This window comes from Nicotiana tabacum, chromosome 22 (assembly GCF_000715075.1).
Source record: "Nicotiana tabacum cultivar K326 chromosome 22, ASM71507v2, whole genome shotgun sequence".
NCBI classification, from domain to species: domain Eukaryota; kingdom Viridiplantae; phylum Streptophyta; class Magnoliopsida; order Solanales; family Solanaceae; genus Nicotiana; species Nicotiana tabacum.
In genome coordinates this window covers 120,263,832-120,335,920 of record NC_134101.1, presented here as the reverse complement: position 1 = coordinate 120,335,920, position 72,089 = coordinate 120,263,832, and the positions used below count along the sequence as shown (strand labels likewise).

Sequence of the window (72,089 nt, the reverse complement as noted above, 5' to 3'; positions counted from 1 at the left end):
CTTGTGAGAATAGTTGATTTGATTTTCGAAGGGTTCAGGTTGAATTCGGAACACTTAGTTCCGTAGTAGTGGCCTAAGGTGGTCAAATTTGACTTGATTCAATATTTTGAGTAACAGCCTCGGACGAGATTTGAAGGTTCCAATACATTCGTATGACTATTTTAGACTTGGTTGTATGTTCGGATTGAGTTTCGAGTGGACCGGGAGCGTTTCGGTGCTCATGGTTGAAAGTTGACATTTTGAAGGTTTTAGAATTTCCTAAGTTTGACTAGAAGTGAACTTTGGTGTTGTCGATGTCCGTTTGGGATTTCGAGTCTTGGAATAGGTTCGTATTGTAATTTATGAATTGTGCGTAAACTTTGGCATTATTCCTAATTGTCTAAGTATATTTCGTCACATTCGGCGTTGGTTGAAATAAGTTTGAAACTTAAAAGTTGATCAATTTGATTTTGAGGTACGATTCATAGTTCTGATATTATTTTATATGTTCTAAGGTTTCGAGTAAGTCTGAATCATGTTTATGGACTTGTTTGTGCATTTAAACGGGATTCCGAGTGGCTCGGGTGTGTTTCAGACCACCCGGAGCATAATTGAACTTGGCTGAAATTGCGGTGTGCGGACTTTGCACTTCGCGAACGCGAGGAGGCCATCGCGAACGCGCTGAAGGATTTTTTCCTCCTTCGTGAATGCATAGGCTAGTTCACGAACGCGAAGTAGGTTCAAGACGGAGTGGGCAGGAAGGCTATTGGCCTTCACGAAAGGGGCTGGGAGACTGCGAACGCGAGGCGTAGGTCGCAAATGCATAACGGTAGGAGCTGGGCTGAGCCAGCTTGGCCTTCGCAATCGCAAGGCCTTTCCTATAATCGCGAAGAAAGGCTGGGCAGATTTTATTTTTATACGGGACTTAACTCTATCTTCTCTCATTTCCAATTGGGTTGGCGGAAATTGGGGAGCTATTTTGAGGGAATTTTCATCAAGCAACACAAGGTAAGTGAATTTGACCTACTTTTGAATTAAATACATGGATTATGAGTAGATTTAACATGAAATTAGTGTAAATTTATGGAATTTTATTAGAAATCTAGACTTTGATAAAAATAAAATTTGACCACGAAATTTATTATGAAATAGGGAATAAATTATATATTTGAGTTCGTAATGTCATGGATAACGTTTATATTCAAAATATTTCGGATTCCATGCGCGTGGGCCCGATGATGACTTTTATGGAATTTTTTAATATGGTTGAGAAATTAGTTTAATAGTTAAATTATGAACTTTTGAGCATATATTGATTTAGTTTATACGGCTTTTGACCAGTTACGGATTGCTCAACGTCGTTTGGGGATCTCTAGCAAGGTTAAGAGCCGAATAATGAACTTGGAAGTGAGGTAAGTCTCTTGCCTAATCTTATAAGAGAGAATTATCCCCTTAGGTTTATTAATTGTTGTGTGGTACTTGTTGTGGGAGCTACGTACGCACGAGGTGATGAGAGTTTGTGCGTAGCTATATTCATGTTATGTCCGAGTAGACTTAGATTCACATCATGCCTTAAATATTCCATTTGTATTTCACATTGTATATTGATTTTTCCTTCATTTATGACTAAGATTGAGGCCAGAATAAAATACGGACCGAGACTCTTACTTTAGAAAATTGTGGAATATTTGATGAACAATAGATCTGTATCTTCTCGACTCGTATGTACTTTCGCGAGTGAGGTGGTTTCTTTATTCTAATGGAATTGTGTCATTCACCTCGGCAGTATTGTAATTTGTCTTGGTAGTGTTATAAATTACTCTTATGGGATGTGGTCATTCGTCTCGATAGTGTTGTAAATTACTCTTATGAGATCGAGTCGTTCGCCTCAGCAATATGGTAGTAATATTCTTATGGGATCGGATCGTTCACCTCAACATACTCGTGCATATACTTGAGATTTGATTTGGTACTAATATCAGTTGAGTTCGTTCCTTCGAGGCCTATTATGACATTTTAGTGATCTCATATTGACCCATGTTTGGAAATTTACTATTAAAGTTTATCTGTTTCGCTGCTATTTGTTATACTTCATACACGTACACTTTACGAATTTTATTATTTGACCACTAGTAAGTGTCAATTCGACCCTGCATCACTACTTCTTCGAGGTTAGACTAGATATTTACTGGTACGTGTTGATTTACGTACTCATGCTACACTTCTGCACTGATTGTGCATGTACTGAGACATGTACTTCTAGTAGTCACACGGATGCGTCATTTTCACGGAGACTTAGTGGTGAGTTGTTTGCCTTGCTTCGATCTGCATCACCCCGAGTCTCCCTCTACTTTATTTTAATTTATCTCAGACAGTAGCTATAGTAGTTTTGTATATTCCTTAGATTGCTTATTCAATTGTGACACCGGGTTTGGGGGGCTTCTAGTGGACTTTCATAGTTGTACTTGTTGTTACTGTCATATTACTTTATGTACTATTTTTACCCATATTTTTGGTAAAGCGGTGCATATGTTTACACGAGTTTCATGTTTAGTTCCTATTTAATTAATGAAATATTCTAAGTTTAAGGGCTAAATTGGATAATTAAAAAGGTGATTCACCGTTGGCTTGCTTAACCATATTGATGGGTGCCATCGTGACCTAATATGGGGTTTGGGTCGTGATAGTTTAGTATCAGAGCTCTAGGTTCACATAGGTTAGATGAGTCATAAGCAAGCCTACAAGAGTTTTGCGGATCGGTGCAGAGATGTTCGTACTTATCTTCGAGAGGTTATAGGATGTTAGGAAACTTCTATTTATTCACCTCCTATCGTGTAGTTGATGTTGTGCTAAGTACATTTCTCTTATTTTCTCACAGATTGTGAGAACGTGCACCATAGATATACCCAACGGTAGAAGGGCTATAGTTATCAGAGGCAGAGGCAGAGGCCGATGGAGGGCCACAACTTTTTATGAGATGACGGGGACATCCTAGAGTTACTCCAGTAGTACCACTAGTAGATCTAGTGGAGGATCCTGTTATTGAGTAGCAAGATGAGGTACCCGCAGTTGAGCTGGGCCCAGCGGATTTCATGACCGCCCCGGGATTTCAGGAGGTCATGGGCCGCATATTGCAGTTCATGAATTCTATGACCCACGCTAGGCTATTCCCAGCAGACCCAGCCACATCTCAGGTGGGAGGGGGAGCACAGACCCCGGCTCAAGCTTTGGGGCACGTTGCTATCGTTTATCAGACCCTAAGTACACTACCTATAGGCGGAGCCTAGGTGGTTAAAGCGGCTATACCAGAGCCCAGACTAGCCGGTGACTGTTGAGCAACATAAACGGTTGGATAGATGGACTAGGCTATATCATTCTGTCTTTAAAGGCGAGCATCATGAGGACCTACATGACTTCATAAATCATTGTAGGGACATGCTGTATAATATAAGAGTATTGGAGTCTGATAGGGTGAACTTCATCACATTTCAGCTAGAGGGTAAGGCCCACAGATGGTGGCACGATTACCTCTTGGGTAGGCCAGCAGATTCACCTCCCTTGACTTGGGATCAGTTTACACATCTATTCTTGGAGAAGTATATACCACATTTAGAGAGAGAAGAGCTCTAGGGTCAGTTTGAGAGACTCCGTCAGTTTCATATGTTTGTGACCGACTACGAGGCATGATTTACTGACTTGTCTCGTCATGCAGCTATTATACTCCCCACGGATACAGATAAGGTGTAGAGGTTCATTGCATGTCTGCATCATGAGATTTAGGTTTCTATGGACCGTGAGGCAAATATGGGGATTTTCTTTCTTCAAGCTGTGTAGATAGCTCGGATGATCAAGTGTATCCGCAATTATAGTGGAGAGTTTGCGCCGAGGGATAAGCGACCTCGGCATTCTGGTGAATTGAGTGGCACCCCGACTGGGGTAGAGGTGAGTTCATGATGGGCCAGTCTAGTCGGCTCATGCATTCAACAACATCGCTTGCTTAGAGTGCTCCAGCACGACCATACTTCAATGATATTCAAGAGAGTACTTACCGTCTGCAGCTATTCAGGGTCCCTCCAATGGGTATTCAGGCCATCAGGATCAGACTTTAAGTCAGCAGTTCACCACTCTGAGAGGTTGTTTTGAGTGTGGGAAGTTGGGCCATGTGAAGAGGTTTTGTCCCAGACTATAGTGCAAAGCAGTGCAGCAGGACCATCAGCCTATGATTGTCGCACCAGCTACTACACCGCCCGACCGGCAAGCTGGGGTCACCCTAAAGGTAAAGGCTTTAGCTAGATTCTATGATTTCCCAGCCAGATCAGAGGCAGTCGCCCTCCCATGTAGTGATCACAAGTACTATTTATGTCTACCGTAGGGATGCTTCGGTAATATTTGATCTAGGGTCTACTTATTCATATGTCTTTTCTTTATTTGCTCATTATTTAGATATATCATGTGATTCCTTGGGTGTTTCTGTATACGTTTCCATATTATTGGGTGATTCAGTTATTGTGGATCGGGTTTATCGGTCTTATATGGTGACCTTCTATGGTTATAAGATCATAGCGGATCTTCTATTGCTTGATATGATTGATTTTGAGGTTATCTTAGGCATGGATTGGTTGTCTCCATACCATGCCATTCTCGATTGTCATGCCAAGACTATGACCTTGGCGATGCCTCAGTTTCCCAAATTAGAGTGGAGAGGTTCATTTATCGGTACTTCCAATCAGGTTATTTCTTTCTTGAAGGCTCGAATACAGTCGAGAAAGGTTGTTTGTCCTATTTGGCCTTTGTTCGGGATACTACTGTAGAGACTCGCATAATAGATTCAGTGTCGGTGGTACGGTAGTTTTCCGATATATTCCTATTGATCTACCGGTATGCCACCGGATTGGGATATCAATTTCGGCATTGATTTTGTGCCAGACACTCCGCCTATCTCTACTTCTCCTTATCGCATGGCTCTAAAAGAGCTGGGAGAGTTGATAGAGCAGCTTCCGGAATTGCTTGAGAAGGGGTTCATCAGGCCAACTATGTCACCTTGGGGCGCACCAGTATTATTTATGAAGAAAAAGGATGGGAGTATGCGGATGCGCATTGATTACCACCAGTTGAACAAAGTCACCATCAAGAATAGGTACCCATTGCCACACATTGATGATTTGTTTGATCAGCTATAGGGTGTTAGTGTATTCTCGAAGATCGACTTGAGATCTAGGTATCATTAGTTGAAGATCCTTGCTTCGGATATTCTAAAGACGGCTTTCTAGACTAGATATGGGCACTATGAGTTTCTAGTGATATCTTTCGGCTTGAATAACGCCCCGCCGACATTTATGGATTTGATGAATCAGGTATTCAGGTCATATCTTGACTCATTTTCACTGTCTTTATTGATGACATATTGATCTACTCGCGTAGTATCGAGGAGCACAAGCAACATTTGAGGTTAGTGCTTTAGACCTTGTGGGAACCAAAGCTATATGCTAAGTTCTCCAAGTGCGAGTTCTATGGCTTTCTTGTGGCATGTTGTGTCAGGAGAGGATATTAAGGTGGATCTAAGAAAGTTAAGTCAGTTTAGAGTTGGCCTCGTCCCATCACAACGACTGAGATCAAGAGTTTCTTGGGGCTAGCAGGTTATTATCGTCGATTTGTGGAGGGTTTCTCGTCTATTGCAGATTTTTGACTACATTAATCCAGAAGGGTGCTTTGTTCAGGTGGTCAAATGATTGGGAGGCAAGCTTTCAGAAGCTCAATATTGCTTTGACTACAACACCATTGTTAGTGTTGCCCTCCGGATCAAGGATGTATACTATGTATTATGACGCTTCACACGTTGGCTTGTGTTGTGTATTAATGTAGGAGGGACGAGTTATTGCACATGCTTCACGCCAGCTGAAGCCCCCAGGAGAAGAATTATCCCGTGCATTATTTAGAGTTAGCCACGATAGTTCATGCGCTCAAGATCTGGAGGCATTATCTTTATGTTTTGTCCTGCAATGTTTACACCGATCAATGCATTTTGAAGCATTTATTTAAGCAGAGGGATCTTAATCTAAGGCAATGCATGTGGCTTGAGTTACTGAAGGATTATGATATTACCATCCTCTATCACCCGGAAAAGGCGAATGTGGTCGTGGATGCCTTGTACAGAAAGGCCGAGAGTGTAGGTAGTTCGGTATTCATTCCAGCGGAGAAGGGGCCATTGGCTTTGGACATCCAGTCCTTAGCCAATCGTCTTGTAAAACCATGTAAAATTTTGCCAAGGAATTTAAGGTTGTATGGTGCAAGGGTAGGTTAACGAGTTGGAAGGTTGTAGATAATTTTCGTTGCGAGCTTGTTCACCACGGTACGGACTTTTTTGGGTTGTGCAATGCATTAAAGAGTTGATGGAATTTTTTGCAGAAGGATGCAATTATGCGGTCAGTTTCAGTACCACAGATCCATTTCACAGGCCGCATACCCATTGCGGAGTTGAAAAGAAGAAGTTAAATTTTGAAGGTCGTTTTGTGGTCTATTATGCGACCACATTTCCTTTGCAGATTCAGCATAAGAAATTTTGGAGGGTGATTATGCGGCCCATTCCGCGGCCTCATAACTGGTTTGCGAACTGTAGACCCGACCCGACCAATCCAGTTTTAGAGGATAATTCCGCGGTTCCTTATTTGGACCGCATACTTATTCTGTGGTGCACTTTGTGACCGTATATCTAGGTTCAGAGGGTCTATCTTTTGTTTTTATAATTCGACCCCTTTTTTTGATTAAAAGCCATTGAGACTCTTTGAAGGCAAAACATGATGTTTGAGAGAGAAGAGAGTATCTTAGAGAAAGAGAGAGAGAGAAAGAGATAGAAGATCTATCAATTCTACTCATCCATTCTTGCCCAAATCTTCAAGAACCAAGGAAGCCACTTACGAAGCCATCAACTATCTGGGTAAGTCTTTGTCCTAAGCTTTCATGCAAATTGTTATGGGTCTAAGTAAGCTGTAGAGTTAGAGATAGGCCACACATGTACCAATGTGAGGCAGTATACGAAGTTGTTGAACTAAAATGTGTGAATTATTTGTTGAGGGAGGAAGGGATTATCATTGTAGAGCCTTGCATTCGATTTTTCATAGTAGGTGTTTAACGATTCCCAAGAGACTTATATCATGAGAATCCTTCTAATTAGTATTCAATTTTCACTATCTTCTTATAGATTGAAATTGCTAGAAGTATGGGGAAACTAAGAAAAGCTCAAGCAAGCTATGTTGGCTAAACTCCCTTTCTAGAATCGGAATCTATGAGTTCCTCGTAAGTTCTAAATGTGGTTTGTTCAAACTCTCATTCCAACTGTTCCAAATTGATTCCAAAAAATGATTTACCTAAATGTTCACGTACTCGAGTCACGTTCGAATTAACCCTATCATATTATGCTCCCTCTTTATGGTAAAATATTCAAATATGGTTGTTGTCATTACTGTATATGAATTGAATCCATGTTTCAATCGTAAATGACCATGCTCTCCTTTGTAGGTATTTCCAATGTGTGTTGAGTTCTTACACTTCATGAGTTGAAATTGCTTATTGACCTTTGGGAAAAGTATTTCAAGAATAAATGGTATATTACTTGTTTATGATTTTAACTTGTGCTTCGATTGCCAGCTATTTTGCTCTATTTTTTGGAAAGAAATCCATTATGTTTAAAGCCGTCATTACTAATGAATTTAAAGCTATGATTTCTGGAATATTCTATATGTTGATGTTTATGATAATAATTCTCGAAAGTAAAGAAATAAAAGTGTGAAATATGAAATACGACCATCGTGCCATGAATGAAGAACTCCATATATGACCATGAGAGCCAATAAAATAATGATGTTGTGAGTGGTTAAAAGTGCTAATGAAGCTATATATGGTATGAAAGGTTATGAGATGAATGAATTTATATTTCTATTTTCTTTATATACGATTTTTTGGGGAGAATCATTAGCGAGCCGAGGAAGGGTCAGTTATAATGGCCCACGCCCGAAACTACATGTACCGGTGTATGAGTTGATTGAGATTATTTCCCTTAATTGGGATGATATTGATGTGTTGAGATTATTCCTCTTAATTGGGATGAGCTTGTTGCTAGCCTTGTATTGGATGTCGACTCACACGACATATGTGGGGAGATGGCCTAGCCGATCGGGTGGTGATCGGACGCCATGTCGCACCCATGGTGGTTCCTCCTTCTTATTATTGTATTTTATTCGCATCACTAAGTAGATCAACATTCATTCACGGGCAGATAGATCAACCATTCGAGTTGTGATCGGACTCCATGGCTCGTGCATGGTGTGATGCTCAGAGACTAATGATCTCCCAACCAAAAATGTTAATTTCTTTTTTTGAAAATTATTATGTTATAACTTGGAATTTGGATATTATTGGTTTTTCCTTGTTGCTTTTGTGATTTTCCCCTTCTTATACTGGCATTTTGTTTTACGAGAGGGTATTTAGCTTTACATATTGGTAATATTCCACATGTACTAGCGTCTCTTTTGTCGGGGGCATTGCATCTTCAATGGATGCATGTGGTTCGGCAGCAGGTGGCTCAGGTTCTTGATAGGCGTACCTCTTCTCAGTTGATTCGGTGAGCCCTATTCTACTTCGGGGCCTTATTACATTTAGTGGGCGTTTGGACATAAAAATTGTAAAATTTCGAAAAGAAAAAAATGTGTTTTTTTTAAAGTAAAAATGATATTTGAAAATTAGAGTTGTGTTTGGACATGAATATAATTTTGGGTTGTTTTTGAATTTTTTGTGAGTGATCTGGTGAAAATTTTAAAAAATAGCTTTTTGAAGGCTTTCAAATTTTCGAAAAATTATAAAATTCATCTTCAAGTGAAAATTGAAAATTTGATGACTAAACACTAATTTTGAAAAAAGTGAAAATTTATCAAAAAAAAAGTGAAAAAAATTTCATGGCCAAACGAACTCTTAATTTTGCACATTGTGTTTTGAGGTATAGTCGGGGCCTTGTTGTCGGCACTTCCATATTGTACTCTTGTTCACTTAGAAGCTCCGAAGACATATTGTGGGTTGTCTTTTGAGTGGGCAGTGGGGGTGGAACTAACTAAAAACGTTGTTGAAATTGTTAGGATGTTTTCTCTTTTAACTATGAATTTGTAATATTTTGATAATTGCAAATGAAGCTTTTGTAAGAATGAAAGTTGGTGTTGTGCATACTACTCTCTTGATTGGTTTAACTCTTTATATTTATCCTCAAATTATTCATGGCTGAGGTGGAATGATAAGTACTAAATAGGCTTGCTTGACTAGGGCGACTCAGTCGAGTGCTGCTCCCCAAGGTCGAGGCATGACATGACTTGTGAGGTTGGATATTTTTTAGGCCAGTTGAGTTATTGCATGTGTTGTCGCTCAATATTTTTTATTCAAGTAGATCAAGGCTCGTCAGTATGATGGCAGTGTTACGGGGTGATGCCAAGGAGGCTACTATCGGTGACGATGGTGTTCTGCGACTCCAGGGTCGCTTATGTGTTCCTAATGTTGATGGCCCGAGGGAAACGATTCTTGAGGAGTCATACAGTTTATGTTATTTTATTCATCCAGGTTCCACGAAGATGTATCGTGACTTGAGGCAGCATTACCGGGGGCGGCGGATGAAGAAGGACATAGTAAAGTATGTAGCGAGATATTTAAAATGCTGCCAGGTTAAGTATGAGCACCAGAGGCCAGGTGGTTGACTTCAGCACATGGTTATAACAAAAAGGAAGTGGGAGTGCATCACTATAGTTTCGTACTCGGGTTACAATGGACGTTGAGGAAATTTGATTTCGTTTGGTTCATTGTCGATAGACTGACCAAGTATATGCACCGGTAGTGACTACATATTCTTCAAAAAGGTTAGCCAAGATTTACATTCAGGAGATCGTCTGGTTGCATGGTGTGCCTATTTCCATTATTTCAAATAGAGGCCCACAATTCACTTCGCATTTCTAAAGAGTTATACATAGTGAGTTGGGTACCCGGGTAGATCTCAGCATGACCTTTCATCCGCATACCGACGGGTAGTTAGAACGGATAGTTCAGATTCTAGATGATATGCTCAAAGCATGTGTGATTGACTTTGGAGGGCAGTGGGATCATTTTTTGTCGTTGGTCGAGTTTGCTTATAATAATAGTTATCAGTCCAACATCGAGATGGCTCCATTTGAGGCCTTGTATGGTCGGCGGTGTTGTTCTCCCATCGGTTGGTTTGAGCCCGACGATACTAGGCTATACGGTACTGATTTGGTAAAGGATGCCTTGGATAAGGTAAATTGATTTAGGAGTGACTGCACAACTCAGTCAAGATAGAAGAGTTACACATATTAGATGCGCGTGATATATTATTTATGGTGGGCGAGAAAGTTCTCTCAAAAATCTCGCCGATGAAGGGTATCATGAGGTTCGGAAAGATGGCTAAGCTGAGTCCAAGATTCATTGGTCCATTTGAGGTGTTGGAGCAAGTTGCAGAGGTTGCTTATAACCTTGCTTTGCCTCCTAGCCTATCGGGAGTTCCTATGATATTCCATTTGTCTATGCTCTGTAGATACCATGACGACAAGTCATATATGTTAGACTATAATACAATGCAACTTGATGATAGCTTGGGTTATAAAGATGAGTCAGTTGCCATTGCTGATAGGCAGGTTCGCAAGTTGAGGTCCCAGAAGATTTCAATAGTGAAGGTCTAATGGGAGGGTCAACCAGTCGAGGTGGCAACTTGGGAGACCGAAGAGGACATACAAAGCAGATATCCACACTTATTCAGCACTCCAGGTATGATTCTAGACCCGTTCGAAGACGAACAATTGTTTAAGAAGTAGATAATATAACGACCCGCCCGGTCATTTTGCTTTATATATCCTTGTTCTCCTATTTAAGAATTTTCATATGTGCTTCTACTATTTTATAACTTGCCGGGATGGTTGGTTTGGTTTTGGAAGAGTTCGGATTGATTTTGTAACACTTAGTTCCATAGTAGTGGCCTAAGGCGATCAAGTTTGACTTGAGTTAATATTTTGAGTAAATAACCTTGGAACCAGAATTTGAAGGTTTCAATAGGTTCGTATGGTGATTTTGGACTTGGGAGTATGTTTGGATCGAGTTTCGGATGGACCGGGAGCATTTATGCGCTCATGGTCGAAAGTTATCATTTTGAAGAATTTTGAATTCCCTAAGTTTGACTAGAAGTGGATTTTGATGTTACCAATGTTCGTTTGGGATTCCGAGCCTTGGAATAGGTTCGTATTGTAATTTATGACCTATGTGTAAAATTTAGCATCATTCTGAATTATCTAAGTATGTTTCGTCGCGTCTGGAGTTGGTTGAAATGAGTTTGAACCTTAGAAGTTGATCAATTTAGTTTTGAGGTGAAATTCGTAGTTCTGGTGTTATTTTATGTGTTCTGTGGTTTCGAGTAAGTTTGAAGCATGTTTACGGACTTGTTGATGTAATTGGACGGGATCCTAGATAGCTCGGGTGTGTTTTGGACCACCGGGAGCATAATTGAACTTACTTGAAATTGCTGGTGTGTTTCGCGATCGTGAAGGTTTTCCCGCGGTCGCGAAGAAGACTAGAGAAGGGTCTTGGACTTTGATCTTCGCGAAAGCGAGGAGGCCATCGTGAACATGGTGAATGATCTTTTCCTCCTTCGCGAATGCATAGGCTAGTTCGCGAACACGAAAAAGGTTCGAGGCAGATTGGCAACAAGACTGTTGTCCTTCGGGAACGCGGCTGGGGGACCGCGAACGAGAAGGGCATGGGAGACTGGGCATCACGAATGCGAGGCATAGGTCGTGAACGCGTAGCAATAAGAGATGGGCTGAGCCAGCTTGGCTTTCATGAGCACGAATAAGGGCTGGGCAGATTTTATTTTTATACGTGACTTAACTCTCCTTTATCTTAATTTCACTTGGGTTGGCCGAAATTGGGAAGCTATTTTGAGGGGATTTTCATCAAGCATCACAATATAAGTGAATTCTACCCACTTTTGAGTTAAATACATAGATTATGGGTAGATTTAACATGAAATTAGTGTAAATTTGCGGGTTTTTATTGAAAATCTAGAGTTTGATAAAAATGAGATTTGACCATGAAATTTATTATGAACTATTGAACATATATTAATTAGTTTATACGACTTTTGACTAGTTTTGGATTGCTCGGCGTTATTTGGGGATATCTAGTGAGGTTAAGAGCTGAATAGTGAACTTGAAAGCGAGATAAGTCTCTTGCCTAATCTTGTAAGAGGGAATTCTCCCGTTAGATGTATCGATTAATGTGTGCTACTTTTTGTGAGAGCTACGCACGCACGAGGTGACGATGGCCTGTACGTAGTTATATTCATGTTATGTCCGGGGAGACTTAGATTCACATCATGCCTTAAATGTGCTATTTGTATTTCATATTGTATATTGATTTTTCTTCATTTATGACTGGGATTAAGGCCATAATAAAATACAGACGGAGTCTTTTGCTTTGGAAAATTATGGAATATTTGATGAACAATAGATTCGTGTCTTCTCGACTCGCATGTAGTTTTGCGAGTGAGGTAGTTTCTCTAATCTAATGGGATCAGGCCGGTCGCCTCAACAATGTTGTAAATTACTCTTATGGGATCGGGTTGTTCGCCTCGGCAGTATTGTAAATTACTCTTATAGGATCGACCCGTTCATTTCGGCAGTATGGTAGCACTATTTTTATAGGATCAGGTTGTTCGCCTCGGTAGTACTATGTATCACTATTCCTATGGATCGGGCCGTTCGCCTCGACAGACTCGTGCGTAATACTTGAGATTTAATCTGGTATTGATATCAGTTGTTCGTGCCTTCGAGGCCTTTACAACATTTTAGTGATCTCATATTGACCTATGTTTGGAAATTTACTATTAAAGTTTATCGGTTTCACTGCTACTTGTTGTACTTCATACATGTTTACTTTATGCATTCTATTATTTGACCACTAGTAAGTGTCAAGTTGTCCTCTCGTCACTATTTCTTCGAGGTTAGACTAGAAACTTACTGATACGCATTGATTTGCATACTCACGCTACACTTCTGCACTGATTATGTAGTTACTAAGACAGGAACTTTCAGTGGTCACACGGGCGCGTAGACGCATTTTTATGGAGACTTAGCGGTGAGCCGCTTGCCTTGCTTCAAACAATAGCTATAGTAATTTTGTATATTCCCTAGATTACTCATGCACTTGTGACATCGAGTTTTGGGGGGAGTTCCGTATTTTTGATAAAGCAATGCTTATGGTTACATGAGTTTCATGTTTAGTTCCTGTTTAATTAATGAAAAATTCTAAGTTTAAGGGCTAAATATCATGCATCAATACCGTATATCTTCTTCAATCTCATCACTATGTTGACTAAGCGACACATTCCTATTATCAATTTTTTGCATTAAGCATTTATCAATGAAAGCTTCAAAGGTTCGTGTTATCTCTTTTTGCTTTTCTTCTTAAACATATGCCTTTTATTGGCATTTCTTTGATTCTTGGCAATTAATTTTAATGATTTGAACAAATGTGATGTATTCAATTGAAAATTAACGGTAAAAAAGGTTAAAATAAGTTTAATTTAAGAGCAATACCTATTTCTCATAACGAGTTCTTTATTTGGATAGATTAAAAGTGACACACTTTCATAAATATAGAATACTATTCACACACAATTAAAAAAATGGGAAATTTTCTTTCCTATACCATATAAGAAACTATATTACCAAATATGTTCATAGTTTGCATATTACCCTTCATGCTAATAGTATTCCTACAAAATATAGACAATGCATTAAATAAGGAATCATTGTAGCTGTAGGATTCCTTATTTAGGCGCGCTAAAATTGGGGAATTAACTTATTCTTAAAGATCTTCCACAAACGCAGATCACGCACATTCTATAATTATCGTCGGCTTCATTCTGTTCTTCCACAACGCAGAACAAGATTTTCCATACTATGTTTTTGCGATACACTCTGTTTCCAGAATTCTCTCTATATCTCTCTCTATCTTTCAATACCAAATTTCAGTAATACAAAGCAAATGAAAAGAGAGCAGCAATTCCATCATTGACAGCCAATAAAAAGCTTGAAAGCTTTGAATTCAAATTTGGGTTTTCAAAAATCATTATTTGTTTGGATTGGATGTTGTTGAAAATAATCGGGAATATAGTTTGGAGTTTATATCTCAATTTTGAGGGGTTTTGGTGAAGATTAGACTTGGATTTGACTGAATTTCAGATTGAAACTTGAAGAAGAAGACATGACATACATTATATTGCAGAAATTATAGAAAAATTGTAGATAAATTGTAGACTGTTATTTATTTATTTTTCTTTTATTCATTTACCTATTGTATGAAAGTTGAACAACATTGTATAAAAATTGTATTAAAGTGGATGATTTAGTACTATTTTGGACAAAAATATGGATAAAAAATGTGAAACATACATTTCAGGGGAAGCATGTCGAGTCCAAATATGTACCCAGTTTGTAGATATTTTGTACATAAATTGTAGATTATTTGTATTCTGATTGTAGATGTTTTATTTCCCGTTTTCACAAATAAAAAATGACTAAAACTTCTACAAATCTTCTGAAAAATGCAATTATGTCAAAAATACCAATTATGCTACAATTGAATGGGAATTGGGATATTAAAATTCAATGTACCCAGTTTGTAGATATTTTATAGATTATTTGTATTCTGATTGTAGATGCTTTGTTTTATGTTTTCACAAATAAAAAACGACTAAAATTTCTACAAATCTTCTGCAAAAACGCAATTATGTCGAAAATCTCAATTATGCTACAATTGAATGGCATTTGGGATATTAAAATTCAGTGTACCCAGTTTGTAGATATTTTGTCGATAAATTGTAGATTATTTGTATTCTGATTGTAGATGCTTTGTTTTCTGTTTTCACAAGTCAAAAACGACTAAAACTTCTACAAATCTTCTGCAAAAAACGCAATTATATCGAAAATCTTGATTATGCTACAATTCTGTGATTCTCCTATATGCTTTTGTTACTCCTTACAAAACTGTTATGCAAAATATGGAATCCAAAAAAATATGATGAAGGGATATATCTTCCTAAGAATATCTATGCAAATTCTGTATTTTCATATTAATTTTTCAAATGATATGTAATTTTGTTATAGATTAAATGTAGAAAACAAGCCATTGTGAGTCTTATTTGACTCATTCCTCACATTCAACCTATTCTACAAATTCACGCCTCTTTAAATACAATACAACCATACTTCCTTTAAATTCTTGAATTTAAAGGTATAACAATATATATAACTTAAAAAACATCTCCTCCCCTGCACAAGTTAGCTCCAAAACAGACGAAGTTGAATAACAAGCTCCCATCAAAACTTTTAACACAAAAACACAAAGCTCAAAAATAAATAAATAACATTCTACAATTTTTCTACAATTTCTGCAATATAATGTATGTCATGTCGTCTTCTTCTTCTTCTTCTTCTTCTTCTTCTTCTTCTTCTTCTTCTTCTTCTTCATCTTCTTCTTCTTCTTCTTCGAGTTTCAATCTGAAATTCAGCCAAAACCAAGTCTAATCTTCACCAAAACCCCTCAAAACTGAGATATAAACTCCAAATCATATTCCCAATTATTTACAACAACACCCAATCCAAAAACATACCACCTGACATTTGAATGATTTAATGCCACCGTCTCAGTCACAACTCGTGCAATGGGTTCCACCTCTAAGGGGTCGTTTGGTAGGATGCATTGGATAAGCTAATGCATGCATTAGCTTTGTGTATTAATAATACATTGTTTAGTAGACGTTTTGAACATATGCATTAGTTATACATCATATTTGATATTATCTTATGCATAACTAATGCATAGAAAACAATGGTATTAGCAATGCAATGGGTTTTAATGCATGCATTGGCTTAGTTAAAGATAAAATTGTCCTTCAAAATTTATTCTTGATTAAAATATGCTAGTTAGTATATTAATGCAAGTTCAAAATAATCCAAATAGTGAGAAATAAAATTATATCCCTAGTAAATAAATAAATACTTAACATATTTCCTTTTTTATAAATAAATATTTAATTTTATTTTACAATATAGGTAGACAAATAAAATAATTTTTTAAACTTTTTCATATAAAAACATTTCTCAACATATGTTTCTTTTAAAAAGTTAGAGTGTGGACTAGTTTTGAGGGCATTTTTGTAAACAAACAATTTTTTTAGAAACTGTGAAATGTTTTAATACATCAAACCAAACAATGAATAAAAAATATGTCAGCATAACTAATACAAGCATAACTAATGTAATCATAATTAATAACAACATTACTAATACACCCTATTCAGCATTATTCTTATGCACCCTACCAAACGACCCCTAAACGTATATTTAAATCTTGATGCGTCTCCAGAAATGCAAATCAGAGGTAAAGAATCATTTTTTGTAGTATTATTTGTGTAATTGGATGACATTTTTTCAAGAAAAACACAACCCCTCATTTTTGAACCAGCCTTCCACCACATTTTAACTAATTCTTTCCTAGTAGACCATGTTTTCTCGTTAGATGCAATACCAAATACAATATGTTCAAGATTTGTATATGATAATAATGTTGAATCATTTTGAAGCGATACTGACTTGTGGAGTAATTTGGTGTAAGTACACTGTGGTGATACGTGGGTGAGGGCGTGGGTTTAGAAGAGAGAAACGTGGGGGTGGGGATATGGAGGAATATACAATACCATAAATTAAGGAGTGATATAAGATACAATTAATGTATATTTAAAACATCTTATAGTATAAAATTGGTAATTACGTATACTAAAAATAATTATATCAAATCTTAAATATTGAGGGTAATATAGTTTTCTATATAGCATAGGAATGTAAAAATTCCTTTAGAAAAAGGACTATTTATAATTGATGTTGTATTTTATGGACATATTAACCCCAAACTTAAGGGAACATAGGTTTCTTTCTCAAAGTTTTATCTCTTAAGAGCTTTTCCCCTTTTTCCACTACTCTATAAATATCGTGGATTCTATTAACATATTTCAAAACTTCAATGGGCCAAATTTGAAAACTTTCATCACCTTATAAACTTCTGTATATCCCCGAGACCCCGACACCCCACACCCAAACCCCTTCCTTAATCTCTCTCTTTTCCCCCAAAAGGGCTTTTCCCAATTTAAACTCTTCAAAAATTTCTCATACAACCAAAATCTTTATCTCGCGTATGGCCTTTCACGTAGCTTGCCCAATTACCTGGTACTACAAACTCCCCCCTCAGTCTTTTATTTTCCTATTTTTTGAACATAATTTTGTTTATTTTTCTCTCTTCCTCTCTTTTTATCACTCTTTCTCTCTACTCTCTCTCTTATTATCCAAGGATACCATATGGGTTTCTCTGTTTTATGTTTTTTAGTTGTTTACCTGGGGTTTGTTTAAGCGGGGTTTCGCTATTTTGTGGTGTAGCTGGAAGATCTGATATTTCTCTCTCTATTTATCGATGGAACCCAAATGGGGTTCTTTATTTTGTGATCTTTTGTTGTTTTCTTTGTATTTTGCTGACCCAGTTGAGTGTTTCTAATTTTGGTTGTGGGTTTTGGTTCTTTTTTGGTGTAGTCGAAGGATCTGTTACTGCCCACTTGGGTTTCCAAAGGGTAAAAATGAGTTCTTGGAAGATGTGGTTAGGGTTGAGGAGTTTCTTAAGGACCCATGGTTGCTTAAGGCTAAAGAAGGTGCCACAATTCAGGTTAAGGTGCCCAAGATTGTTGTTGCTCCACAGCCTCCCCAGCAAGTGGCGGTAGGTGATGGGGGTGGTGGCGGGGATGGGGAGGAGGCAGCTGCTATTGCTTCAGCACAGACTAAGCGTGCTGCCTTGCAGAAGAAAGCTGCTGCTGCATCTATGGTAGCTGAGGATTTCGCTAGAAGATTCGAGTCTGGAGATCTGGAGGTTAGTAACTGTAGGCCTTTTCTTCTTGTATTTCGAGAAAGTTTGTTTTTTTGAATTACTACACTTGTTTTTTAGTTCAATTTATCATAATCAGGATAATGGAATATATGGTTTCTGAGTGAGATGATCTGTTTCCAAGTTACTATCTCTTTATATTTCGTGTGGATAATGCCATCACTATTACAAAAACAACAACAACAACAACAACAACTATGCCTCAATCCCAAACAAGTTGGGTTCGGCGATATGAATCCTCATTTCTTTCATTAGCTCAGCTCATATCATCATCATTGCCTAATGCCATCACCATTGCTGTTACTTTATCTTTTAGTGCGTAGCTTCTTTTGTCTAGTGAGGAAAGAATTAAGACGTTCTAGGTTGAATGAATTCTTTAAGGGTACCTGATTATTTAACTCCATATGTTTTTTTTGATGAAGTAAGTGAATATTTAACTCCATATGTTTTAGATTATTAAGTGTTTGTATAGTGTTCCACTTCAAGAGGAGAAAAGGTACACCAAGGATTTAGCCTGTCCTGATATTTTTTATTAAAAGAGAGTGCATTGATGGTGCTTCCTATAGGATTGAGAAATTCATGGTTTGTTTAGTGTTTGAATTATATAATGTATGAGTCCCTTTTCCAGGAGAATGTACACACCCTTAGTTCAGGTAATAGATTGGCTGTTGAATTCCTTTTCATTGTGAGAGGCGATTATGTTTAGTGAAGACTTTTGGTTAAATGCATGTTAGTTACATGATCCAATCTTTACTTTTTGGTCTAGTCTATAAGTTCTTGAATATATTAACTTGAGAACGTGAAATTATTCTATGAAGTGGACAGCCGTAGACATTATGCTCTAAGGGGTCATTAGTTGATGTATTGCAATAATTAATCTCAGCATAAAAATCCCCATAAGATAATAGTGTCTGGTTGGCTGCATAAAAAAAATTAGTCACGGCAACAACACCTTTGGTTGCAGTATCACATAATGTGCGCATTAAGTTATGCGGGAATCTATGAATTATATTTTGTGCAATAGGATGTGGTATAAGTATACATGTATTAACAATGTGGGATTAAACTATTTAGAGACAAAAATGCCCCTTTAACGTAATTCATGTATAACAATCTTCATTGTTAATCACCACATGACAATCCCTTAATTATTAATCACTGCATAAACAATCCCTGCATTATGATTCCCGCATAATAAGTATGTTAACTAAACGACCCTTAAAGGCTAGCACTTCAAACAAAGGCACTTATCTAGAAGCCTGTTGGATTTGAAAATCTAAATACCCACTGAGGTGTGAGTTTTTGAACATGATAACTGTTAGGATGTTTCGTTTAGTCGTTCCACAAATTCAACCAAATAGCTGTTGTCACGTACCAGCTGAATATTCATAATCTAAAGGTGCATTGTTACTGAATATTTAATAGCCCATTTTCATTGCTCATTCTACTGATATTCATTTTCTTTTATGGGGAGGGGGATGGAATCATAAAAGGTTACATGATAGTATTAAATTTTTTTAATTAAAAATAAATTTCTATCCTCAGGGCTCCGTGAAAGATGTTGGTGGAGAAGAACAGGGTCTGTCAAATGTCAAAGTGATGTGTAGGTTATGCTTTTGTGGTGAAAATGAAGGAAGTGAAAAAGCAAGGAAAATGATGTCATGCAAAAGTTGTGGAAAGAAGTATCACCGAGGCTGCCTGAAAGCTTGGGGTCAACATAGAGGTACTATTCTAGGTTACAAGATTTGTTAGTTTTAGTGATGTGCTTTTGCTAATATGCTCCTTTCTGCAGATCTCTTTCATTGGAGTTCGTGGACATGTCCCTCGTGCCGGCTTTGTGAGGTAAAACTTTTGATTCTTTTCAATAATGAAAAGTAGGTGGTTTTGCTTTTTTAAAGGCTGCCGATAGAAAGTCTATTGTGCGATGAGTTGCTTTCTTGTTCTTTTTGTGAATAAGAGGGTCAAATATTATTGGACAAAACATTGACTTTTATTACCTAAAAAAATGTAAAAAATGAATTTATCATGCCCTAATTTTCTTGCTAGCCGTATGTAGGGGTGGCAAACGGTCGGGTCGAATATGGGTGGGTAAAAAATGGGTCGTTCAAAAGCGGATAAATTATTCGACGCGATCCATATTTAATACGGATAGAAAATTGGTTTAACTAGCGGATAATATTATGGGTAACCATATTATCCATGGCTTTTTGAATATGATCATTTTTGGGAGAATTCCTAGTCTCTCAAGCTTGATGAATCCCCGGTTTGAGTCTTTACGTAAAAGTTAAACCCATTAGTTATCCATTGGTTATCCATTTTCTAAGTGGATAATATGGTTCTTATCTGTATTTGACTCAGTTTTAAAAAGTTCATTATCTAGCCTATTTTTTGGTGGATAATATGGATGGATAACTGTTTTTTTTATCTATTTTGCCACGACTAGCCGTGTGTAGCAAATTGAGGTTCTAGCCTGCTGCCTAGCCCTACGAAAGGTCACCCATGTCTGTTTTGACACACAAATCTTGGGTAAGGTACACCAATTTTCCTGCTTTGCTAATCTTCCCCTCTAACGCGGGCTGGGCGGTGACGGGCGCGGGAGGAAGAAACCTGAGAGAAGACGCTCGTCTCTTAGGTCCTTTTTTTTTCAGTGCAACACAGGAAAGTTAGAAAAAAGGATCTTGGGTAAGGTGGGTGTCATAATAATAGAAAGAAGTTCTTTCCATATCTCTATGTGCAGTCAATTGAGAAACAAGGATATTGCTTTTAAGTCAATGCTCTCAGCTGGATCCCTCAGTATGTGTATGATGTATGCCGATCAATCATATGGTGGAACAGGTAGAACTTGACCCATGGCCTCACCTATACGCAAACCCATTAGTTACTAACCAATTTGCCATACCAACTCCTCTAAGAAACGGGGAAGACTACTCTCTGCTGGATCAAGTACCTTGCAGTCTTTGGTCTTGAAACGTTTGTGAACTTGTTTCTAGTTTCTACTATATGCACCATGTCAAAGCCAAATAAGCAGCAAGCAATAATGGCCCCAATCCCTGGTCCTCTTGCCGAAACCCCAATCCCTGGTTGTAAGAAGTCATTTAATGTGGAATGAGTCATTGTAGTTCCGTGTTTCACCTTTTATGGTGTAAATTTTTTCATGTTTAGTTGGGAGGTCTTTCTGAATCATTAGATTTTCCTTTTTTTGCCTTTTGTTCTTCCCCTTTCTTTCTCCAGCTTTCTGTTTTGGTCTTTTGCACTTTTAACCTTCTGTTCTTTGCTGATTTTGATTTTAGTTTCTGTTTTAGAACTCATTGCACATTAAACCTTCACATTGTTCGGAATGAGGTAGTTTAGTCATTCTAACCACCTAACCAAATCAAACAAAATGTTAGAACCAACTGGCCTTTAACCTTTACTCCTTCCTTTGCTACTCACTCTTGCGGCACCAAGAAACTTGCCCACTGCATCTAGATTTTACTATGGAGGTTTCATGTGGTAGAAACATGGGTTTGTAGGTTGGGATATTCGTAGGATTTGAGCAGTATTTTTAAAAGTGATAATTGCAAAAAGAAAAATGAAGCTTTAATCAAAGAGCAAGAAGCAAGAATCAAAGCACATGCTTTGTCGAAGTCAAGCGTACGAATCATTAAACATATAAAATTACCTAAATATATGAATTTAGTACTTCTAAGATCAAATACGATTAACATTATTATTAGCTGATTAAAAAATATTAGTATTATTTTCAGTACCTGTTATACAAGAATGAAAATATGTAGGCTAACACCTCAAATTTAATATAATGAAAATAAAGTTTCATAAGGTCACAGAATAAAACGTCAATAGCAACATTGATTTTAATTCTCAATTAATCGACAATAAAAAGAATTAATCAATTGTAAGAAGAATTAGTTTGCAGCAGTACTTGTAAATAGAAAAGGATTAGGGTGCAGCATTCAGTGTCATATTGAATTGCTTTAGTAACTATGGAGAAAGTCGGAAGAGAAGCAATAAAGAAGTTCAAAATCAGAAGTAGTTGAAGAAGGCATTTGCATACTAAGAAAGAGTCACCTTTCAAGAAGAAAACGAAGAAATTTTTTAATTTTAAGAAAATACAAAGAAAAATAGTAAAAGAAGAAGAGGTGTTAGAAACTTGAAACAAAGAAAAAGAAGACAACCATGACAAGCAGAAGACTTAATTGTAGATAGGACTCATAGTACTCATATATAGAGGATCTACTCTTCTTGCCCCCCTTTTCTATTTTCCCTCCATATTTTAAAGTCAGTTTGAAATAAATTGACCGTGAAAATAATTTCTGTCTCACCCTCTTAACCACGTTTCTCCAAAGCGCGTGACATCACACATGAAGCAATAACCCCTCATTTCACGTCACATCGTCATCGCTAGCTTGTATTAACACTGGATTTGAGGATGTGTGGAAGGTTGACATGTTGGAGGAAGGGGTGGTAAAGGGTGTCAATGGATGGTGCTCTTGGAATTGTTATTTTATTGTCTGAGAGACTGCAAGGACTGAATTCGGCTCATATCACGCAAATTGAAGGTTTTGCTGCATATAGGTGTTGCTATGGAGGTTGCATGGGCAGGAGTGGGTCTATTTGTTGTGGATTGTGGTAATATGAGGATATCAGAAATGTTTTTGATTGTTTGGAGTAGAGGGTGGAACATGACAGTATCAGTAAATAAGGACTAGATTTGCTCTCATGAGATTTGAGTTTATATGTGCTGACGATATAACATAAATATAAATGTCAAAGGCTATTAACCTATTATCTTTCCTTTCTATTTGAGTGTTTGATGGTCATGGATGACAAGATGTTACTGATAATGTCTTCTTATCTTATCCTGTTATGTTGAACTGCAAGGTCGGTTGCGAATCTATTTGAGATAGCATCACATGAAGCACAGTTTCTGCGCAAATATTGATGATCAAACATATTAATTTGGAAAGAACTCTTGAAGTATGAAATATTCTTAAAAAACTATTGGAAGTGTCCCTATCAAGTAGGGTTATAAATGATTGGACATGCATTCCGCATCATTTTCTAAATGCTTTGCATTTTTGGCAATTTGATGTCTATGTTATTGTTCAAGTCATGTTCTTATGCGCGCTATATCTAAGTTGCGCGGACACTTCGATTTTGGTGCCATCCCCGTCTCGATACGAGACAGGGACGGGAGCAGGATACGTCCCGGATACGGTCAACTGACTTCGGACACTTTGACCGGAGTCCATCGACTAATTTGGGAGAAAAATTGAGATTTTGATTTCTCAAAATCAAAAATAAAACAGATTTAGGAGAATGAAAGAATAATGTTCATCTTGGAGAATGAAAGATTGAATTTTACAATATTCATGTAAGTTTTTCACAGAATATCTCTCAAAATTTACAATATTTTTATAGCTCTATTTTTTATTAGCCGAATCCCTGCATCCATATCCGGATCCGCACCCCCAATCTTAAAATTTAGATTTTGCCGAATTCGATACTCGGATCCGTCCCCGTATCGGATACCCGCACCCAAGTCCGAGCAACTCACTATATTGCTCCTATCTACTGAGTACTGACTATATGCTCCTTGTTTGGTGCAGGCCTGTCGAAGAACTGGAGATCCGAACAAGTTCATGTTTTGCAAAAGGTGTGATGGAGCTTATCACTGTTACTGTATGCAGCCTCCACACAAGGTGGATTCTTGTTTCTTACTCCTCCAGTTCCATAGAATGACAAAAGTAGAATGCACTTGCCTATAAAAAAAGAGAGGAAGGAGATAAAAGTAGAAAGCACTTAATTGTCCTTTTTAAGAAAAAAGAAAGAAAAAATAATGCACTTAATTGCTTTGGGAATGTGCAGAACGTTAGCAGTGGACCTTATTTATGCCCCAAACACACAAAGTGTCACAGCTGTGGTTCTAATGTTCCAGGAAATGGCCTGAGCGTAAGGTATGTAGTGTGAGCAGTTGGTGGAAATTCTCTTGGATGCAAGTTTTGCAATATCTTTTTTTGTTAATTGGACACTACGATTAACTGCATTTTGGTTAATACGCTTATTTTGTATGTCCTTTGTATGTCGTTTTTCTGTATATTCATAGAGGAGCATCATGTAGGAGTTATATTTGGTTTCCATTATATATTATGTAAGGGGCTTTGAGAGCAATTTACTCAGTTCTCTAGTTTTGGGCTTGCCCATAGCACCGATGATTTTCGCATTGATGCTTTTTTAAGATTCCACATACAAAGTATTGCGATAGCATCGGATATTGCTGTGTGCATGTGATATATGAAAATCATTTAAGGCATGTTGACATTAAGTTGAATTCTCAAGTTATCCTGCAGTTACTCTTGCCGCTTAGCGTATTAATGTTAATTTCCTTAATTTGGTATCACTGCTGACTGCATATCCTATTTTTTCTAAACTATTGATATCTTGATCTATTGCAGGTGGTTTTTAGGATACACTTGTTGTGATGCTTGCGGAAGATTATTTGTGAAGGGAAACTACTGTCCTGTTTGTTTGAAGGTACATAGTATGGTGGTTTTAATTATCTGAGCTTCACTTTATTTTTTTTAATTCAAGAGGTTAATTGTAATATGGTGGTTTACTAATGTAAATGGCTATTTTGTCAGCTACTGTTATGGAATGCCTTGTGCTTGTTTCCTTTGCAAAGTAATTGAGTGGTTTTTCCCACGTGTATGAGGAATGCAATTAATTGTTTTTTGTACTGTAGGTTTATAGAGATTCTGAAGCAACACCTATGGTTTGCTGTGACATTTGCCAGCGCTGGGTGCACTGCCAATGCGATGGCATCAGGTTTGCTTAATTATTGCCAATAAGATTATTAATTTATTGGTTTTTGCATTGGTGCCTTTGTTATGAAATGCAATATTGTTTCTTGACACATGTGCAATATGGATGTGCATTAGGTTAGGCTTTTGCTCTGGAATTAGATATCAGACAGCTATTACTGACAGCATCCTGTACCTTTATTGGCATTCTTTAGCAGAATTTCTCTGTTATTATGTGGAAAGTGTTTTCAAAGTAGTCTCGCTGTTCCACATTGACTTTTATTGTTTCATTGAATCGTTGAATGGCGTTTTAGGGTTGTTTATGCTGCATTCTGCCTTGTTAAGAGTTGAGTCAGTTGACAGGGTGCAACTTCTAATTACCAGAAAGCTCCTTTTCTGTCCTTTGCTATATAAATATCCTGACATCTTTGTGGTTTGAGAATTTGTAGTTGGGACTTCTTTTCTCCTGTCGGTCATACGATATAAAGCTGTTAACTTATGCAACCTTGCTAGTAGTTTCACTAAGCTTCAAGAGAGGGACTCCATTGGAACTGTTAATTTGAAAATGAGTATTTGCTTTGCAGTGATGAAAAATATATGCAGTTTCAAGTGGATGGAAATCTGCAGTATGCTTGTCCAACATGCCGTGGAAATAGTTATCAGGTATGTTTACGACAAGGATTAATTCAACTAGAAAATTTATACTAGAACTTTATCATGATAGTTTTCTATTGAGCTTCTCAGGTGAGAAATCTTGAGGATGCTGTTCAGGAGCTTTGGAGGAGGAGAGATGAAGCTGATAAGGACTTAATTGCAAGTTTGAGGGCAGGAGCTGGGTTGCCAGTTGACGATGAAATATTTTCTATTTCACCCTTTTCAGATGATGAAGATAGTGGTCCTGTAGTAAAAAATGAACATAGTCGATCTCTGAAGTTTTCTCTTAAAGGTTTAGTTGACAAATCTCCCAAAAAGAGCAAGGATTATGGAAAGAAATCTTCTTACAAGAAATCTGGTAAAAAGAAAGGGCAGCAATTGTCTTTAACCGGACAAAATGAAACACATCCTGATGGTGCTGGTTATGTCAAGAATGAAGAATTGCAGGCTTATGGGGAACTGGATAGCTTTTCTTCTCCTGTTGGTAGCTTGACAGAAGGTATATGCTCAATTAATCAGGCAGGGGTCATAAAGCACAAATTTATTGATGAGGTTACAGGAAACAAGGGTAAGAGGACAGTTCAAATTAAAGGCAGCAAGCCTCAGCGTTTGGATGGGGATGATATTGGGATTCAGACAAGCATGCCAAAGACCTCTAAGGGTCCAAAGCTTGTTATACATTTGGGTTCACGGAATAAAAATGTAGCAGGTTCCCCAAAGTCCGATGCTTCAAGTTGTCAGAAAGATCAAGATTTGACTACTTCAAATGGTATTTCTTTTCTATATATGTCTTCGGGTTCTCTTGCTTTCTGTTTTCATATTTAGGGTGAAGCTTGTTTATAAACTATGACTTCTCCCTAGAATTTGATGAAAGTAAAGATGCTTTTCTATTCTCTTTCGTCACTTGTGACACGAAAGCTATGATTATCTTAATTGTTCTCTCATCCAGACTAAAGGTCCTGCCAGTGGGAGAAAATGATTATAGTTTTCCTCTGTGCAATATTATTTTTCTTGGAGTTTTTCTTTTTTGACTTGTACGGACTTCATGTATAAGTTGCCGCAAGGGCTTTATGTGGTAAGAGCGCAACTGCATGTTGAGTGGATTAGACGCATGTCACGAGTCAGACCCTGCCGCAGGCAAAAGCCTGGTATTTAAGTGGAGAAGGGTGGATGGTCTCCCATTATCCACCGAGTTTCGAACCTTGGGCCATTGGCCTTTGAGGATTTATTGGTTAACAAAAAAGGACATAGAAGTTGGATTAGGAATATAATAAAGTACCATGATTCTTGGGTTGCTTTTTGTTTGTAGAAGCCTGAAGTATCTCTAATGTACTTTTCTTGCATATGTATTTTCTGTTGTATGCTTGATTAATTCTCCATTTCTTGTTCAGGTGTGGTTTCCTTCACTATATATTTTGTTTATAGTTTCTTATATGCTACAATAATTCAGATTCTTTCCTCTCCGCGTTGATACTTGCAGCTGAACAGTCTGGAAAGGTGTTGATGACCCCGAAAAGATAAAAAGAAAAAAAATTTAACCTAAAGTGGTGAATACATGAAATCTAACTAAAGATTCATGCTGTATATTATTTTATTTTTCTAATGCAAAACCCCTTATGAAATTTAAGTATGGTTTTAATTTGTAAACCAGTGTGCTCACCATCGAAATGAGAAGGCGGCAATGCCTCTTTTGTGCCCCAATTTTTTTTTTTCAAATCCAATTTCTAAATTGTCTCTCTTCCTCTGTTGTTCCCTGAAATTCTTTCAATTCAATTTCTAAATTGCTTGATTAAGGAGGCAATATTTCTTGAGCTCACATAATTAGTTTCAATGCTCTGTATTCCTGTTCTTATATGTTCTTCCTTTGTTTATCAGGTAGTGAGGATCTTGGTCAGCTGAGAGAGAATGAAAACTCAGAAAGGAATGACACTGCGGCTAAATTTGGTGGTGGAAAGGGTAAAACATGTTGTAACTTGTTTACTTTCTCTTCGGGGGGGGGGTCGGCATGAAGATAAAATTAAATTTACTGCTTTGAAGGAGCATTTGTTAGTGTTTATTAGTAACTTTTCTTTTGGTTCTCGGTTCTGTCTGCAGGACATAAGGTGGATCATATGGACCAAATAAAGGGTCAAAATCCTAGGGGTAAAGAAAGTCATTTAATAAAAATCAAGAAAGTAAGTTCAGAAGCTACCCATTTGCCTGCCAAAGTTGGTGGAAAATTTGCCGATGTATCTGGACCCATTCCTCCGGTTAAGACTTTTGGTATCTTAGGAAAAAGAAGCAATGATGGTAATGTTATTGCAAGGGCTGGAGCTGAAGTTCCTGCCACAAGGGGCAACAAATTGGCTTCCTCGAAATATGCAGAAGCTGGGCCCGCTTCTTGTGATGACCTGAACGACGAGAAAGTTAGTACACCTTCAGTATCTAATTCAACGAGAAAGGATCCAAAACCTCTTCTAAAGCTCAAGTTCAAGAATCCTTACCATGAAAGTCAAAATGCGTGGGCTTCTCCTGGGGAGGAGGAGAAAAGCATGGTTAAGGGTCAGAGGTCTAAAAGAAAGAGACCACCAGCCTTTGGAGAAAAAGCATCAACTAAGGCTGATGATAATTCATCTCAGTGGTATGAGGATAGTACAATGGACGAGTTCATGGATGCTAACTGGATACTGCAGAAGTTGGGAAAAGATGCAAAAGGAAAGAGAGTGGAAGTTCATCATCCGTCTGATAATACCTGGTAAGTTTATTGTTATGTCAAGCTGATTACCATGCATGCTTAAATTTTATCAGTTTGAAGTTCATTTCGGTTTTGTGACTGCATTGCTGGTAAATATCAAATTATATAGGAAAGGATTCATATAAATCTGTGCCACACTTTCCTTGAGGTGCATTAGTTTGACGTTTCAATTTTGTATACTTTTCAGGCATAGAGGGACAGTGATAGAAGTCTTTGAAGGCTCATCGATAGTGTCTGTTGCTCTTGATGATGGGAAGAAGAAGAACTTGGAACTTGGAAAGCAAGGAATACGTTTTGTATGTCAGAAGCAAAAACGTTGACTGCTTAGTAAAATTGGTCGCTAGTTAGATGCAGCATATTAGATGCTAAGAGCCATGAGAGTTACAGCATAAGCAGCTGCTGCTGATTCTCCAAGGGTTGTTTCTTTTGGTGGATCCAAAGGAAATAACTGATCTTTGCAGGTCAAAGTTTCAAGGTTACTGCACCCTGCATCGTGTGCTTGCTGCGAGTTAGCTAACCTTTGCCTACCAGATTTTACATGGAAGGCATTGGTTTTGTTTCCCAGTGTACAGCTTCACTTTTTCTGGTCAGAGGTAGAATACAATTTTTGAGCCTTTTGGTGTCACTTAGATTGATCTTGCCTTTTTTTTTTTTTTTCTTCCTTCAGTTTTTGTAAATCTTTAAGTGATTAGAAATTTCTGCAATTGCTGGCTCCTAATGGTTGTAACTAGGGGTGTTCATTGGTTGGTTTTGGAAGATTTCAAATTTCGGTATTTCAGTTTCTTTTTTCCGTCTAAAAAAACATGTTACACCGATACCATACTGTAATAAATGGTTTAGGTTTGCGCTTTTTGTTTTCGGTTTCGGTTTATGCGGGTGGGTGACTTTTGTATTATTCTTTAAAGTTATACTAGTATTAGTACCCGCGCGATGCGCGGACACAAATATCAAATTATAATTTGAGTTATTGGAATTACCTTAAAATTTAAAACTTCCAGATAACATGTTTCTTTTTATTTATATTTTTATTTTATATTTGTAACAATCCAACTCCTTGATTTAGTGCTTGTATTTTATTTTGTGGTCAATATTAAATAATACTAAACATATCACGTTTGTGATATGTCTTGTTTAAGCATATTATTTAATAAAATTCTTATTACCACTTGATGTTTCATCGCAAATTCGAATAAGTCTTATCCTTCTACATTTTCACCAAAACAACTCTCTCTTTAATCTTTGCTTATAGTTACTGCATTATCTATTACTTAATAATGTTATATTCACATGATCTTTTATTAGCTTACCAATTGACTTGATATCTTACTTATTACCCATTTGATAATTATATATATATATAAATTTTTTTATTCCTAAAATTTAATTTATTTTTGTACTTTTATCCTCTTACTTGGAACTCTATTTTCATTTAAATCTTTCAATAATATTTTTGAGTATTATTTAATTATTTAATATACTTATACTTAATTAATTCAAAGTATAAATATTCTCACACTATCTCTATTTTCCTCTTTATACATCCTCTTCCCTACTATGAATTTTAATTAGATTTTTACATTAATATTTTACCAATAAACAAAATATATAATATCACATTTTATTTTAAGTTATAACTTTGAATTAGTTTAAAATATTAATAGATAATTTTTTTATTATTATATTTTAAATCTATTGAATTTTCTTATAATTGTTTTTTGTATCACGTGTAATTAAATTTTCTTTCTCTTTTAACGTTAGGATACAAATAGACTTTAATTTTCGTTCATAAAATTACCACACGAGATATTTATTTTGTATTTCCTTAGTTTTAATTTGTTATCCAATTTTTAGTTTTTTATCTAGTAAAACTTTAATTTTGTAGTCTTATCCATAGTTTGAGCGTTTCATCATAATTTTAATCTAAATCTCAAGTTCAATCGTCTTTCCCTTCTATTTCTAATATTAAATATTTTAAAATTTTTGATTATTGCTATTAAGTTACCTAGTATATAGTATTTTATTTTCTTATGTGGCTTTCATTAACATGCCTCTTTATTTAATATCATAATCTGTTTATATCCTTTAATATTATTATATAGATCGATGTATGATTTTTTAATCTTGAAATAATTATTTATTTTATTTTAAATTAATACCCAAAATTATCAAATAGTTTAAATTTATTAATAATATTTTTAAGCATTATATATTTACTTTATTACTTTTTTTAAACTATTTTATTTCCCTTCTATTTCTTAGTATTAGTATTTTGATTTTTTAAATTTTTTTTAATCTATTAAACTTCAGTTATGTGGCCTTATCCACATCATGACCATTTTTTATCATACTTAAAAAAACTTTTTTATATCAAATTTAAATAAGTTTTATCCTTTTTTGTTCTTTATGATAGAAATTTTGATTTTTTTTCTCTGTTTGTTTCTCATTTTTGCTATTGTATATTCAATGCTCAATATTATTAACGTTGTCATATGATTTTTATTAGTTTACTTGAATTTAATATCCACTTTTATCACATTCATTTTAATATAATACAAATAATAAATAAAAATTATTTCAATAGTAACTTTGACTCTATTGTTCATATTCTTAAATATGAATTTTCTTATCATATTAAAAAAAAGGTCTCATCTCAAATTCAAATATATCTTATTCTTCTATTTTCTCCATTGGACCACATTTTCAAAAATCATCTTATACTTTCAAACTTAACCTAGCAATACTCAATTCAAATATTAATCGTAAAAACTCTAATTATCTTCACAATATTTTCACTATTATTTTAAGAAATATTTATTTATGTATAAAATATTTATTGTCCGAATTGTCAACATTAATATAACTTTATTATATATATATATATATATATAAATAAAACTATTTAATTATTTTTCCTATCATAATTGAATTATGCACAAAATTTAATTAAAGGTACCTATAGTAATGTATATCGTTCACAAATAAGGTCAGATACAAAGCTTGTACTAAATAAAAAATTATTATTTCAACTTAAAATTAATGTGTAAGATACAAAATAAAAATTTAATTAATTCTTTCTTAAAAACAGAAACCTACCATAACTGAATTATACACAAAATTTTAATTAAAAATACCTACAGTAATTTATATTGCACCCAAATAAAGTTAGATACAAAGTTTGTACTAAATAAAGAATTACTATTTCAACTTAAAATTAATGTGTAAGATACAAAACGAAAATTTAATTGATTATTTTTCAAAAAAGGATACCTACCATAACTAAATTATGCATAAAATTTTAATTAAAGATACATACAGTAATGTATATTGTACCAAAATAAGGTCAGTTACAAAGCGTGATCAATTAATTAAAATTCGTCTCTACCATAATTTATTTCAGCCCTACCATAACTATTAAAAAAAATGTTAACTAAATTATACTACTAATAGAGATTTGTATCATAATTAAAAAATAATTCTTATTGAACTACTATTTCATTAATTATGTTTCCATTTATAATTCAAATTTTTAATATTATCTTAAAATTGCCAAGTGGCTTTTTTTTAGCTTGCCACTTGGCTTAATGTCATGCTTCACTACTCTCCTTTTAATATAATATAGATATAGATTATACTACTAATAGAGATTTGTGTCATAATTAAAAAATAATTCTTGTTGAACTACTACTTCCACTAATTATATTTCCATTTATAATTCAAATTTTTAATGTTGTCTTAAAATTGCCAAGTGACTTTTTTTAGCTTGCCACTTGGCTTAATATCATGCTTCGCTACTCTCCTTTTAATATAATATATAAGGTCAGTTACAAAGCTTGATCAATTAATTAAATTCGTCCCTACCATAATTATACAAAAAAATGTTAACTAAATTATACTACTAATAGAGATTTGTATCACAATTAAAAAATAATTCTTATTGAACTACTACTTCCATTAATTATGTTTCCATTTATAATTCAAATTTTTAACGTTGTCTTAAAATTGCCAAGTGGCTTTTTTTTAGCTTGACACTTGGCTTAACCTCATGTTTCACTACCTTCCTTTTAATATAATATAGATCGTACCAAACTAAGGTTAGTTACAAAGTTTGATCAATTAATTGAAATTCATCCATACCATAATTTATTTCGTCCCTACCATAATTATACAAAAAAATATTAACTAAATTATAGTACTAATAGAGATTTGTATCATAATTAAAAAATAACTCTTATCGAACTACTACTTCCATTAATTATGTTTCCATTTATAATTTGAATTTTTAATGTTGTCTTAAAATTGCCAAGTGGTTTTTTTTAGCTTGCCACTTGGCTTAACCTCATGCTTCACTACTCTCCTTTTAATCTAACTAGTATCAGTACCCGCGCGATGCGCAGACAAATAATTTCAAATTGCGATGTAGGTTGTTTGAATCATGTACAAATAACCTTAAAATATAAACCTCTCAGATAAAAATTATATAACATGAGAATTTAATTATGAAATATGATATGAAATTATCGTTCAAATCTCGTAGTAAACAACCAATCTTTTTAATATATATTTGTAGCAACCTAACCCCTTGATTTTGGTACTTGTATTTCGTTCCGCTGTCAATATTAAAGAATACTAAACATGCCATATTGTGATATATCTTGTTCGAGCACATTAGATAATATTATCTTAACAAAATTCTTATCATCACTTTATTTTTATCTGGAAGTCAAATATATCTTATTCATCACATCACTTTTACATAAATCTTTTTTTTGTTCTTTTCTTATAGTAATTGTATTATTTAATATTTAATCATAATATTTTAATTATTTAAATTTATCAATAATATTTTAAAATATAATTTAATTATTTTATTTTATATATTTTTAAATTAATTTAAAGTATAAGTATCCTCACACAACCTCTATTTTTTTTATGTACATTTTCTTCCCTACTACAAATGTTAATTAGTTTTTATATTAATGTTTTACCTAGAGCCAAAATAATGTCATATTTTGTTTTAAATTGTAACTTTTAATTAGTCTAAAATATTAATACATAAGTTATTTGATTATCATGTTCCAAATGTATTGAGTTCTCTTATAATTAATTTTGTATTAGATGCAGTTAAATTTTCTTTCTTTTTTAGCTATAAGATACAATTTAATTTTTAATTTTCATTAGTAAGATTACCAATATTAGAAATTTATTTTGTATTTTTAAAATTTTATTTAATCATAGAAAAAAATTTCTTAATTGTTTGAACACATTACTTCTAAATATTGTAGTAATATTTTTACTGTCATTTTAGTTCTTTACGTAATATTTTTTTTAAAAAATAATCTTATCTCAAATTCAAATAATTCTTATCATTCTATTTTCTAAAATGGACTGCATTTTTAAAAAATTATGCTATGCATTCAAACTCAAACTAACTGCACTCGATTCAGATATTAATCAATAAAAAATATTTTCTTAATTGTTTGAACATATTATATCTAAATGTTGTAATAATATTTTCACTGTCATTTTATTTCTTTACATAAATTTTCTTTCTTTTTTAGTTTTAAGATACAAATTTAATTTTTGTAAAATTACCTATATTAGAAATTTATTTTGTAATTTAAAATTTTGATTTTTTATTATTGTTTTATTTTTCATAAGTAAGACTTCGATTTCGTGGTATTATCCATAATTTGAGCATTCACATCATAGTTTTAAGAACTTTCTAATATCAAATTCAAATAGTTTTTTCTTTTAATTTCTAATAATTTAACATAATTTTGCTATTTTTTTAATCTAATATATAATCTTACTACATTTTATGTGGCTTTTCGTTAACTTGTAAATTTATTTAATATCATTATCGACTACTTTTCTTTAATAATATAAGATAAATATATAATTTTTTTAATTATGAAATAAATATTTATTAGCCTGTTTGAATGTACCTTAAAATATAAACCTAATATTATTACATTGTCACGTGAATTTTTATTAGCCTGTTTGAATTTAGTATCTATTTTTACCACACTCATTCTAATATAATATAGATAAAACTTTAAAAACTTTCTCATCTCAAATTCAAATAATTTTTATCATTCTATTTTCTTAATTGGACTATATTTTCAAAAAAATATGTTATGCTTTCAAATTTAAACTAACTGAACTTAATTCAAATATAATCATAGAAAAATATTTTCTTAATTGTTCAAACACATTATATCTAAATGTTTTAGTAATAATTACGTATAAAATAGTCGTTTGCACGATTTATCAGTATTAATATCAATTTATTATTCTTGTTATTAAAATATCTTTTGTTAATTATTTAATTTTTCTCTTACCTTATAAATAATTTGTATACTTTATGTAAGATCTTATTTTGCTGCTTGAAATTATTTAATTTTTAAACTCAATAAATCCTTAATATCTTAAGTAAATTTTAGTTTTATTTTATATTTTAACTTACTCCAAAGTATAAATAGTTATAGGTTATCTCAATTTACGTCTTTATATATTTTTATTTTTTTCTATTATAGATTTAATTAATTTTTTACCTCCATATTTCTAGCTAATATAGAAAAAAATCTATGAGTAGATCAATATATAATTATAAATATAGATATAGATATAGATATAGATATAGATATAGATATAGATACAAATATACATATAAATTTAATATATATTAGATTTGTCTAAGATCTATTTAGATTAGTATAAGATTCATTAAACTACTTCCATTAATTATGTTTCTATATATAATTTCTAGTTATTAATGTTATCCTAAAATTGCCAAGTTGTTTCATTTTAGCTTGACACTTGGCTTAACCACAATGCATACTACTCTCCTTTTAATATAATATAGATATAAATTTTATCAATTAAATTTGTAGTCGTGATTCATGAAACTGATTTTTTAGTCTCAAGCAACAAAATTTAAAAACTAAAGAGTGAACAAATGCCTAAAGGTTGTGCTTCTAATGAACACCACTCTAATCTGGGTTTCCTGTATAAATTGTTACTGCTGAATTTTGTAGTATAATTTCTACATTAAATCTCCATTCAAATATATCAACCTAGCAAACCTAGAATTTATTTTGGATGTCCTAAAAATTGTTTTTCCTTCCCTGTTAGTTTTTTTTTTTTTTTTGTAAAATTTCAATTATTATATTTATAACCATACAATATTTGGAATACATGACAAGATTAATCTATATTGACATTGCTAGGATTCATTAAAGTGAGAAGCGCTTCTTTTTCTTAATAATTTATTGATGTAAACTCAAATTTTCTTAATTTCTGCTCAAAAGTGAAACTTCTTTTCAACTTTAACCCCTGAGTAGGAAAACCAATTGTTTCCAGTATTATATTAAGTTATTAACTCTAATCATAAATTATAAGTGACTTACTGAATATAATTGCTTTTTATTTTTCCCTTAAATAAAAGGAAGAAAAAGAAACAAAGGAAAAACAGAGGCCATTCCCTTTACATTTTGAGCTATCCTTTATATACGTTTTGTCTTCTCCGACGGCCACTAGGTTCGCCTCAATCCTCAAGACAAGAAGTATCCTTCTCTCTACTTCCATGTAAAACCCTAAATCCGACCTTCCGCTTTTTACATTCTTCTTTCTTATTATTGTTCTTATGCCTTACTTTTTATGTTTAGTTTTCCTGTTTGTCTCTTCAGTTCGCACTATTTTCTTTTTGGTCAAAGATTGTTAGAAGGAAACGAGCTAAAACTTGGGAGGAAAGTTTTGCAGTGTAGAATTTTGTTTGTTCTGAGATTTTGGGTATCTGGAATATGATTAAGATATTAAAATGATGAAAACATTATTTAAGTGCTAGTTAGAAAATGCTAAGGAAAAAAAACACAAAAAAACTGAAACTTGATGCAGTTTTTTTCTTCGTTTTTTAGCATATTTTCCCTCCGCCGTGAAGCGCAGAATGATGTATAATGTTGATTTAGCAGTTACACTAATGAACCAAGTTATTTTTGGCTTATATTGAGCTGGGTGGATTTAGGTCTTTATTTATTCCATTAATTATATATTTGTGCAAATGTTTGAAAGCGCATCTATATGGCATATAGCATGTCCCCCTGTGTGATGCAATTTCTATCCAATGGATAGGTACATAAAAGAGCAGCCTACGCTTGATTTAGAGGCAAGATGAAATCTACGGGGCATTGTTTGATTGCTTCTTTAACTCCTTTTCATTCTGTTATCCTAAAAAACCGTCGCAGATTGTCATCAAACTTCTTTTATGGAAGTACAAGCAAAACAAGGACATTGTGTGCTTATCATCAAAAGTCCAAACTCCACTCTACTTCTCTAATGGGTGCAGAGCGCTATCCTCCTCCGTGGTTCAGGTGCATATATTTAAGTCTAATTTACTCTCTTTACGTAGTTAATAAGCTCCCTGATATTTCTTTGTTTAAAAGCCAAAAATAAAAGTGCCCTAATGTTTTTAAGCCTTTGTACTTGAACAGTGTTGCTCCCATGATGGAGTTGACAGATAACCATTACAGAACTTTGGCCCGTCTTATCTCAAAACATGCATGGCTCTACACAGAAATGCTTGCTGCAGAAACAATTGTCTACCAGGCTGGCTATTTGGTAAAGTTCTGCTCCATGGAAAGAGACTCTAGTGCTTCTCTAGTCAACTTTAAAGTTTCTATCTTAGCTAGAACTAAATAAAAAGAAGAGAGTTATGGTAGCTTCAACTACACAAATTTTTATGAATGTTATTCAAGGTTGGATGAGGTAATTGTGTCTAATCAGGCATGGCATTTTCCATTCGGAAAAGGGTCAAATATATCCCTGTACTATTGAAAATAATTTAAATATACCCTTCGTTATACTATCGGGTCATTTCGGACCCTACCGTTATACTATGAAACAGATATACCCTCATTTTGGATGGAATCCCACGTGGCAGCACATGATTAAATCGACCCATTCCCCTTTTTTAACCCGATTCACTTTTAAAAAACACTATCCGACCCAAAATCCACCCCCTTACAGATCGAACCATTGCCAACATACAGACCCACATAAGCACTTTAGACGATACAGCATCCAAACCTTCTTTCTAGGTGCAAATTTTCAGATCCAAAGAAATAATCCCTCTTTCATTTTTAGTGATAAGAGGAAGCACAATTATTTTAGTTGCTATCAAGTCAAGCTTCCACATCATACTCCCGCAGGAAACAAATGATTCAACTGATCAAAATAATTCACAAACAGGAGGGCAATAATGATGAATTTATGAAAAAATTTGATCTCATTTGAGAAATTTTTTTTAAAAATTTGATTGTAAAATTCCATGATACAAATCTGCAAGTATATGTTGAAAAACTTTCTTGTCAAACAAACTTTTGAAGTCTTCTCAGAAGTCAAAGGTTTCCCACTGTACTTCTTCAATTTGTTACCACCATGAGCAAGTTGAATCGAATCTGCTGCTGTTGTTGCAATAAAAGTCGCCTGAGGCGCTGCTACGAAGGCGTTAGACACCGGACCAGCGGTCAGAGAGAAAACATGGTGCACAAAGGTCGGCAGAAAATTCTTCGGCAAGATTCCGACCATACTCCATGGTCGGAGTTTCAACTATTATTTCGTCTCCCTTCCGGATCTGGTAAATAAAAAGAACATATGAAAAAGAGAATAATGGCTCGCCGGAAAATGTATTTCCGGTCAGATCCAGTAAATTTCAAACCCAAAACTTTCAGATCTCCGGCATCTTGTATGTATTTCTCTAGATTCATATATAAATGTGTGTGTAGGTATAGAGAAAGGGGAAGAGAAGGTGCGAGGTGACAAATCATAAGGTTCTCCATGGTTTCCGGCGAATTCGCTAATGGAGATTCCAGCCATGGTCATTACAGTGATGCAAGAGAGAAGAGTGGAGGAAAAGAGGAGAGAGAGAAGCAGTGGGGGTGAACTTTGGGTCGGATAGTGGTTTTTTTTAAGTGAATCGTGTTAGAAAAAATGAAAATGGGTCAACTTAATCCTGTGCAGCCACGTGGCGTTTCGTCCAAAATGAGGATATATTTGTTTTATAGTATAACGGTAGGGTCTAAAATAATCCGATAGTATAACGAAGGGTATATTTAAACTATTTTCAGTAGTACAAGGATATATTTGACCCTTTTCCGTTTTTCATTTCAAAGAATCAGGCATGATATTTTTACAATCAAGAATCCTTTGTTCTTGTTCTAGACAAAAAGAAATGAGAAAGAGGAGAACGTTTACCATTCTTCCAAATTTCCTTCCAAAGGTGTGCACTGTTGCAGCCTCCGTGGCTTTGGTCTAGTGGTTAGAGCGTTGTGCCTGATATGTGGGTTAGGCGACGTCATGGGTTTGAACCCTGCTGCAGACAAAAGTTAAAAGAAGAGTAACCGAGTTTGGGGCACTCCCTCTGCCCGAGTTTTTGTTATCAGTTAGCATTTGGCAGGCTACATGACTTGGGACAGTGCTATATTAAGTATACTAACAACTATGCTTTAATCCTAAGCACATGTGCATGTGGTAGCAAGTAAAGGCTCAAAATCACTGGGATTCAAACTAGCATAAGATTTTCAGGTTAATTTTTTTACCAAGTGTGCATAAATTAAAGTATTCAATAGTTTTATTTTATCCATTTGTTTCAAGTCTAGAGACAATGAAATAGTCAAAAGTCGTTTTCTGTAATCTTGACCCTCTGGCTGCCAGCCCCAATTTTCAGGATAAGAAGGAAATAGTGGAAGTATGTCCCTGTGGGTTTATACTTACTTTCTACATGATGTAAACTGACCATCAACAAAGAGAAGCTTACAATTATTGTTTTTATAGATGGTGCCTGACACTTGTATCTGATTACTAAATCAATGAATTGGACTGTTATTTTTTCAATTGCTGTAAAAAAAAAATTGGGTTGTGTTTCGAGGGTCAAGTTAACCAAGCTGGTTGGTCATTTGCCTTTCTTTAAAGTAGGACTCTTGTCCCAGTTAGACGGTCATGTAGAAAAGTATCTTTATTTTTTTGGTGTAAAATACGTGGGAAAGGAGGAGACCTAGATGATTATATTTTTGGAACCTAGGTAGATCCCGTAAAAGAGCTTTCTTGTATTGATAGGTTATTTCCTGGACCTCTAAGAGAAGCTTGTCACTGACTAATGCTTGTGTGTTTCTATCGGCCAGCGAGATCTGACATTTATGTGATTTTTTATATATCAGGATAGGTTCTTGGCATATGGCCCTGAGCAACATCCGATAGTGCTTCAAATCGGGGGAAATAATTTGGAGAACTTGGCCAAAGCGACACAACTGGCAGCTCCTTATGGCTATGATGAAATTAATTTTAAGTTCGTTCTGCTTTCCTCTCTATGGTACAAGTTTCTAGCTTTTATTCAGACCCATAACTGATACTTTTTCTCTATTATCTAACAGTTGCGGATGTCCTAGCCCTAAAGTAGCTGGACATGGGTGTTTTGGTGTGCGACTCATGCTTGATCCAAAGGTTCATATTTGTTTGCTTGATACATCAGAATCGTTATTTTTATGTAAAGTTGCTCTGACATATGCATAACTTTTGCAAGGAAAGTTTGTTGCTGAGGCCATGTGCGTAATTGCTGCAAATACAAATGTTCCCGTGAGCGTGAAATGCAGAATTGGAGTTGATGACCACGACTCATACAACGAACTATGTGAGCTCTTCAACTTTCAATCACTTACGGGAAATGAGAATCAAAACTTAATTCGTCAATCTCAATCTTTTGAATTTACTTGTTGTTCCTTTCTCTTGTATTGTTGGTTATGTCTCCAGCATGTTTGTTTAATGCTCCGACCTTGCTTCAAGAAAATCATCAAAATTTAGCTCTTTTAGTTTGTCCATAATATACTTCCAAGCAGCTCTTTGCTGTCCTTGTAGCTGCTTGGACTTTCGAGTAGATCTTAGAAAGCTGACAATAACTTGTAAATATGAACTAGCAGCAAATTGTGTGACCACTTAACTTGGAGCAGAAGCATGTTACACTTGAGGTGGCTATATTTCACATCCTCCTTTTGTTCCCTTTGAGCATAATGTTTTTGTAGGTTTGTGGAGACTGGAGAGCACCTCTATACTTGCACACTCGTTGATGCAAGTTACTTAACCGTTCCTCTCTCCATGCTCGATCTGATGTGTCATCAGACATATACTCCCTCCGTTTTAAAATGATTGTCTTAGTTTGACTTGGCACAAACTTTAATAAAGAAGGAAATACTGTTTGAGATATGTGGTCTTAAATAAGCCATAACGTTTGTGTGGCTGTAAAATTTTTGAAACTTGTGGTCTGAAACCTGCCGTAGCATTTGTGTGGCTATAAATGATTCTTATTAAGGAAATATTGGAAGGTGCCAATCTTTTTGAAACAGACTAATAAGGAAATAGTGCTAATCTTTTTGTAGCAGAGGTAGTAAGAAATAGAACTAGATATCATAAGTTAAGTGAAGAAGTGCTGGTTTGTCTCTACAAGGGCTTATGCTTTTGAAAAAAAATGCTACATAGGGTATAATATACGCCTTTGCCTTATCCAAAAGAGTTCCTAGCCAGAACTTTCTCAATTAGGTTAGCTGGTAGCTATACATAGTTTGGCATGAACAGAACTCCAAATTTCCCCCTCTTAGTATATATAACCCATTAGGCATATCATGCATTATCAACTAGACGATTTAAGTTAGAGTTTTGATCATTATCAGCTAGATGATACAGATACAAAGTTCATGTTCTATAAGTAGATGCCACAGAATTAGGCATCTTTGCTTCTTGCATGTTCATATATATTTTGGGTGTTACATGCCCCCTTTTACATGCCCCCTTTGTTGGTATTCTTACATAATTTGCCAAGTCCTAGCAAGTTGCATATTTAATTTGACTGAGTACTTGAATCTCATGCATATTTTCCATATTTATCTACGGTTGCTAGTTAAGATGTTTTTTATTTTTGTATGCACTAGGGCTAACTACGATGACTGCGTCATTTTTGTCGAAACAGATCTATTAGAAAGGAAAAAAAGAAAGAGAATAATGTGAAAAGTGTTGTCTGTTAACTGATTAACCTTCCAAATGAGTCTTACCCTAATCAGTTAACATGGGTTAGTTCCACCAGTTGGGGTGGTAAATAGTGCTGCTATCTTCTCCATAAAATAGAAAAAATTAACTTTTCGCTTTCATGTGTACAGGTGATTTTATTTACAAGGTTTCTTCTCAGTCACCAACTCGGCATTTTATTATACATTCCCGGAAAGCATTACTGAATGGAATCAGCCCAGCAGATAATCGAAAAATTCCCCCGCTCAAGTATGCAGTTTGCAATAGCTTAGTAATCCAACAAGGATTTATGACAATGAAACAAGTGAAATTATATATCCCTACTTAATCATTTACTGGTGTATTTGTAGCCAAGACACTGAACTACTACATGCCTATCTTTAGATCTTATAATTGATCTGAATCACTGAAAAATAAAGATCTTAATGATTGTTCCTAATGACTACCTAAGTTGGGCATTGACAGGTATGAGTACTACTATGCCCTCTTGCGTGATTTCCCGGATCTACAATTTACGATAAATGGAGGCATAAATTCTATTGAGGAGGTAAGTGTCTCAAACTAAAACAGAGTTAACATGTACTAGTTTGTGAAAATGTTGTTAAAATGGTAAAATCAGATGTGCTGAAAAAATAAGTTCTCCACTATCCCTACTCCCTAGACTGTCGTCAGGATTAATTCCTTTATTTTGAGCAAAATAAGCTTCATTAGGATGGATTTGTCTTGACAGAGTGCAGGATACTGATCCATTTAAAATACCTAAACTTGCTGGTCTTATAGTTCCGTAGCATCTATAAAGAAAACTATGATATTCTCTTGATAAACTTCTTCCTGTGAAAAATAACCTGTCAAAAATAAAAGTTATAAAGAGATGCATTTGTATGATCTTTCTAAAGGCAAAAGTCTAGATATTATGCCTAAGCTGTATTGTGGTCCGGGCCCGGGCCTAAACGGGCCAAACAGTCCCGGCTTTCGGTCCCGGGCCAAACGATCTCGGGCCTAATGATCCAAATGGGTGGGACCAGCCCACTGTGGTCCTAAGCCCACATGGTCCTGGGCTAAATGGGCCGGGCCCACGGGCTTAAACGGGCTTTTTCGTTCCGGGCTATTTTTTTGAATTTTTTTTTATCTAAGCAATTTCTTGTTAATTATATATGTTTCTTATTATTTTGGTTCATTTTATCTAAGTCTTCCGCTTAATCTCATATTCCGCTGTTATTTAAATGTTTATCGCTCGTTAATGTATGTTATAAAAAGGATTAAAACCAAAGAGTTAAGACTTTCTAATTTAGTGGCTAGCCTAGCTTCTACGAGTAGGCGCCATCACGATTCACGAGGGTGGGAAATCCGGGTCGTGACTATGAGCCATCAAAGACCCACAAGTTTTACACTTAGCCTTATTTTGTTCTCTTAGTTGAGTAAAAAAATGCCAAACAAGAGATGTTTCGGGCCGTTTAGAAGGTTGTCTATTAAAAGTAGGGGTTACTACAGGAGGGTCAGGCGGGGCATTAGTTGAGTTATTAACAGGACTAGTAGGTGTATCATCTAAATTCGGTTGCGTTTCATCTAAATCATCATTTTCCTCTACATTTTCAAAGATAGTTTGATTAGGATAAAGAGCATTCATAACTTCTTCATTTAATTGTTGACCTGGTACAACATCATGGCAAAATTGACTATCGGAAAATTGAAAACAAGGGTTATCACTATCAAGAATAACAGGTGGAGGAAGACGGGTAACAGGTCTGGGTCGGGGAGCCGGGGGAAGAGTAGTAGCTTGGCGATTAGATTCACCAATTTTAGATTTTCCCTTACCCTTACCCCCAAATATTTTTTTCAAAGAAAAATCCATATTAATTATGATTATACTAAATAAAACACACAAAACTATAATATTAAAACTTAAGAGTTGGAACGAGTTTACCGAATTGACGAACAACTTCTTGAAAGTTGAATATCGTTGAAGACTTGAAGACTTGAATACTTCAATTCACCAACTTCACAATTTTTCACGAAATTGCAATAATAAAGTAAGCAATTATAGAAGAAAATTAGAGAGAGATTGATGAATTTGTGAGTAAAAATGAAAGAACGAGGGAGTATTTATAGTTGAGAATAGGGAAAAAGTGTAATTATAAAAAGTTTGGGGTTAAAACAAAGTTTGGGGGCCAAATGGCTATTTTTGAAAGTGCCAAACGGCTAAAATGCAGTCCAACGGCTACATTTTAAATTCTGACCGTTGGCCCTTTTTTAAATTTTTTTTTTTTTTAAAATTAGCCGTTAGGCCCGGTTGAACCGGCCCAGGCCCACCTGCCGGTCCCGGGATCGCGGGCTTTTTGGCAAGGACCGGCCCACTGTGGGCTTTTGAACCGCTAGAGACCAACCCATTTGAACTGGCCCGTTTGGCCCATTTGGCCCACGGTTCCGAGCTGGGCCCGGCCCACAATACACCCTTAATTATGCCCACGAATGATTCAGGGGCCCAATCTTGTGCCAATTTAGGCTTGGGAATTCTTGCTGAGAACTTTAAAAGTAAATGGTTTTTAGTCTTTCTTGCACTTGGGAATTCTTGCCGAGAACTTCTCAAGTAAAATGGTTTGTAATCTTTCTTGCACATTGGTGCGTAAGCTTTGTCAAACTTCATATTTGCACATAGGATTTCTATCTGGTATTACTTTACCCTTTTTCTGGTTATTTCATTTTTAGGTTAATGAGGCACGTACAGAAGGAGCTCATGGGGTTATGCTGGGACGTGCAGCTTACAGCAAGTATGAAAAGTGTCAATACTTGTCACTGTTTCAATAATTTGTCGAGATATTATTGTGGCTTTGTTCGTTTGATAGATGTCTACATATTTGTATCATCCCTAGATGTCTGCATACCCTAGATGTCTGCATATTTGTTTTACACTATTACAACTAGTCTCATTTATCTACTACTTGACACCTGAGTATGACCTCCCAAATATTGATGTTTTATGGATTCTGTAGGTTTGTCATATTCTCCTGTAATGTCCTTGTAGATCTTGCAAGTTGAAAATTGCAAGTTTGAGCTAAGCATTAAATTGCAAAATAAAAATAAAAATTGGTCTCTGGAGAACTTGAGAGACTATGCCTACTGTTTTTTTTTTTTGTTTCAATGAAAGGTGATAGTTATTTGAAAGGCGGCTTTTACAACACGTGAATCCGTAAAGTTGTAAATATGCTGTGAACTGTACAAATTAATAGTTTTAAGCTATTCTGTCTGGATAAACTTGTTAGCGTGGATCCATGGGAAAGATGGATTCTTGGCAAGTAGAAGCTTTTGATCTTTGTAATGTTGGGTTGGGAAAAAGAAGAGCAACCTTTTATCCCCTGTAGGGGAATATGTGAAAAATGTCAACAGTAATTGATTAGTGGACATCACGTGATAAAGTAGAGATCTTGTGCTTGTAATTGCATTGGTGATTTGTTGGTTCGGTGGGTCGATGTTGTGATTCTGATTCTAGTTTTTAGTTCAGTAAAGCAGAATGACAAACCCCATCAGACGTTTTGAAACTGTAACTGCTAACCTTGACTTCTAAAATGTTTATTTCTCGTTTTCTCGGCATGTTAAGACAACTCATGCTTTTGACAGTCCATGGCAGATTCTGGGACTTGTTGACAGCGCTGTATATGGTGCACCTCTCCGTAGCATAACCCGGCGCCAGGTTCTCATTGCCATCTGCATTCTAGTTTTTTGTTTTTGTTTTTTGGGTGACATCTTCCTACTTAAATAGCATATGGGTCTTTATTACTCTTATCTTCATGGGAGCAGGTTCTTGAACAATATCAGGTCTATGGTGATTCAGTCGTTGGAATGTATGGGGGGCTTAAGCCAAGCATGCGGGATGTTGTCAAGGTAGGCTCACTCTTCATTTTATCCTTTCGAGCTGTTAACTTTAGCTGTGTCTGGAGTTTCGCAAGCATAAACACATTTTTTTAAAAGCTTTAGCAAGCGAGTTTTCTTTTGTCCTGGACATTGTCAGTCTACTGATGCATGGCTTGGCTTGGCTTGGTTCCCTCATAATTGCTCTGTCATCATAGTTTTCTACCATATTCTATATACTGCATTGAGTTTCACAAGCATAGACACACTTCTTTTAAAAGCTTTAGTAAGCAAGTTTTCTTTTGTCCTGGACATTGTCAGTCTACTGATGCATGGTTTGGCTTGTTTCCCGCATAATTGCTATCACCATAGTACTCTGCTATATTCTATATACTGCAGTAATAAAATCTGTTGTTTGCTTAATTTAGCATTTTATGAGGGCTTTGTCTCTGAAAATATTTTACAGCCGTAATCATTTAACTTTTCCCTGTACAGCCTCTGCTCGGTCTATTTCATGCAAATCCTGGAAATGGTCCATGGAAGCGTAAGGTTGATGCTGCTTTCAAGCACTGCACGGTATGTCATTATTGACTGAATTATGATATTTGGAAGTGCTCTCTTTAATAGTCATGACAGTGGAAAATGCTTTCTATTTACCGGCCATTCTTGTTCATAGTGGTTGAAAGAGTCCTCTTCATGCCACTAGAAAATGCTCTTTCTATTGCCATCTTCTAGCTGTGGTGCAATGATTTCTCTCACCTAGTATGATATTTTGTTCCCTTCTAATGATAATCGCTGAAGTTTCTGACTCTCTATGTTTTTCCGACATGAATTGGACTTTACGTAGTTTAGAGAAAATAGTTTGGATGAGTTGTAATATCTCTTTATGGTAGACATAATAAAATAACAATGGGAAGATGTGAAAATGGTATAAAGATGTTGCACCAATTATGAAGCACTACAAGGTAGAATGGCTACATACTGATTTGGCACTATAATTCGTGGAAATAGCTATTCTAGGAAAGGTGTCATTCACATGCATTTCAAGCACATTCATCTCTGAATGCAAGAATGACAAAAGATGTTTGATGTGCCTATACGGCCATCCAGGAACAAGCTCTGTTAAATTTTGTTAGTTGCTGGCAGCTCAGCTGTAAACATTTGCATATATCAATTTATGCGTTTAAAGTTATATTTCTTATGTTGTCCATACCTTTCCGTTCCTTTTTAAACTGATTTTAAACCTTGTAGACAATTAAATCCCTTTTTGAGGAGACATTGGTGGCAATTCCAGACTGGGTCCTTGATTCCCCTATTACAGAAGTACCATCTGGTAGTACGGATAAATTCAGCAAGGCGAAGAGTTTGTTGCCTCCTCCATACACAGTTAATGAAGAAGAATTACTATATGCTTAAATATACATGGTTTTCCCCCTTTGAGTTCGTATCCACCGAGAATGTATTCTTTCTTTCAATATTATGTATTCTAATTGCCTCATTTTTTGGGGGGAGACCAACTCTCTCCAATGTAACCAGCTACATGGCTTGTAAAAGTGAACTCACTGCTGCTATGAAGTGGAAACAGGTGCTACTGACATATTTTCCTAATTTTCTTTTTATATTAATATAGAGAAATGGAAAGGAACAATGAGGATCAAAGTCATATCTATTGTGTAAATTGAAAGAATCCCCACTGAACTGTACGTCTTGATGACATTAGATTCTTGGAATGACACATCTTGTTCATTTATATTCGGTACAGTAACTATAGTCTTATTTGTTTTAAACTAACGCAACTTGTTTGTCTGATGTAGGGTTGTACAGAGAAAACCGACAAGCCGTACCAACCTGATAATCTGAATCAAACCGAGGAAAAAAATTCAACTATGGTTTGATTTGATTTGGTTTAGTGTTGGAAAAAAAAACTTAACCATAATTGGTTTGGTTTAGTTTTAACTAAAGAAAGTCAAACCGAAACCAAACCAACCCGATATTACATCTATAGAAATTTTAGATATATTTAATATATAAATATATTTATTGTGATGTAATTTAAAAATATTTCTTAAAAATTTTCATAATTTTATCTTTTAAGGTATTATTTCAAGGTTGGACTTAGAACTTTTGAATGTTTCAATAAGTTTTATAGCCATTAATATTAGTAAATTAAATAATGCTAATAAAAGCCCAAACTAAAATCAAATCAATACTAATGCTAACAAAAGACATTCAATTCAATACTACGAACGGGAACATATTGAATATCTATTTTTTGTTTTGCAATAATTTAGATAAAAATGTATAACTTATTTTTATTTTTTCTTTAGTGTTTAATCATGTAATTAATACTCCCTTATTAGTCTACTTATTTTAGCATGACTTAGTACTTTTAGATTATGTTTATTTTTATTATGTCTTTTTAATTAACAATATTTATATTACATAATTTTATTGTCTTTATTGTTGAATATTTTAGGATAATGCCATGATACGTCTCATATTTGTATTATTTTCTTGGAAAATACTTTATATAGTTGTATCTTACTAGAATTATAGAAATATTTTGAGCACAAGTTATATGTTTTGTTCTACAAAAATTTTACCGGAAAAAATTCCGAAAAAACTCGAGATTGAAAAACCTGAGTTTTATTGGTTTGGTTTGGTAATTGTAAAATTCGAAGAACTAATAACTAATAAATTTAGTCCTGTTAAAATGATAGTAATTATTTTGAGCTAAGACGATGGAAGTATTATTTTAGTCTGAAATTTTTATAATTGTTGTAACAACATTTACTTGAAATCGTAGGTTCCACTTTTCAAGGAACTTTGACTTTGAGGTTGCTTCTTGGTTTAACACTTTTTCATTTTTTTTTTGTGATTAAAAGATAATAGTAGTGTGTGAGTGTCAAATAATTGAAAGTGTCAAAGTGGTGGAATTTGTAACATGGTAATACAAAAGAAACTATTTGAAACAGTTTTGGCCGCCCATTACTAAAATCGCTAACTTCAAATAGCAAATAGCAAATGCACTAACAATAATAATACTAATTCACGTAAAATAAATATAGAGGGTGTTTGGCTAAGCTTATAAGCTGGTCAAACTGGCTTATAAGCACTTTTTGGCTTATCTACGTGTTTGGTAAAATTAAAAGTGCTTATAAGCCAAAAATAAGCCAAAAGCCATAAGCCATAAGTTGGTCTCCCCAACTTATCAAATTTCAGCTTATAATCACTTTAAGTTTGACCAAAATATTTACTATTCTATCCCTAAAATACTTCTTTTTAAAACAAAAATCTTTGTATACCCAGTTCTTCAGCTACTTATTATTAATTTCAGCACTTCTATCCAAACACGTAACTGTTTATTTTTTAAATCAGTTTCAGCCTTTAAAAGTGCTTTTCAGCACCTAATGCTCATCAACTATTCTAAATCAGCTAAACGAAACGGGTTCATAATTTCCTCTGTTAAAGAGTTGTCCATGCTAGCTTTTCTCCTATTTATTGAGTAACTTCTAAAGTAAGTTTTTTCTCCTTAACCATCGGGTTCTTAATGAGCTAGCTGACAGAAGGATGGCAGCTTTATTTATCTTAAAAAAAGTTGAAAAAATTCCGTTGCCAACCCAGGTCTCTCGGGTGAGAGCCGAGTATCCTAACCGACTAGACCAAGGCAATGTTTGGTTGATTTATAAAAATTGCAGTTTCTTTCCGAATAAATTTCCTTCAATAAAGCAAACACATTCCTTATTTAGCTCTTTACCCCACTCAAGGAAAACATTAATAATTAAATACATTATATAGGAGGAAAAAAAAAGATCTTTCACAACACTAACTTACACTGAGGAATACATAATACAGTATCAGTTATAATTCCTAAACAACATGATTCTAAAATTGCACTTCCTTTTCCATTGGACAAATGACGAAAGGAGTTGTAGCAATGAAATAAAGGGATGATGTACAAAGGAAAAAATAATTAATTCCATAAAAATGCTAGCGGGTGCTCAGAAGGGCATTTTGGGGAAATTATCCCTTTTGTTGTGTATTTGACGTTTGCACATAAAGCTTTGACAGTTGAACCTTCTTGGTAACGTATGTTCACATTTTCCATTTGTATCCCTTGGCATGGAACAGTTTTGCTGCAGTTTAATTTAATTGCAGTATGCGTAGAACTCGTTCCCTTAATATTTTTGTACATTATATTACTCACATGCACTGCTTCTTTCTGGAAAATTTAAAAAAAGGAAAAAAGAAAACAAAAGAAAAATATAAATATTACCGCTTGTTGTAAAAAGAAATTTGACATGAGTCACATGACTTAATTAATTACCTGCTCTTTGCATGGTTTTTCTTGGTCACAGTAATATTGATCTATGATTATGGGGTTGGTCACATTCACCATATCTATGTCTTGAAAAAGAATGTTTTTTGCATATCCACGTCCTCCCTTTTAGAATTAGACAATTAGAAAAAAAAGTTATTGCATATTTATCAGTATATAAGCATATTAAAATAACAGAAAATTTTCATAATATGAATATGATAGACTTACTTATATCGGGTATTTGTAAAATCATACTCTCTTTGTCCCAATTTATATGATATTTTTTGCTTTTCGAGATTCAAACGTCTTAATTTTGATCTTGCATTTGAATATGAAATATATAAGTTTTTCAAAATAAAATTTACATATTTAGAAACTACATAAAAAGTATTATAAATCACAATAATTAATAATTCAAAATATTTAAAAAATATATAATTAAAAAAATTGCAGTTAAAGAATAATTTATTTGACTTTCGAAATACAAATAGTACCGACACGTAAATTGGGACGGAGAGTATTAATTAACCATGGTTAAGTAATAAAGTAAGAGGATAGGGTTTTGTCAACCATTACAAACAAAATTACTGAAACTGTTACACACTAATACGTTCAGATCAAAGATAAATCTACTTCATCTCTTGAAAACAAAAGGAATAATTAAGATAAAGTGAGGTGTAAATAACATTATTAATTAACCAGTTTTTCAACAAAACCGGACTTAGATTTACAGTTTTAGTTCCCAGGTGGTTGCTTAATGATAAGTGGTGAAAATTTGTTAGGAACTCAAAATACATGATATTGAATGACTTATTATATTAATTAATTAGATTAGAGTTAATAAACAGTGGGAAACCAAATCATATACCTGCCAAGACTTTATTCTTAATCCATTAGTTGTTCCCCTCAAGGTGGCATCGTGTACATAAATATTTGAAACGGCATCCTCCTCTTTATTTTTTCCCAAGCTTCCAATACTAAAACAAAAAAGACACAAAAATTAGTATCATAAAAAGAAAAATACAATTGAACATAGAACTTTCCTTTTATTTCTTTTAAAAAGAAGTTCTTAAACTTTTGGACGTAAATTAGAGGTGGAAAAATATGTCAGTATCACAAAACATTCAATAAAATTAAATGGACTGAAAAGGATAAATAATTCTATCTTTGGGTTGCATATTGGATATTTGGATTACCTTTTTGACCTCCAATTGTTAGGGTATTTATTTTTAATTTTTGAATTTCTAGTGTACTTTTTCACTAAAAAAAAATGAGTACTAGTTTTAACAACATTTTCAAAGTACACACATATATATATATATGGACTTCTTAATTAATTCTCTATACCATGCATACATTACATATATTACCTGATTCCATGGCCAGGTCCACAATGTATATATCTTGCTCTAACGTTAGTGGAACCATTTACTATTGATATACAATCATCACCTAACCATAAATAACATATTCAACCATTAATTAATAAGTAGTTACAAAATCACTAAAAAAAGAAGCAAGTAATTAAAGCACAATATTTTCCCAGAAAAATTAAAAATTATTTTTAAACCTGTTTCAATATAACAATGGTGAATATCTATATCTTTAGTCCCAGAAACGTGAATCCCATCAGTGTTGGGGCTATCAGCAGGTGCTGTAAGTCTCAATCTTGAAACCTCAACATGCTCACTTTTAGAAATTGTCAAATGCATCTTCTGTGGGTTCTTCAACTCTCTAAGTTTCTTACTGTCACATTTGTGCAATTGTTAAAGAACATAGCCTGTCAATTGAATATATATATTTAGTAATGTTCATTGCTGAATTTTAAATATGCTGATGATACACGGTATTACGGTGGAAAAAGTGGTCTGATCCTTTTCCTCCGCGTATAGTAGAGTTTAGTGCACTAGACTATCCTTTTTATATATGAAAAAGGCGGGATTAAAACTTACAGTTGGAGCTATTAGTGTTTTTGCATTGCATGGCTGCAGAAAATAGAGAAAAACTAATACTATATTAATTACTTGACTTGAATAAAAAAAACACACTTATTTCTTTTACATTACACTAATACTCACAATTGTTTTATCAATTTTGCAAGAGTATTTCCACCATACTTCTCCATTGCCATCGATGCTACCTACACCTTCAACTGTAAAGTTTTCCATGTTTTGGAATAAAAGCCAATGTCTTTTATCTTGCTCATAATCTGATATGTTTTTTGAAGCTCTGAGTTCTCCATTTATCTAAATGACAAAAAAAATAAATATAAAGGACAAAATTGGATAGGTAATTAGGAAAAGAAAATTACTAGTAATAAATTATAAGTCAATTCTAATTTAAGTAATTCATTTTTTTGCTTGTCATGAATTTGAACTCACCATCATTCTAAGGCCTTTCTTGCAAGGACCATGAAATTTAATTGGTCCAACATAATATATCTTGTGCCTTGGCACCAAAATCACAGCATTTTCTGTTTTGCATGCCTTCTTCCAAGCCTTTATAAATGCCTGAAATTAAAACAGATTATTTCAGTATCATTTTCTACTAATTAATAGTGGAACTGCATGCAGTTTTATACCTCTTGTAGATAGAATTTTCCTAAAAATAAAGCAAGCAAGAAAAATAAAGTTAGTTAAAAAACGAAAAAGAATTAATTACCTCTGTATCATTTGTGAGTCCATCACCCTTGGCTCCAAAAGCTTGTATATCAATAATTGCTTGTGGCATTTTCGTCACATTAACAATTTTTGATGCACTATTACCACGTTTTATAGGGTTTCCAATCTTCTTTCCATTACAAAAGGTTGAAAACAAAGAAGTGGCTAGTAATAAGATAAGAAGGCTTCTAAGAAACATGATTTTCTTTATCTTTATTTAATTTACTCTCTTTTTGTTCTCCTTTTAATTTGAAACTTAATTAGGAAATAAGAATCAAAATGAAAGAGGCCTACCTCAACTTGAAGTATGATCCATATATATATATATAGAGGGAGAACGTGGAAAATGACTTAGAGATAGAAAAAAGAAGAGAAAAAATGAAAAGGTTCCTAAAGAGGAAAAAATGGTTCTTTTCTTTTGAGCACAAAAATGAGACAAGTCAACACTTTAATGATTCTGGTATATCTCAACTAGGACATTGAAAAAGGACTAGCATTTTCTCCCAAAAATTATGGTTTCTTACTTTCCTTGTGCTTGTTTGCACGTACTCATCACACAAGCATGAGTTAAGTGTATGAAAAACGGCCAGCTTCCTAATTATTCATCTAGCTAAACCTAATTTTGTTTTTTAAAGTATTCACCACTAGTTGGATTATTCAGATTCGCGTTGTAAAAATTAGCACTCCTTATAGAAGAAGATTCAATTCTTATGATTCGAATATAAGACCACTGATTAAGAATAAAAGAACCTTTACTATTACAAAACACTCCTCCGTGGTAGCTAAACCTACTATAAAAAGAATTGGAAAGAGTAGCTAGCTAGCTTCTCCAACCATATAAATATAGCCATAATTAGATCACTTCTATAAAATAAGTGTCACGACCCAAAACCGACCCGGTCGTGATGGCGCCTATCGTGAAACTAGGTCAGCCGACACAACTCTTGAATCAACCATTTTCCAATAAAAGTTGTTTCTATACCATTTATAAACCAATAATCTCATAATGAAAATTTAACAGAAAAGTGCGGAATAATTACACAAGCCCGACATCGGGATGTCATTAGCCATGAGCATCTACCAAGGTCTGAATACAACAAGAGTCTAAAAATGTACTAAATACAGAAATGAAAATGAGAGGAAGGAAAGCAGTGCTGCGAACGTCGTGCAACCACCTTGCTAACTCCGATGACTCCGCCTCTGAGCAATCAACGCCCACTACCGGATTTCGAAATACTTGAATCTGCACACGAGGTGCAAGGAGTAATGTGAGTACTCCAATCCAGTAAGTAATAAGAGTAAATAAAGACTGAGCAGTAGGAAACGATGAATCCACATTTATGATAAACTCAATAATCACAACATGCTTTCAAATCAGAATACGAGTCAATTGTCTCATTTAAAATTCAGATTTTGGTAAAAATCATTTGAAAATGCTTCCCAACAGTTTCAGTAAGGGTTCAATAACATTTATAATAAAAGAGATGAAAACCCTAATCGACCCCTCGGGCAAAACATAGTTCGTATACAGCCCTTCGGGCAAAACAGAAATTTATACCCATTTCATAACTTAAAAACTTCAGTTTGAATGAAAGTTGTTTAAAGCGTTTGCTCAACATTTTCAGTAGAGGCTCAATCTAAAGATGAGTGAAAGCAGTAATTAAATCAACATATTTGATAAAAACTCACTTTAAGGAGGAGTGAACAACAGTAAGTTCATAAACAGGCCCCTCAGGTAAAACATCACTCATGTACATGTATATCTAAAGCCCCTCGGGCAAGCCTCTCAGTCACTCATGACTCACTCTTACCTGTCAGTGCTTACGCTTAGCACTCTCATTCAATAGGTACCATATAACAACCGTTGTGGCGCGCAGCCCGATCCAGATATCGCTGCGGCGTGCAGCCCGATCCATAAATATAGTCGACTGCGCTCACTGGGGGTGTGCAGACTCCGGAGGGGCTCCTACAGCCCAAATGCTATATCGCTGCGGCGTGCAGCCCAATCCAACATATCACTGCGACGTGCAGCCCGATTCATATATATATATATATATACATATATATTTCTGCGGCGTGCAGCCCGATCTATAAATATATAATCCTCACAACCAAGCCCTCGGCCTTTCTCAATCATTAACCTCACCATCAGACCTTCCGTCTATCTTAGTCATTAACCTCGCAATCAGACCCTTGGTTTATCTCAGTCAATACCCTCACAATCAGACCCTCGGTCTATCTCAGTCGTCAACCTCACAATCATTCGGACCATTAGTAAAACAGGGAACTCAGCCCAAACAGTTTTCACATTCTAAGAATTTAAGTGATAAAAACAGATTTAAACAATAAACAGGTAAATCATGACTGATGATATGCTTTCAAAATAAATAGAGTGAGGAAAAATAGTAAAAATGCCCCTAAGGGTCTCAACAGGTCGGCACACGGCCCCAAACATGGTATACAACCCAAAATATAATATCAATCTCTAAAATACAGAATATCATAAGATTTCAAATCAAATACGCGATTTAACAGTCGTACGAGACATACCAAGTCACAATCCCCAACGGTGCACGACTCCACGCTCGTCGTCTAGCATGTGCATCACCTCAAAGTAGCACAACGATGTGAAATCCCGAGGTTTCAACCCTCAAGACAACATTTACAATCATTACTTACCTCGATCCGGTCCAAACTCTAGCCCGCGATGCCTTTGCCCTCACGAATCGATCTCCGGATGCTCCAAATCTAGCCACAATCGGTACATAACTATTAAAATATGCTAAGGGAACAAAGCCCACTCGAAAATATCCAATTTACATAAAAAATCCCGAAATTGCTCAAACCCGGCCCCCGGGCCCACGTCTCGGAATCCGATAAAGGTCACATCAATAGAATCGGCATCCTCTCACGAGTCTATCCATACTAAGAACATCAAAATCGGACCTCAATTTTCCCTTCAAATTCCCAATTTACGCTCTCCAAAGTCAAGCCCTAATTTCCCAATTTTAGGCTTTAATTTCCACATATTTCATGATTAAACAAGTAAGAATCAACATAGGATCGAGTATTGAGTTCACAAATCTTACCTCCAGGTGTTATATCTTGAATCCCTCTTCAAATCCTCTAAAAAAGCTCCAAAATCACCCAAAAATGGTGAAAGATATCCCCAAAATCGCGGACAATGGCTATTTAAATATTCTGCCCAGGCATCAAAACCTTCTTTGCAAACGAGGGATAACCATCGCGTTCGCGATGAACAAAAACACCAGCCATCAAAAATGCTCTATGCGTTCGCTGCACCAGCCTCGCGAATGCGATAAACATTGGATATAGAGCTATGCGAACGCGATGAAGAAAGGTCCTCCAGTCCAGCTCCTAGCCCGACTCTATGCGAACTCGATATGCCATACGCGAATGCGAAGGAGTCCTCCCCTAACACTATGCGAACACGGGACGCACTTCGCGATCGCGAAGAGCAATTTACTGCTGCCATGCGAATACACTACGCGTTCGCGACACGTGCCTCGCGAACGCGATGAAGAACTGAGGCACCAGATATCAGCAGAACACAACAGTGAAACATGAAGGAAAAATAGCCCGGAATCAATCCTGAAAATGCGCCCGAGCCCCTCGGGACCACAACCAAACATGACAACATATTCCATAACCTCATTCAAACTTGTTCCAACCTTCGGAACACTCAAAACAACATCAAAACATCAAAATCGCATCGGATTCAAGCCGAAGAATTCCAAAAACTTCCAAATTACGCTTTTGATAAAAAACCCAACCAAACCACGTCCGAATGACCTGAAATTTTGCACACACGTCACAAATGACACAACGAAGCTACTGCAACTTCCGGAATTCCATTGCGACCCATATATCAAAATCTCACATATCAACCGGAAAACACCAAAATCTCAATTTCGCCAATTCAAGCCTAAACCTTCCACGGACTTCCAAAATGCATTTCGATCACGCTCCTAAGTCCCAAATCACCTAACGGAGCTAACAAATCATAAAAATAACGATCCGAGATCATATACCAACAAGTCAAATCTTGGTCCAACTTTTCAAATTTCAAGTTGTTCTTCCAAATTCATTCCGATTACCCTGAAAACCAAAACCACCGATTTAAATAAGTCATAATACATCACATGGTGCAAGTCATGCCCGAGAACTGGCGAGCAAAGTGCAAAAGCTCAAAACGACCGGTCGGGTCGTTACAATAAGTATATATACATACACACACACTAAAAAAATTGTATGGAGAATAATTTTGGAGACATTTTTCTATCAATACATATGGTAAAAGAAAATTAAAGGAAGCTTTTACAATATTATTGGCTAATTTTTTTTTTAATTGAAATTTCATCTGACAGCCTTTAAGCGGGAAGGACTTTTTCTTTTTCTTAGATTTGAAGTTCAGTTTATTGAAGTAAATATGTGAGTGTGAAATGTAATTCACCGGAATTGGAATTAGAAAAGTACATCATATATGATATACCTGAGATTTAATTGCGTACATTACATGAAATTAAGGTATTGTTTTTAACGTGCATGTTACTTAATGGAGCATTATTTGTGTGGGAAATGATTTTATAACTGACCTTTTAACGTTGATTCGTTTTAATTACTTCGAGGTTTGACAATAAAGTCAAAAGATTTGTAGAGAACTCAGGGAACCAAGCCAAAGTCAAAGTAATTTGCTTGAAAACAAAAACAATTTCTTGGCAGGTTAAAAAATAAAAAGATAAGAAATTTAAAATATCATTACACTTATCTTTATTTTACTAGCATAGACAAACAAACAAACTATATCGACTATAAATAGTTTTACAAAATTATAATATAGTTTAAAAAACTAATTTTAAGTTGGTAGGCAGCCGAATAATCCTTGTAAGAACTTAAAAACCGTGGACCAATTTGGTAACCCTCTTAGGTGGCAAGAGCAAAAGTATCTTTTCTGCGTCTACATTGATTAAAAAGAAAAAAAAAAGGGGTAAAAACTTAGTGGGCTTTTGGACATAAGAATTGTAAAATTCCGTAAAAAGGTGAAAAATATTTTTAAGTGAAAATTGTATTTGAAATTTAGAGCCCGTTTGGTCATAAAATTTTTTTTATTTTTATTTTTTCAAAAAAATTTCACTTTTTTCCGAAATCAGCGTTTGTTCATAAACTTTCCAATTTTCACTTGAAGATACTTTTTAGAAATTTTTCGAAAATTTAAAAAACTCCAAAAACTTATTTTTCAAAAAGTTCTTTTTGAAATTTTACCATTCTTATGTCCAAACGTCCACTTAGAGTTGTGTTTGGACATGAATATAATTTTGGGTTGTTTTGAAGTTTTGTGAGTGATTTGAGTGAAAATTTTGATGAAAAAAAGCTTTTTGAAGTTTTTTTAAATTTTTGAAAAATTTCAAAATGAATCTTTAAGTGAAAATTGGAAATTTTATGAACAAACGCTGATTTCGAAAAAAAGTGAAATTTTTTTGAAAAAAGAGAAAAAATTTCTTACGTCTAAACGAGCTCTTAGTCACTTCAATGTTTGTTATTTATGATCAAAAGCAACGAGTACATTGATACATTATTTTTACATATACTTTAATTACTTCACTATAGATAGTATATATTTTAATCAAATGTCTATTTGAAACAGTCTTTTTACATTTACAGGGTGGAGTAAGGTCATACACTATCGTTTCCAAACCTCACTTATGGAATTATACTGAGTTTCTTGTTATTATAGTTACTCTATATTCTCATATCAATTAATCACTCAACCATATACGTGATTTAAAGTAAACTCGATACGTTTTCTCCCAAAATAAAACTAGAGATAACTAAGGGTGTATTTAGTATGAAGGAAAACGTTTTTCGGAAAATATTTTTCAATTTTACCATGTTTGGTTGGCTCAAATGTTCTGGAAAATATTTTCCTTATGAACTCATTTTTCTCAAATTGAAGGAAAATGTTTTCCTTATCAAGAGAAGGGAAAACATTTTCCAAAACTCCTTCTCAGCATTCCCCACCCTATTCCCCACACCTCACCACCCCACCCCACCCCTTCTCTCCAAAAATGCTTTTTTTTTCCGTCACCACCCACCCTACTACCCATTTTTTTTTTTACTTTTTTCTTTGTAATTTTAAATTTCTGTTTTTCCATTTTTCTGCCCCCCCACCCCTCCCCCACTTCCCCCTCCCCCCACCCAAAAAAAATATTTTTTTAAAATATATTTTCTGTTTTAGTTTTTTCATCTTTCGGTTTACAGGTTCGAAATTTTACAAGTTCCAAAGTTATGAGTTCCGAGGTTTAAGTGTTTGGAAGTTTACGAGTTTACAAATTCTAAAGTTTACGGGTTTGAAAGTTCACGGTTTCGAAAGTTTAGCGGTTCGAAAGTTTATGAACTTTGTGGGTTCGGAAGATTATTGGTTCGAAAGTTTATGACTTCATATTTATTGTATCTAAATTATTTATGAATACTCTTGAGAAGTTATTTTTCTTAATTTGTGTACCAAACACCAGAAAATGAATAAGATTGTTACTTATTTTTCAAAAAAATATTTTTTTGGTAAACATTTTTCCACGGAGAACATTTTCCGTTATATCAACACACCATAAGTGAACACTCCAGATGTAAGCCCATAAGTTTTTTCCTTTACAATAATCAGAGCAAAAGGATGTTTTCTTTGACCTATCGAAAAGTTGTTGAATATTAGGAAATATCCAACCCAAACTAGGTCGTTCCTTTAGACGTTTACCACTTGGGTCATTAAAAAGGAAAAATATTATAGGGGTATGTACATGTGGTCCATGTTGTTATGATGCCATTAAGAGAATTTGAAGCATGAAAGAAGGGAATTTGGTAAGGAGTGTTGGGGAAATTAGCATTACTTTAGGTCTAAAATTGACTATTTTTGTGAAGGAATTAGAGTAAGATAGAAAATGGGAGACTTGTTTTTAAGTGTGATTTGTGTTGGGCAGAAGTCTCCTTTGACTTGCTTATGTTGGATAAAAAGCATTTAGATATGCGTTTGGATTAGGGTTGATAATGCTAGCTTAAGGCAGTGCATTTGGAACTTCTAATTAATTTGAATTTTACAAATTTACAAGGAGTTTGCTATGTCTTTGTTCAAATTTAAGTCTTTTTCTTCCGATGGAAAAACTCTTTATAGGGAGCACGACTCCTTTTAATGAGCTTTATGCATCGGGAATTTATTTTAACTAGTATAGCACTCGCCCAATATGCGGAGATTATAAATCATGTTATATGATCTATTTTGTTTGATCACATTATATCATATTGCTTGAAATTTCAATTCCTCTATTTTATCCCGTGAAACATGCTCAACAGAAAAATCTTATGAAATTAGAAAAAGATTCATAAGATCATCGAATAACTTTTCAGTTCCTCACTTTTATTTATTACATTATCTACTATATTTAATATTATTTCATTTGCTATTATGATATTTTATTAGCTTGTTACTTGACTTAATATTTTTATTCATTCTCTCTTTTAATATAAATAGATATAGATATATATATTTTCTTACTCCCAAAAATTTTTTTAAAACTTTTTTTCCCATTGTACATCTTTATTTGAATTCGTCCCAAATATAAACTAACTTTTCTTTATTAATTATAAATCTACCAATTTGTTAAATAATTGATATTTTTGTATTATATGCCTAGAAATTAAATTTTCTTCTCCTTTGACATTTTATTAAAAATTTGATTTTTAAGACTTAATTATTAAAGTCAACTATCTTTTAAAAGTATGCTTTATTGACGGTATTCTTCTATTGCCTAATATTTTTGGTTTTTGACTTTATCTATTAAGATTTAAGTTACGTGACATTTTACATATGTACAATTTTTGTCATTAAAACTCAAAAGCGTTTTCTGATTTGAAATTCTAATAAATATTACTTCATCATTTTATATTTTATACAATTTTTCCTATTTTTGTTCCTCGATGATCATTATTGCTTTATTCATTGCTCAACATGATTTTCATTATCATGTCAATTCTTTATAAATTTGATTTTAAATTTAATGTCCTTGCCTATTACCTTCTTTAATATAACATATATACTATAAATTTCTTACTCCTGAGAAAGTTGATTATTATCTTATTACTTGAAATTCATTCATTGTTCTATGTTGGTTTCCCAAGTACACACAAGTATACGTGGCCGTTAAGTAATAAAGTGATTCAAAAGTCGGATGTCGAATTCACAGAGACTTAGATTAACTATTAACTAAGCAAACTAAAATCAATTTAATGTCCAAGATGATCAAAAGTTTAACTTTTCTATTGCAACTACTATTGCGAAATTTAAACACATAACCAAGGGAGATATGGATTCCAGGGTTGTGGTCGGTTTGAGTTCGTAATTACCCCTGTTAATCCAAATTATCTATGATTGCTAGTTGACCGGATCGTTTATATAAATAGCATGTTCCCACAATACTATCCGTCTATCCATAATATATCAACCCTATATTCCTATGATCTTGAATCTATCATGAACGAATATAATACGGTATTCAACTAAGCAAGACTATTAGGTATATTCCAATCCTAACCGCGAAATATTTCCCTGAGCCACGAGTTCAAAAACAAGCATCCCCTAATTCTACTCTAATCTAAACAAGGCTTTCCCAAGCATAGCATATATAGTAAATAGAACTCAACTGCTGGCCAAACAATTAAGCAATTATGCATATAATTAGAGAAACAACCAAAGATGATAACTCGAATTAACGGTAGTATATTTAATAAACTTCAATATTCATGACAATCACAACCCTAGAACACGAAGTTTAGCTCCACATAGACATGGTAGCTCATCCAAAGAAACGTAAAGATTACTAAGTTTGATGGAAGAAAGATGGAATCTGATAAATTCCGGCCGCCACTGCGGCTCTGTGCTCTCCCTAGGCCTAAAGTATGTCCAAAAGTCCTCAAAATAATATTTTTACATGTATTTATACCAAGTGGGGTTGGGCCAAGACGAAATCTCCTTTTTCTAGCAAAAATAGGAAAACTTACAAACTTACTGCTTTTCATGCGTCGCACTGTGCGTCGCACTAGTGCTTTTTCCTGTCAGACAAAAAAAAACCCAGTTTCTGAACTTTGGAAATTTCTGACATAAAATTACACTAATGCCTCTCGCACTAGTGCATTTCTTCAGCAGTTGCTTCTTCCTTAAATTTTGACATCTAGAATTGATCCTCGACTCCCGAACACAATCCCGGCTTAATCCCTTAGGCTTTTACTCAGACTTCAAAGCTTTAAATAGCTCGAATTTGTTCAATAACATCTACATAGCTCATAATCACTCCTACAAGGCATAAAACACGCAATTAGTGCCAAACACTAGCGATTAGAGCTCAAACTCAATTAAAGTTTAGCAAATTAGAGTATAATAAGCGACTAAAATACGTAATTATAGCCTACCATCAACACCCCACACTTAAACTATTGCTCGTCCTCGAGCAATCAAACTACACTTTATATGGACAAGACCTTTTTAAATAATTCTCTTAACTCATCACGCCAAGAATCTTTAAAATAGACTAAGCACAAGAGTGTAATATCTTCACCTCAAGATTTAACTCACAAGTACCATGCATTATTCACAACTCACTCACTTACTCTAACATAGAGGTCAATGACATTACCTTTCCTTCATAAATCAAGTGCCCTCACACAACAAAAGAGAGTAGTTCCACACACAATAAAATTTAAGAACAATTAAGAACTTAAGATAGAAAGAATTCACTCACTCTCAGAAATAACAATATATGACACAAAAGATGCACCATAGGCTTGCCCGTAGTATACTACTCTACTAATCGAGCTCATTTAATCTAGGATCAAGTAGGACTTTAATTGGTTGTAATGTCGGCTGCAAGTCAGGTAGGATATATTTGGATATAAGAATGACTACACCTCCCTAAGAACTTTAATACATAAACTTTAACATTTAAAACCCCACATTTACGTCAAATCATAACTCCACATTCACATTAATGTATATTAACTCCATACTTCTTTAAGCACAATTACATCAAGAGTCACCACTATCAAAGAATATTTTTCACAGCAATACAACTATTTTTTTCTTTCTCTTTTAATTTAAGTGGCTCTTACTTTTTCAAAATAGTGCACCTTTCTCCTTATTTCATTAGTTCCATTCAAAAGCCAAATCAACCACCCCACACTTTAACTTTTACAAACTTCATTACAATTCAAGTGCTCATGAGAGGTGAAAAGGTTCAAATAGATGGTTAATTCAAACAAATGGGTAAGGCTTGTAATGCAGCTTCCAAAGAAACATGATTACATGCTCAAAATAGGTTAACTACGATAATTAAAGTGCAGTAAATTAGAGTGTGATAAGTGACTAAAATATATATATATCTGGCTCAACAAAGAAATGCCTATATCACTTCCAAGATTGAACAAAACTACTATTTTGCTTTGCAAATACACGGGGCAAGTTCTAGACATCAAATGCAATGTACAAAATAACACACAACCCTCACACACACATGGAACATAACTCACTCAGGATTGGAATCATCAAGACACTCTAGTCAAAGTAGTAAAGCAAAGTTAAGATTATACAATTTAAGGTACTTCTCTAAGAGTCAAATACTGAGACTAAGTGTCATAACCAAAATACTCACTATTCTCAAGGCATAACAAAGTCAAGAGATATTGATTCAATTCAAATGATAACACAATGGCTCCTACTCCTAAAAAATAAAACTAACTACACTCGGTTCAAACAAAACCCTTGGAAAAGAACCGCGGCACAAAGAAAAACCAAGAGGGAATTACTACATTACCTATAAAGAAAATCTTTTTGTCCTTTTTCTTTAGACTTAAATCCCTTAAGAAAACTTTCTAGGAGATCCATCGCCGGGAAGAGTCCAATTTTTCTACTTTTTGTTTTTCCATTTTTCTTAGGAGCTACTAAAATACTACACAACTACGAAAATAAAAATAAGAAGTTAATATTTTTCTAACACACTAATACTAATTATCTAGAGAAATTCTCCCACCCCACACTTAAAGGAGTGCAGTGTCCCCAATGCACAAATAAAGCAAAATAATAACGAGGGTGGACAAGAAACCGAAAGGTCAAAGACCGAAGCAATAACGGCTCGCAGGGTTCTCAGACTTCCCCCAGGCATGGTCCTTTGTGTGGGCACCCCACACTTAGTTCTCACCATCTAGCTCGCTTTTGCCCTCTTCCAATGGCTTTACTTCCTATGCTTATAATCCTACAAAATAAAAACAAACACTACAGAAATAATATAATAAAGATAAAATAAAAGAAAGCAGTAAAGCTAGGTTGTCTCCCAATAAGTGCCTGATTTAATGTCGCGTCATGACTTGAAAACACTTTTTGTCTCCGTTTTGAACTTGTGAATTGAGCCCCCAATTTGGCTTCAAGCTTTTTGCTATACTCGTGGGGTGGTGCGACAATTGTAATTGGGCCAAGTACCCAATTTCACATTCTACACTTCTTGGACTTTAGATAAGGTATGTAATTATGTCTCTCTGGTACGATAAATTCCAAAAAATTTAAGTACTTTGTTCCTCGTCCGTTGGCTCCTCCAAAGGCTCGAATGACTCAATTCTCATATCATCATCTAAACACAATGTTGAAAAATGGATGGAATGAGGACCAATGCGCCTCAACTCTAGAATTGCGTTACTATTTACATCCTCATATATACACACACTAGAGTCACCAATATAATATTATCTACTTCCTCACATGACTCTAGAACACTCTTCTCAACATTGCCATCCTCAAGAAAAATATGGTCTAATGCTTGGTATTCTCGTTTTAGCTCCTCAATTTGGTCTAGAAGACTTTTTTTAGTTTCACACAACTCATTATTAAATTGTTCGGGCGTTGAATGCATCAACCTTTGCACTCAAATCTGCATCCAAGTTGTGCAAAGCCAAGCCAAACTTGTTAATTTCTTGTGCAAGATCAACTCTCTCATTCGACCAATCATTCACCAACTTTGATAAAAGATGACGTCGTTCCGCATATTCCCTTAATCGTGAATATCCGTCCCAATACCAACCCTTACTCCCATATTCAAATTTAGACCTCCCAAAGTTCAGGTCATGACAAGCCCAAAAAGACATGCCATAAAAGTCTTCCGTCAACCAAGCGTCTTCATCAATAACTTACCTCCGAATATTTCATCCCCAAATGTCATATTGAGAAAACTATGAACACACTACGAGAAAAATCAAATTGTTATAAAAATAAAAATATTTACAAAAAGAAAAAATAAACAAAGCATATAATGATAAGAGTAAAAGTCTAAACTAGAAAAATAACTAAATAGGAAAATTAAAAAGTCTATACTAGAAAAATAACTAAATAGGAAAATTAAAAACTTGAACATAAATCAATTAAAAGCTTAACTTTGATAAACAATCAATAACTAAGTCCCCAGCAACGACACCAACAACTTATTGGTTTCCCAAGTACACGCAAGTATACGTGGCCATCAAGTAATAAAGTGACTCAAAATTCGGATGTCAAACCCATAGAGACTTAGATTAAAAGTTAACTAAGCAAACTAAAATCAATTTAATGCCCAAGATGGCCAAAAGTTTAACTTTTCTATTACAACTACTATTGCGAAATTTAAACACATAACCAAGCGAGATATAGATTCCAGGGTTATGGTCGGTTTATCTGTAACGATCCGACTGGTTGTTTTACTTTCTAGAACCCCGTTCCCCTAAATAGGACTTCCCATACTTGCTTTTACTGATTTATGACTTACGGGGATGATTGGTTCGAGATTTGGAAGAGTTTGGGTTGAAAGGAACACTTTGTTCCTTAAGGTTGGCTTAAAAGGCCAAGTTTGACTCCGGTCAACATTTTGAGTAAACAACCTCGGAATTGGGATTTGACGGTTCCAATAGGTTTGTATGATGATTTCAGACTTGGGCGTATGTTTGGATTGGGTTTTGGATGACCCGAGAGCGTTTTGGTGCCTAATAGTGAAAGTTGGTTCTTTAAGGATTTTGAAGTTCTTTAAATATGGTTTGGAGCGGATTTTGGTGATATCGATGTCCGAATTGAATTCCGAGACTGGGAATAGTTCCGTAATTTCATTTAAGACTTGCACACAAAATTTAGTGTCATTCCGAGTAGTATAAGTACGTTTCGGTGCATTGAAAATAAATTGAAGAACTTGAAGTTCTTAAATTTGATTCAATTGGTTTTAGGGTGTGATTCTTAGTTTTAATGTTGTTTCGGTAGTTTTGAGAGTTCGAGCGAGTCCGTTTTATGATTCCGAACTTGTTGGTACATTCGAGTGGGGACCCCGAGCGTCAATCGGATGAGGCCCGGACCAAGTTGAAAGTTTGGAGCAAGAGTTGAAGCTCCAGCTGCTGTCATAACCGCACCTGCGGTTGGTCAGCCGCCGGTGCGAGCTCGCAAGTGAGGGCAAGGCCTCGCAGATGTGGCCCAAGGAGAGCGGCACAAGTTCCGTAGATGCCACGCCCTTTCCGCAGAAGCGGGACCGCAGGAGCGGGATCCCTTCCGCAGAAGCGACCCCAGTGGCCCAGCCAATTCCGCAGAAGCAGACCCTCGTCTGCAGAAGCGGGACCGCAGATGAGGCCAACGCACCGCAGGTGCAAAAATCGCTGGGGCAATGCACTTCATTTAATATGTGAGTTAGGCATTTTTGACTCATTTTCTTCCACACTTGGGCGAATGGAGAGATCTCAAAGAGGGGATTTTCACCTAGCTTTTGGAGGTAAGTAATCTCTGCCATATAAGAGTTAAATACTTAGATTATGGGTAGATTAATATGTAAAAATTTGTAAAAATCATGGGTTTAGAGGAAAACCCAGGGTTTTGATAAAAATAGAGTTTTACCACGAAAATGGTTATGGAACTTAGTAAAAAATATATATTTAGGTTCTTAGGGTTATGGGTAACAACTTCCTTCGAAAATTTCCGAAATCCGAGCACATGGTCCCGGGGGGGGGGGTTGTGAATTTTAGGAATCTTACAATTTGGGTTGGGTAATCACTTCAATAGTGGAAATATGAACTTTTGAGCATAAATTGATTAGTTTATGTATTGTTTGACTAGTTTCGAGTCGTCTGGCATCGAATTTGGAGGTTGGAGCATATTCTTGAATTGGGAAGTAGGCTTTGAGACGAGGTAAGTCTCTTTTCTACCATTGTAAGAGGGAAATTTCCCCATGGTGAACTTAATTAATATGTGATTATTTATGGAGGCTACGTACGCAGGAAGTGACGAGAGTCCGTACATAGCTACTATTCCTGTTATGTCCGGGTAGTTTTAGATTTACACCATACTTTGTGGACACCGTTATTTGATTATACTTGCTTATTGTAATAAATGGAATTAAGTTAAGAATTTTCTAAGGATTTGAAAGCTTCAAATTGAATTGTCTTTATTTAAAAAAAAAGAATCAAGAAAGGGTTATGATTTAAATGATTAACTTTACATTTGACCGCGTCGCAAGTATGATCCGTGAACGGGGTAATTCCTTAAATTTATATTTGACCACGTCGCATATATGAGTCGCGAGTAGGGTGAGTAGATGCATCTATGGTTCGCGCCGTTCGATCCTCGGCAGTGCACAATTTACATTTATGTTGGATCGGGCCGAACGTCCTCGGTGGTATTCGTGTGTGATAATAGAACTGAAAACTATTTATAACTTGTATAAATTTTTGTTTGAGGGATCACTTGTTTTAAATAAAGGAAGTGTTTTATTGTGGTTATTGATTATGACGGAAGCAATGTTCAGTTATTTTTCCTGTTCTGAGTTTACTGTTTTCTCCATATATTATGCTTAATTAGAAATTTCATATTGTTATATTGTTAGCCCTACCAAGTGTCGGAGTCAACCCCTCGTCACTACTTCTTCGTGGTTAGACTAGATAGTTACTGGGTACATATTTTTATGTACTCACACTACACTTTTGTACATGATTGTACGGGACTTGAGGCAGGTGCATTTGGTCACCATTACGGCGTGTAGATTTGATTCCCCTTCAGAGACTTCATGGTAAGCTGCCTTATGAGCCGTCATGTAGCAACTGAAGTCTTCTTTATATTATATTTTCTATCTATTTTCTTTCAGACAGTAGACTAGTATCCTTTTGTATATTCTACTAGATGCCCACATACTTGTGACACCAGATTTTGGCACACACGCTAGTAGACTTATGATTTTGGATTTATTTACGTGATTTCTATTTTCATAATTTGCTTTCGCTTAATTGGGTTTCATTTGTAAATTCCTAAATCTTTTGATAAACAAGACAATAATATTCACTTAATAACTAATTTGAATGGAAAAACCACTAGTTTGATTAGTGTTGGCTTGCCTAACAACGGCGTTGGGCGGCATCACAACCTGAAATGAAAACTTAGGTTGTGACAACATGGTATCCGAGTACTAAGTTTACGTAGGTCTCATAAGTTATGGGCAGACCTGGTAGAGTCTTGGGGAACGGTACAGAGATGTTTGTACTTATCTTAGAGAGGCTATATGATGTTTGGACGTTACTCTTTATTCATATTCTATCATGCAGTTGATGGTATACTAAATTGCTTTCTCTTATTCTCTCACAGATGGTGAGACCACACGCAACAGACGTTCTGCACCTGGGAGGAGCTGCTCCCACCATTGCTAGGCCGAGGCAGAGGCCGCGGGAGGGCACCGGCGCGAGGTAGGGGACGAGGACGTTCCAGAGTTGCCCCAGTTGCACCACCAGCAAATCCAGTAGATGATCCTATTATTGAGGAGCAGGGAGAGGTGCCCGCAACAGAGCCTGCCTCGGTAGATTTCATGTTAACACCGGGCTTCCAGGAGGTCATGGGCCGTATGCTGTGATTCATGGATTCTATGACCCATGCTGGTTTATTTTTAGCACACCCAGCCATATCTCAGGAAGGAGGAGGAGGATAGACCCCTACTACTCAGTCTCCTGGGCATGCAACTACAATATATCAGAATCCGGGTACACTACCCGTGGGCAGAGCGTAGCCAATTGCAGCGTATGTACCTGAGCCTAGACCAGTTGTGGCTGGTGAGCTGCAGAAGCTTTTGGACAGATGGACCAGGCTACACCCTCCTGTCTTCGGAGGTGAGCGACATGAGGATACCTAGGGCTTCGTTGATAGGTGCAAGGATAGACTTCACAACACAAGGATATTAGAGTCGCATGGGGTGGATTTCAGTACCTTTCAGTTGGAGGGCAGGGCCCAATAGTGGCAGTCTTATCTTCTCGGCAGACTAGTGGGTTCTCCTCCCATGACTTGGGACCATTTTACACAGATTTGTTTGGATATGTATATCCCACCCTCATAGAGGGAAGAGTTGCGGTGCTAGTTTGAGCAGCTCGAGCAAGGTCAGATGTATTTGACCGATTATGAGGCGAGTTTTCATAGTTGTCTCACCATGCACTTATGATACTTCTTACGGATGCAGAGAGAGTACAGAGATTTATTGCTAGGTTGTATCCCGGTATTCGGGCTAGCATGGCCAGAGAGGTTGAGATGGGTACTGATTATCATCTAGTGGTAGAGATTGCTTGGAGGATTGAGGGCTACCGCCAGAGGGGAAGAGAGCAGATGCAGCAGGACAAGAGGACCTGATTCTTTGAAGAGTTTAGAGGTTCCCCGGCTAGGGGCGGAGGTCAGTTTGGGAGGGGTCAGCCTAGCAGGCCCACATATCCAGCACCACCACCTCCTTGGGGTGCTCCAGCGCGACCCTATTTTAGTGCTATGCAGAGAGTTCTTATCACCCAACATCTCATCAGGGTCTTTCCAGTGCCTATTATAGTGCCATGCTAGAGAGTTCATACTACGCACCAACCATTCAGGGTTTTTCTAATGGGTATTTAGGCAATCAGGGTCAGACTTCAGGGCAACAATCTATGGTATCGAGAGGTTGTTACAAGTGTGAAGATCCGGGTCACATGAAGAGGACTTACCCCAGACTTCGGGGCAAGGCAGTACAACAGGTTCATCAACCCATGATTGCAATACCAACCGCTTGACCGCCCAGAGGTGAGGGAGAGGCTGGTAGGGGTCGTCCTAGAGGTGGAGGCTAGGCAGGGGGAGGTCAGCAAATTATTGTTCAGTCAGGTGGAGGCCAGCCAGCTAGCGCTCCAGCTAGATTCTATGCTTTCCCAGCTAGACCAGATGCAATGACCTCAGATGCCATGATTAGAGGTATTATTTCTGTCTATGGTAGGGATGCTTTAGTGTTATTTGATCTATAATCTACCTATTCATATGTATCGTCTCTTTTTGCTCATTTCCTGGATATTCCTTGCGAGTCCTTGGGTACTCCTATTTATGTGTCCACTCCTGTGGGTGATTCTATTGTGTGGATCAGATCTACCGGTCGTGTATGGTCACATTCTGTGGTTACAAGATTAGAGCGGACTTTCTATTACTTGATATGATCTACTTTGAGGTCATCCTGGGCATGGACTGGTTATCCCTATATCACGCCATCCTTGATTGTCATGCCAAGACTATTACCTTGGCGATGCCAGAGTTACCGAGGTTGGAGTGGAAAGGTTCCTCTATTAATTCAGCGATTTAGGTCAGCTCTTTTCTGAAGGCTCGACATATGGTCGAGAAGGGTTTTTGTCTTATCTAGCCTATTTTCGGGATACCACCGTAGAGTCTCCGATGATTGATTCAGTGCCAATAGTCTGGGAGTTCACCGATGTGTTTCCTTTTAACCTTCCAAGCATGCCACCAAATCGTGATATTGATTTTTGTATTGACTTGGCTCTAGGTACCCAACCTATATCTATCCCACCGTACCGTATGGCTCCGAAAGAGTTGAAGGAACAGCTTGAGGAGTTCTTAGCAAATGGGTTTTTAGACCGAGTGTGTCACCTTGGGGTGCACCAATGTTATTTGTAAAGAAGAAAGATGGAACTATGCAGATGTGCATTGATTACCTCTAGTCGAGCAAAGTTACCATCAAGAACAAGTACTCATTGCCGCGTATCAATGATTTGTTTGACCAGTTGCAGAGTGCTAGGGTGTTTTCTAAGATAGACTTGAGATCGGGGCACCATCAGTTAAAGATTCGGGACTCAGATATTCCGAAGACTGCCTTCCGTACTAGATATGGCCATTATGAGTTTCTAGTGATGTCCTTTGCCTTGACTAACACCCCAACGACGTTTATGGAATTGATGAACCAGGTGTTCAGGCCTTACATTGATTCTTTTATTATTGTATTCATTGATGACATCTTGATTTACTCACGTAGCCTAGGGGAGCACGAACATCATTTGAGACTGGTGCTTTAGACATTGCGAGAATAGAAGCTATGCTAAGTTCTCCAAGTGTGAGTTCTGGTTGGAGTATGTAGAATTCTTGGAGCATGTGGTATCTGGATAGGGTATTAAGGTGGATCCCAAGAAGATTGAGGTAGTTCAGAGTTGGTCACGTCCCACTTCGGTGACTGAGATTAGGAGTTTCCTGGGGTTGGTAGGATATTATCGCCGGCTTATGCAGGGTTTTTAATCTATTGTGGCATCTCAGAATAGATTGACCCAAAAGGGTGCTCCGTTCCGTTGGTCTGATGATTGTGAGGCGAGCATTCAGAAGCTCAAGACAGCTTTGACTACAATAGCGGTTCTAGTATTGCCTTCCTATTCGGGGATGTATACGGTATATTGTGATGTTTCACGCGTTGGCTTGGGTTATGTATTGATGTAGGAGGGGCGAGTTATTGCATATGCTTTGCATCAGCTGAAGATTCATGAGATGAGCTACCGTGTGCATGATTTGGAGTTGGCTGCTATTGTTCATGCTCTTAAGATCTGGAGGCACTATATTTATGGGGTGTCCTGTGAGGTTTACAATGATCATCGCAGCTTGCAGCATTTGTTCAAGCAAAAGGATCTCAATTTGAGGCAGCATAGATGGCTTGAGTTACTGAAGGACTATGATATCAACATTCTTTATTATCCGGGCAAGGCAAATGTGGTCGCGGCTTCCTTAAGCAGGAAGACAGAGAGTATGGGTAGCTTGGCTTTCATTTCAGTAGAGGAGAGGCCACTAGCTTTGGACATTCAGTCCTTGGCTAACAGACTTGTGAGGTTGGATATTTCAGAGCCCAGCCTAGTTCTTGCATGTGTTGTTGCCCCATCTTCACTATTGGTGTAGATCAAGGCTCGATAGTTTGATGATCCGCACTTGGCAGTCCTTAGAGAGACGGTGCTACAAGGTGGTGCCAAGGAGGTTTCTATTGGCGAGGATGGTGTTCTACGACTCTAGGGTCATCTATGTGTTCCTAATGTCGATGGCTTGAGGGAGAGGATTCTAGAGTAGGGACACAGTTCTCAGCATTCTATGATCCAGGTGCTACAAAAATGTATCGTGACTCGAGACAACACTATTGGTGGCGACGAATGAAGAAAGACATAGTTGAGTATGTAGCTAGGTGCCTAAATTGCCAACAGGTTAAGTATGAGCATTAGAGGCCAGGTGGCCTACTTCAACAGATGACTATACCTGAGTGGAAATGGTAGCGTATTACTATGGACTTCGTAGTTGGGTTGCCGCGTACCTTGCAGAAGTTTGATGCAGTTTGGGTCATTATCGACAGGTTGACCAAGTCGACATACTTTATTCCGATTGTGACTACTTATACTTCAGAGAGGTTGGCCTAGAATATATTCTAGAGATCATTCGGTTGCACGGTGTGCCTGTTTCCATCATATCAGATAGAGGCCCTCAGTTCACTTTGCATTTCTGGAGAGCTGTAAAGTGTGTTGGGGACTCGGGTAGAGCTTAGCACTGCATTTTACCTACATACCGACGGGCAGTCATAACGGACAGTTCAGATACTGGAGGACATGGTCAGGGTATGTGTGATTGACTTTGGGGGATAGTGGGATCGGTTATTGCCTTT

At 35.6% G+C, this 72,089-nt stretch overlaps 3 protein-coding genes across 5 annotated transcripts; 2 read left to right on the top strand and 1 right to left on the bottom strand.

Moving 5' to 3' along the window:
• Positions 1–17,142: 17,142 nt before the first annotated feature.
• Positions 17,143–29,023, top strand: LOC107785682 (uncharacterized). Its single transcript, XM_075244022.1, has 13 exons — positions 17,143–17,300; positions 17,658–17,988; positions 19,549–19,726; positions 19,796–19,845; positions 23,613–23,705; positions 23,872–23,960; positions 24,459–24,537; positions 24,746–24,828; positions 25,388–25,466; positions 25,548–26,226; positions 27,333–27,413; positions 27,552–28,191; positions 28,379–29,023. The coding sequence occupies exons 1-13, from the start codon at positions 17,269–17,271 to the stop codon at positions 28,509–28,511; spliced, it is 2,547 nt and encodes an 848-aa protein (XP_075100123.1). The 5' UTR covers positions 17,143–17,268; the 3' UTR covers positions 28,512–29,023.
• Positions 29,024–35,643: 6,620 nt separating this feature from the next.
• On the top strand, positions 35,644–46,855 carry LOC107804416 (uncharacterized). Of its 3 annotated transcripts, none has more exons than XR_001652256.2 (13): positions 35,644–35,778; positions 36,322–36,560; positions 36,681–36,807; positions 39,405–39,532; positions 39,618–39,687; positions 39,772–39,874; positions 41,391–41,508; positions 41,725–41,806; positions 43,966–44,027; positions 44,885–44,947; positions 45,055–45,138; positions 45,601–45,681; positions 46,357–46,855. XR_001652256.2 is itself a non-coding variant. In XM_016628304.2 (13 exons), exons 2-13 carry the CDS (start codon positions 36,361–36,363, stop codon positions 46,519–46,521), a joined length of 1,293 nt encoding a protein of 430 aa, XP_016483790.1. In that variant the 5' UTR covers positions 35,644–35,778; positions 36,322–36,360; the 3' UTR covers positions 46,522–46,855. The 3 variants fall into 3 exon arrangements, 2 of the variants coding, with proteins under 2 accessions (XP_016483790.1, XP_016483791.1); XM_016628304.2 differs by having other exon boundaries at positions 44,875–44,947; XM_016628305.2 differs by having other exon boundaries at positions 35,648–35,778; positions 36,435–36,560; positions 44,875–44,947.
• Positions 46,856–48,874: 2,019 nt separating this feature from the next.
• LOC107804415 (polygalacturonase) lies at positions 48,875–52,391 on the bottom strand. Its single transcript, XM_016628303.2, is given in 10 exon segments — positions 48,875–49,327; positions 49,433–49,549; positions 50,295–50,403; positions 50,797–50,878; positions 50,997–51,159; positions 51,162–51,206; positions 51,379–51,411; positions 51,505–51,672; positions 51,808–51,936; positions 52,088–52,391. Coding segments are annotated over 10 exon segments (1,293 nt in total). The 5' UTR covers positions 52,286–52,391; the 3' UTR covers positions 48,875–49,078.
• Between the last annotated feature and the right edge of the window lie 19,698 nt (positions 52,392–72,089).

Excerpts from the sequence above, each read along its gene's own strand:
- LOC107785682 (XM_075244022.1), top strand. The coding sequence starts at position 17,269 with ATGGCCTTTCACGTAGCTTGCCCAATTACCTG. Across the intron at positions 24,538-24,745 it reads ACTGTCCTGTTTGTTTGAAG|GTTTATAGAGATTCTGAAGC; the intron begins GTACATAGTATG and ends TTTGTACTGTAG. Across the intron at positions 28,192-28,378 it reads CATCCGTCTGATAATACCTG|GCATAGAGGGACAGTGATAG; the intron begins GTAAGTTTATTG and ends TATACTTTTCAG.
- LOC107804416 (XM_016628304.2), top strand. The coding sequence starts at position 36,361 with ATGAAATCTACGGGGCATTGTTTGATTGCTTCTTTAACTCCTTTTCAT. Across the intron at positions 39,688-39,771 it reads GACTCATGCTTGATCCAAAG|TTTGTTGCTGAGGCCATGTG; the intron begins GTTCATATTTGT and ends TTGCAAGGAAAG. Across the intron at positions 44,948-45,054 it reads GTAGCATAACCCGGCGCCAG|GTTCTTGAACAATATCAGGT; the intron begins GTTCTCATTGCC and ends TCATGGGAGCAG.